This window comes from Mirounga leonina, unplaced genomic scaffold (assembly GCF_011800145.1).
Source record: "Mirounga leonina isolate KUSES-001 unplaced genomic scaffold, KU_Mleo_1.0 Mir_96, whole genome shotgun sequence".
In the NCBI taxonomy this organism is placed as follows: domain Eukaryota; kingdom Metazoa; phylum Chordata; class Mammalia; order Carnivora; family Phocidae; genus Mirounga; species Mirounga leonina.
Window position 1 is genome coordinate 8,163,614 of NW_023270871.1, and position 72,089 is coordinate 8,235,702.

General features: G+C 37.3%; 1 non-coding gene across 1 annotated transcript; it reads left to right on the forward strand.

The window, feature by feature from the left end:
- The first annotated feature begins 36,479 nt into the window (after window positions 1-36,479).
- Window positions 36,480-36,610, forward strand: LOC118006450. Its single transcript, XR_004678077.1, has one exon. It is a non-coding gene; the product is annotated as a small nucleolar RNA SNORA63 (small nucleolar RNA).
- The last annotated feature ends 35,479 nt before the right edge of the window (window positions 36,611-72,089 follow it).

Sequence of the window (72,089 nt, forward strand, 5' to 3'; positions counted from 1 at the left end):
GACCCTTGCTTTCCTATCTATCCTTCCAATTTACTGGTTGTTGGCTTCTCTTCGGTACATTCAGTTTGAATTTTGAGTAAAATTAAGAACAATTTTCTGGCTGCTGTTGTGTGGTAAATAATGTAGTTTCCGAGTGTTCGCGGCATATTTCTGGGACAGTCTGCAGAAAGGATTGCTTTCTGTATTGCTGTAGAAAGAGAACTGCCTACATTCTTTTGCCACAAGGAAAGAATCACCTCAATGGGTTGGGCAAAACGTCCTTCAAAATAACTTGAAGGCAATTTTGAAACTGTAAATGATCCAACAAGTGCTCAACAATATGTATAGCTTCACTGGATTTTATACAAGGCAATGATTTTGACTTCTGTTCTTGGTTCCTCTTTGCTTATGGCATCTACACCAGATAAAAGGAGATGTGAACTCATCACACAGAGCTCAACCAGAATTCCTGACAGTGCAAAATGTGTGTTTTTCTTTATAACATATATGGCTTTTCTGTATATCATTGAGAGGGAAAGCCCTTACATATGAAAAGAGGAGTACGTTGGATCTTGTGGAAAAGAGAAGAAAGGAAACCATAATTCATTGACTACTTATTAGTAAGCCAACTATTATGTGACCTGCTTGCACAGATTCTTTTAATTTTCATTTAAAAACTCTGAACACACATTTTACTATCTCCATTTATGGATAAAAAAATGAAACCCATAGGGGTTAAGTACCTTCTCAAATCCCAATTTACATAATGAGTGGATGCACTGGAAAATGTACCTAGTTCTATTTGTGACAGAACTCGTAATTTTTCCACTAAGTCCTACTACTTTTATATTATTTATTCACAAAGATTATTTACTATTTTGTGCCAGATTCTATGTTAAATTCTAAGGATAGAGAAATGATCAGTATTGAAAGATGACAATTAAAAATATAAAATACTGTGACTGTTGGAAGGGAGGGGAGCTCTTTTCTCATGATACTATGTACAAATGTAAGAATTTTACTATGCAGTAGAAGTTAATTGATGACAATGATTTGTGATGGTTTATTTATTAATTAAAGATTTTATTTATTGCGAGCGAGACCGAGACAGAGATAGCGAGAGAGAGCAAGAGCAGGGAGGAGAGGGAGAAGCAGGCTCCCTGCCGAGCAAGGAGCTCGATGTGGAACTCGATCCCAGGAGCCTGGGATCATGACCTGAGCCCAAGGCAGACGTTCAATGGACTGAGCCACCCAGGCGCCCCTGTGATGGTTTATAAACCATTCTTGCTGCACTATTGTGTGCTCGAGGAGTATTTGAGGTGGACTTCTATATAGTAAGGGTCTAGTTTGTGTTTAGAGATTCTGATTTTCCAGATTCTATTTCAAAAATAGAACTTATGGGAGGGCTGTATTTGGATTTGCTGCAAGCAGGTTTGGATTTTGATTAGGCAGAGAAACTCCAGTTTTAATGGAAGTGGGAGTGGGAGGTAGAAATCTAGGTACTGGCTCCACACCAATGGTTCTCACCCTTGATTATGTCTCAGAATCTTGGTAGAGGGGTTGTTAAAACACAGATTTCCAGGCCCACTCCAATTTCTTACTCAGTAAGTCTGGGGCAGTGCCTGAGAATTTACATTTCTTTATTTTATTTTATTTTATTTTTTTTATTTTGAGAGAGAGAGAATGAGAGACAGAGAGCATGAGAGGGAGGAGGGTCAGAGGGAGAAGCAGACTCCCTGCCGAGCAGGGAGCCCGATGTGGGACTTGATCCCAGGACTCCAGGATCATGACCTGAGCCGAAGGCAGTCGCTTAACCAACTGAGCCACCCAGGCGCCCGAGAATTTACATTTCTAACAGGTTCCTGGGTGCTACTGATGCCACTGACCTGAGGACACATTTTGAGGACCACTGTTCAACATGAAAGTCTTGTCTTACTCTTCTCATGTAGAATGGGCAAAATAGGGAATATTTTATATATGCCTTGGGCCAGCTTGTTTTAGCAACCACCAGCTACTGCTTTGGCCTCGTCTTATGAGATCTGGTGATCCACCACTGTATACATAGGTATCTAGAAAATCCACAAGATGAATACCATTTATCTCTGTTTATAAAATCATTAAAAAATGTAGTTATTTTTGCAGATACAGATTAAGAGTTCATTTACGCATTTACTAAAATCAAAGGAAACTTTAGGACCCCTTGTTGAATGAGGAAATCGTATGTTAAATAAGACAATTATTCCTGTGTTTTCTTATTTCTAAGTGATAACCAGTTGCACTAAAACCACTGTGAGGTGGCAGGCAGGTTTGGGATGATTTGGTGCACATCTGTTGTACGATGGACATCTTATTTACTTCAAACAGAAGTGAACTCTGGAAAGAGACACTGTTCCACATCATAGAGGAGCAAATTGTATTTTCTTGTACCTGGCATTTAAGCCAACCATCAAACCCAACGGGCATGAGTTTCTCTAACTTGAGTGAAGTGATAACTAAACATTTCAACCTCAGACTTGAGTGTTTTGGTGTAACATATAAAATGCATTCAGCCAAGACCCTAATCCACAGTATTCATTTTTTTCCCCCTTGATTTATGTTTAGTACTTTGTTAGATGGTTCTCTTTTCATCTGATTCCACATGGATGCAATGTTTCCTGTCTCACAGCCAAAGTCAACCTTTTAAGGCCTACAGGGGTGTTGTAGACATATAAGTTAACAAAGCAGAGAGAAGGCTGGATTCCAGGACCACCTGGATTGCCAGCAAGGGCTCTAGAACCACAAAGGTTGGTCGGAACCAACCGAAGGTCAGATGAGAAGTACACAGGGAAGGGCCTCTGAAACCCGACAGCAGCAAAGCTTGTGGAAGTAACATTTCTTATAATGGAGGCAAAAGGAGATTCAGTGTAATCAGTGTAGGTTAAACAGACCTGGGATATATTAGTCATGGATCTTTAAAAAAAAAAAAAGTGCTTACACTACTTGAAAAAAGAGATTTCTGCAATTTTATTTCTAAAGCTTGGCAGCTGTAGGAGGTAAAGGGGCTAGTTCATAAAACCAGAAATTTTATGCAAGCTTTTCTAAATTGTTACCTGTGCTAGGCGAGATTGGAATGTTGAAGGAGTGTTATGGAAGAGAGAGTCATATGTTTTTGGATTCAGTCAAGTGGCTCTCTGTTTATGTAATCATTTTCCTCTTGTGGTTATGAAAGATTATTGATAAAGAGCTAAATTATAAAAACCCTTCTAGTTTTTTTGATTATGTACTTATTAGATCTTCCTAACATGTCCAAGATCTCCAATGTGTGCTATGTGTAATGGTTTATAAACAGTCTATTATTGTTGAGATCGAATGAGACAGCAGATGTGTTTGATAAACAACTTTAACACTTTTGAGAAAAGAGCTTTCTGCAACACCAGTCACAACAACGAAAGAACAAAAATTTTGGCTTTGATGGAAGTCGTGTAGAGTCCACAAATAATTATCTTGAGTCTGCATAATTTTGCCTAAAGAATCATTTAATTTTAAAAGAGAAAAATGCCTTCTCTTAATTTGTCACCGCCCCTTCCCTGCTTCAATCAAGAATCTTGGGATCAAAAAAGAGAAAAAAAGAACTGGGTTGTTTACTATAATATGTCCAAGAATTTGTAGGGTCTTACCAAAGGCAATGAAACTGTCAGCATGGTTTCTTATAAGTTTATTATGCATTTACACACTGGCATGTGTTGTACATTTGTTGGAAGAAGTTTTCTAATATTCACTTCCAGGATTCCTTGGCTGTAAACAGCTGGAGAAATCAAAACTCCATGAGCTGAACTGGACGTCGTCTTGATCATCGGGTGTCAACAACTTAAGATTGACTTTGCACCTCCAAGTGGTCACACAGTTAGTGTTTTAAAATTTTCCAGGTCTCCTGTCTCTATTTTTTCTGTTTCCATGGAGGTCTCAGAAACTCCTTTTTAAGATTTCAAAATTTAGGGCGCCTGGGTGACTCAGATGGTTAAGTGTCTGCCTTTGGCTCAGGTCATGATCCCAGGGTCCTGGGATCAAGTCCCACATCAGGCTCCCTGCTCCTTGGGAGCCTGCTTCTCCCTCTGCCTCTCTCTCTCTCTCTCTGTCTCTCATGAATAAATAAAATCTTTAAAAAAAAAAAAAGATTTCAAAATTTATGTTTAAGAATATAAGATGTAACAGAACATGCAATTTTATTTTGTGAGCACCGCCAGGGTTAACCTGCATTTCCTGCTCTGTGAATTTCACTTTCTCTACGTGTGCTGTAGTCACTGGGGCAGTTGACATCTTCCCCAGAGACAGCAGTCTTAATGAGGATTATGAACATTTATTGGTTAAATATATCTCACTCTAGGCAAAAGTAGCAAGTAGGGGATTTTCCTTTCTCCCCTCAGATACATCCATACTATTTTATCATTAAGTATTTTCTTTTGTTTTCTAGGCTCACTACCTGGGTTTGATTTCCCTGCCCTAATACATTTAATGGGTCAGGTCTTAGAGTTTTCATTTGGCCAATTCTGTTGGCTTCATGTTGTCCTGTTCCCTGTGTTGCCCTACTCCTTGTCTAGCCCCTCTCTTGGGACAAGTAAGCATCTAGGGTGTCATTTTCTCTTTTAATGATAGGCTGAGGAGAGAAGGCTAAAGGATAGGCATACTCTCACTTAGAGTGTGTTCTCTGTAAAATAAAAACTTTAACAGGATGGGTCCTATAGTAAAAAAAAAAAAAATCACTTGAAGTGGAGAGAGTGGAGTATGAATATGTTGTAGTTGTCCAAAAATATTTATTGAATAAATTTTCCTACTTGATGCTCAAGAGAATTCACCTTACCTTTGTCTCCAACTCAGATACTTCAAAGCCAGGAGGGCAAGAGCCATGGATTGGCCATGGAAGTGGCTTTCAAGTGGGATGAGGAATGAGTTTTTCATCTGACTGCCTAACCTCTTTTCTAGTATATTTTAATATCAGCCTGCTGTTGTCTAAAAATTATGCCAGGAGAGAATTTTTTTTTTATTACAGCACCCAAACCCTATTCTTAGGAAGTCAGATATTATACTATATTAACAAACTAGAAGCAAAACAAAAAGAACATATGGTATATTACAGGAATGAGTAGTAAAGAGATCTCATCTCTTCTGGGGGTGGGGGAAGTCGAGGGAAGCTTCCTGAAAAAAAAAATGTCCAGATCGAGACCTGAAACATGAGTAGGTATTAACTACGGGGCTAAAAGAAATCTGTATTGCTGAATCACAGGGGTCAAGGGGACATGTAGTTTGAGATGAGCCTGGGGAGGCAGGCAGGGAGCAGGAAACATGGGTTCTTACGAGTTTTGTACAGGAGTCCATTTGTCCTAAAGGAAATGGGTAACCATTGAAGAACTTTCAACCGGGGTGTGATATGATTTGATTTGTGTTTTTAAAGGTGAAGGATGGAGGCAGGCCAACATATTGTTGCTGAATAAACATTTTATTTATTTTTTTTAAAGATTTTATTTATTTATTTGACAGAGAGAGACACAACGAGTGAGAGAACATGAGCAGGGGAGTGGGAGAGGGAGAAGCAGGCTTCCCGCCGAGCGGGGAGCCTGATGTGGGGCTCAATCCCAGGACCCTGGGATCATGACCTGAGCCGAAGGCAGACGCTTAACGACTGAGCCACCCAGGCACCCCTGTTACAAACATTTTAATGCCAATTAACTTACAGTCCTATCACTAACCTACATTGAATTATTAAAAGGTAGCAAGTACTGGGTAATGACTGGAAAAGCTACACCCACATGATAGACTCTGGGGTTATCATGAACCTCATGAGATAGAAGATACGTGGAAAGAGGGAGATGAAGAATGATGTATTTAGGGGGGAGAGAGGAAGGAAGGGAGGAAAGAAGGGGAAGAGGAAGGGAAGGGAAGGGGAGAGGAAGACCAAACTAGGTGCTTTCACATACATGTGCAAACTCATTTAATTCTCACAATCCATTTACAAAAGAGAAAACTAAAAGAGCAGTTGGGAGTTTGAGATGTTAATTTGCCCAAGATCATATAGCAAGTGGCAGAGTTGGAATTTTAATTCTGATTCTCCTGCTGTATGTTCAGAGCTCTTTCTCATAGAGCTTCTTGTCCCTAAAGGAGGAAACACACGAGTTGAATGGAAGTATATCCTAAAGTATAGCTAGAAGATAGAACTTACCCTTTGTCATAATTCTGCTAGTGAGTAACCCTCAGTGAGTAATAGGTATTCAAAATGAAGTGCTTCCATCCCAGGGGGAGATCTATCTGATGCTCTGTAGTTGGATGGATGTTTGTATGCTTTTCAAGATAAGAGATAATTAACATTTCACTGTTCTCTTCCAGGAATTTTCTCTGTAATACTAATGTACGCTGTCAGTTGCTGAACCACATGCAAATTACCTTCTTGTATCCAGCAGGGCTTTGTCATTTCCAAACTTATTTAAAAACTTGATTAGTCATTCATTATTTGTTCATTTCACAAATAATTATTGTGTCTAATGAGTTCCAGGCACTGTTCAAGGTACTGGGAAAGAACAGTGAACAAAACAATTTTTTTTTGCTCTCATTCATTTAGTCATTTAGTGAATTTATGTATTTTGGTTTCTAACGCCTCTGTGTTAAACATAACAAGTTTCAAATTGATTAAAACTTTCCACTTCTAAATTTCTGGGGCCTGCATTCAACCTCCATTTCTCTTACCTCTGCTTTAGTTCTAGAATTTTGAAATTGGTAAACAAATGCATGCTACCTACCAATACTCTTGGTGCTTTAAAGATTTTTTTATTCTTCCTTCATAGCCTTTATTATTCCAAAGAGAAGAGCAGTGAAGCTCATTTTTTGATTAAGCATGCTATGGCCCTCAACAAATATTTACCCTCTGATTTCATTCTTGCTCTTCCTTATGTAATATTGTTACTCCACTCATATACTCTTTAGGCAAATTAGAAATATTTTCCTGCCTTATTAGTTTTTTTTTTTTTTTTAAATGTGCTATTGTGTCTGCATTTGTGGCATGGATGAGAGGATTAAAGCCAAATCTTGGAATTTGATGAAACACTTTTCTAAACCATGTGAGTTCATTTTCAGGGAGCTAATATAATAATCTCAAACACCTGTGATTTAGACAAGAGGAAGTCAAATATTCTAAAGGATACTATAGCCAAAATACTTTGAATTAACAGAGATCGCTGTTTGTGATGATTTCATTCTCTGTGGTCCTACCTAAATATCCACACTGTGATATTTGCTTCATTGTTATTGATTAGCCCATCATAAAATTTCTATATTATATCCAGGAAGGAGGATTTAGACATTGAGATAATGTTGAATTGTTGTTTTTATCTGTGGTACCTGACTCCAACTACCTAAATAGTTTATTTGAGGGGATTAGGTTATAGGTTTTATAGAATTAGCGGTCAGCAAACAGAAATGACCTCTGCTTTGTATTCATGGGTCAGTCAAGTCTGTGATACAGTGGTTCCCTCAATCCTAGTAAGCAAGGAGGGGGCATAAAGCTAGCTATTGACTGGACAGCAGGCTGTTGGGAAAGTTCTAGATTGCTCCCATTGGTTGCCAGTTGATTCATTGGTTGACCTCACAAATGGGAAGGGAAACCAGAAAGTAAGATAACCACAGACTACAGTATTTTAGGAGAATGATACTTCCTTGCTTTCCACTATTGCGGAGCCATATTCCTGATTATAGAGGAAGAGAGGACGTACCATCCAAGGCATTTGGAATGGCGTCTATGTGGAAAGCAGGGCTTACAGGACAGTATTTGGTGACCAGAACTGCACATGATAATCCTGGTGAGTCTACATTATGGTTTTATACAAGGGTAGGAATTTTTTTTTCTTTTGATTTCCCGAACTGAACACACTCAATATTTTTATTTTTGTTTACTTGCCTCTAGCAACACACTAGCCGTGTATCTGTGAGGAAAGTGTGTCCTGGTGCCCAGGTCTTTTTCCTGATTATTATAGAGTTCAATACATTTATCGGAGTTGAGATTTTTATTCCAGGGACATACTGTTTTATTTTTTATTTTTTATTTTTTTTAAAGATTTTATTTATTTATTTGAGAGAGAGAGAATGAGAGAGAGCACATGAGAGGGGGGAGGGTCAGAGGGAGAAGCAGACTCCCTGCTGAGCAGGGAGCCCGATGCGGGACTCGATCCAGGGACTCCAGGATCATGACCTGAGCCGAAGGCAGTCGCTTAACCAACTGAGCCACCCAGGCGCCCTATTCCAGGGACACACTGTTTTAAATACATTGTTACAGAAGTTTATGTGCTTGTTTTCTGCAGATTTATGTGGTTTCCTAAAACTAATTTGCAGCAATTCTCTTCTACACACTGGGGAAGGAGGAGGGGAAAGAATGAACATAACATTTTAAGAATGGAAATTTTCAGAAATGGTCAAGATTTATCCCCACGAAGACTGACTAATTGAACCTCTTTAAAATTAAGACTCGAGAGAGGGAGGATTGGCATTTAAAGCAAATTCAGCTTTCATACTACTCTTTGGTATCAAAATCCAAACGATCTATGGAAAACTGTGGCTGAATTGATGGGCCTGTTGGGGCAAGTTCTTTCCACTCCCCGCTCTCTTGAAGAGTCTGGATCTCAGAGATAATGCTGTGAGGACGGACATAGCAGCTTTGTGGTCTAGTACCTACTCAGACATGGGAAAGCACTGATGGCTGAGGCAGCTGTCCCAGAAATGGGATCCCCAGGAAAACTTCTGGGGTGACTCTGTCGAACTGATGAGCTTGGATTGTCTATCTTTACCAATATGCTGCATATCCGGTGAGAAGCTCACCAGTGGGAATGAAGATTTTGTCAATGAAAGTCTCATTGGGGAGATTATTTAGGGTCCATTTTCATAGCAGTGGGCAGTAAAAATATGCTAAAATCCTGTTATCACAGTAGGGATATTTGTGTGGTTCTTTATCCTGTATTTGCATATTTAACTATCCTCTTCAGTTTTGGAATTAGTTGAGGTCAGTGTTCTTAGTTTTTTTTTTTTTTTTTTTTTTTACAATGTAACATATAATCTTATTTCTATCACACTCTACACCACTATTCATTCAAGTTTTCATGAATATTTCCATGTAGTTATATTCATGGAATGTTGCCAGTTGCATACTCCCTTCTTGGCACTCATAGAAATATTTGAAATATGGGACAAGTGTTCAAGGCAAAGCAACTCTACTGGGAATTATCATAAAATCTACAGTATAGTATATTATAAAAGCTATGGTATACCTGTGTTTAACCCATATGTTAGACTGCAAAGATACTGAGACTTCCTGCATAAGGACAGGCTGAAAAATAATTCATCCTCTGCCAGCTGCAAATCCTGTATTTCCTTTCCCAGGTAGACCTGGAGACCCCTGGGTTGTCCTTGTTTCTACCTTTACCTGTCAGACTCCGAGGACTCCAGAAGAGGTGCTGAATCTTGGACAAGAAATATGCCAATCCCATCTTAGGGGAATTGGTTTGTCTGCTTTATGCTCCTGTTCCTTCTTCTCTCATAGCTAGATCTGACTTCTCTCATGGAAATCATAGTTCATATCATGGTCATAGCTTGGTTACCCTACTCCAAAACTGAAGCAAAATCCTCTTCCAAGGGATATGGCTCTTAATTACTAGAATGCCATCATAGTCTCTTATTACGGTTTTATTTTGTCTCATGTAGCCTAGAATAATGGAGGTAATCATCCTGATCTGGTTGCCTCACACAACTCCAAGGAAATTGTATTTTATTTAAGAAGGATGTCAAGTTGGAGTGGGCACAGAGGTTAGTGACAAGAATGGGCAGTGAACATGGCATCTTCTCTCTTGAGAATGGTTGAGGGAACAGAATTGATCAGTCTAGAGAAGCAACTTGCTGTTCCTTTTATTTATTTGAATGGTTTTCATGGAGGGGAAACTATAAGACCCTTGAGTAGAGGACAGAATTAGGACAAAGAGGTGACAATTACAGGAAGTTTGATTTGAATGCATATGAAGAAAATGTTTCTATTGATTTGAATTGTCAAAGAATGGAAAAGATTGTCTTGAGAGAATGGCCCCAAATGCGTGGACACCTTCACTCATGCTGGCTGACCACTTGGGCAGATGGTGCTGAGGAAATTCTTACATCCACTTGAGGTTGGACTAGATAATATCAAGGTCCTTTTCAACTCTGATATTGTAAGTTTATGATTCAGTTGTAAGTAATTAAAACGAGGTATTAAGGGTCCTGAGATACTTATTTTGTGAATGCTTAAAAGACACTCTGTTCATGAATGCCTTAGAGGTACATCTGTCTGGAACAAAATATTAAACAACAGGATCTTAGAAGGCTTCCTTGAAGAATGAATGTCTTCTGTATTTAAAGGTGATTCTTTAGGGCAATATTTATAAAATAAAAGATAAGTTTCAGGGACTCTTTCTCACTCTCGCTCCTTCCTGTAATTGTATGTCTTCCATTGTGGTCAACATGATCATGAAATAAACTTTTCCTTCTTTAGAAACTTCACACTTCAGGTCCATCTGTTACTTTTTACCTAAACCATAGTGGTCCCATGGCTTCCAGCTGTAGTCTCCATTGCTAATTCATTCCTAAGTAGATTGGTTGGCTAAATAACTATGATAGCCCTCTTGATCATTTTCTACTCTGTCTTCTTAGGATCATACAGTTTTTTCTAACCTACGTTTTAGTTGTTTCTGGTAGCCTTTAAAGCTACCTATATTCTTAATTTCCAGATAAATTAAATATAGTTTCTTTTTATCTTTTGTAGACATGTATTTTTAGGTAACTGGTATCTCGCTTCATTCTTTATGAAACAAGCTCCATTCTCCTTATGGTCCCCCAATGGAAAAATTAAAGCCAAATATTTAAGCAGTTAAAATATTCATTTTGTTTTGTGACATTAAAAAGTGCACATATGAGAAACAAAAGCGCCTTAAAATAAATTAAATTCTCCATCTCCTACTAGAGTAGAGGGAACATGCAACATTGGCTATTCTCTCTGTTTACTGGTTAGTGAGCAGTTATCATAGTACCTTTTTGGGGAATTTCTCTTATCTCTTGGTGTTTTATGATTTTAACATTTTAGTATGTCCCTGCTGGTGCTCTTTGTCTCGCACTCACTCTCTCTCAAATAAATAAAATCTTAAAAAAAAAATGAGTACATGGTTGTATAACAATATGTTAACACTAATTAACTTTGGAGTTATGGGAACGAAGGGAGACTTTCAAGTTTTGCCCTATTCTGTTTTACCTGAAATTGAAAAAGATGCATTTGTGAATTGTCTAACAAAAATTGAAATATTTAAAATATACAAAAGAAATTAAAAAATCAAACCTACTGATTTTGTTATTAAAATAATTTCCGATTTAATTGTTTTAGGTTAACGTGACCATTTGAGAAAGGTGCTTTAAAGTCGAATACAATGTGTTTCTAATGTATTTGCTTTAAATTAACAATATTTTGGTATGTAAATGTCTACAACATATTTTCTTGGCATATTACATGCCCAGGTATCTAATCGTGTCTAATGTATATTAAGTGCTTAATACATTTTTACTGAATAAATGTGTGAGATGTCCAGAAACTACCTATTGCTAAATCTTAAAATACATTGAGTCTCTTGTCGTCTTTTATTTGGAAATCTGTTTAGAAGATTTTGTCCCAATGGAAAGACCAGGGGCCTGGGGTACTTTGAGGGGCATGGGCACAACTGTTCCACAGTCCTTTGGTTAAAAGCTCTGTTAACCCAAAACTTTGTAGCTTAATCTTACTGTCACTGATCTTGGCATCCTCGATTCTGTTCAGAACATTGATATTTTCCCAGCTGTGTTCAGTTATTTCATCAATATTGTTTCATCTGTATATCATCTAAAAAGTTCTTAATATTGTTTGCTAGTGGCATCCTTCTTGAGTGAACTCCATCAGCCATCTTGAATCAGAAATTCTATTAATCCTTTTGATCTGTGCATTTAGGTTTTCCTTCAGGTTAGGTGATGCTTTCTTCTCATATCCTTGAATATTTTATGTCTTCTGTATGTTCTACTCAGCAATGAAAACTAGCTACATGTTTCAGCTCCCCTATTTTCCATATAGACATCTATTCTTACTTAACTGTGTGTTCTCTTTCTCTGCAGTCTGTTTTCCTCAAGTCTTTGACATTGAATCTATGATACTCATTTGCTTTTCTGGTTTTTTTTTTTCCTGCTATTTTCTGAAGACTTAAAAAAAATTTGTTTTTGCATTACTCATTCACTTAAATGTTTGACATTTTAGTTTATTGTTCCTCTCTGATCTAGTTTTAACAGTTTAGTGCAGTTGTGATCTAACATTTTTTCCCCTTTTTCTAGGGGGAAAGATACTTCAACATAGGACCAAGTGTAACTTTTGCATGTTACCTCCTTCCTTCCTCTTTTTCTTTTGTTTTCTTTGCTCCCTTCCTCCCTCCCTCCCTCCCTTTCTTTTAGTTCCTACATTTTGTTTTTTTCTGTTTTGTCATTGAGGGAAGCTTTCCTGGGCTTGCTACTTTCCCCAGTATCTTGTATTGGCTTTTTGTTGGCTCCCTGGACTACTCTTATGGGTAGGACCAGCTTTGTGGGTTTGTGGCCAGTGCCATAGTCTCACGTTCAGGAGCGTTTAGGTTTAATGCTCTACAGTTGTCATCTTGATATTATTTTGTCTCTGAATTTGTGTTTTATAAGTGAAGTCCAATAGGACCATTCAGCACCCATGAAACTTTGGCTCAGGCGTCTGGGCTTCTGGGCTTTCCTCTCTTGGTCACCTGCTCCCCACTCCGTGAAGGTCAGGGTCAGTCCAGAGTCAGGTGGTGTGTAAGGTATGGCCTCTGGGCCTGGGGAATGGAAGTACCTTATCCTGATCAAAATGGCAGCTTCATGTTTGGGGAGCCACTCAGTGGGGTGAACTTCTTGACCAACTCTAACCAGATACCTAGTTGCATCCCTATGTGGAGATTACAGTCACTTTGAATGACTACCTGCAATGGGTTAGGATGGCAAATCTGTAAAGAGGGAGATTGATTTCCCTGCACTAGGCTGGGGCACAACATGTTGGTTGGGCTGCTGGCAGAGTAGGGAAATCCTGCAGGAAATAGACCATGCATGAGGAGGTATGGGGCTGAGTTCCCCAGGGGCCTGTGAGGGTCTGAGCTAGCATAGATAATATACTAGAGCTCCATGGAGCATGATACTAAATACCAAATAAAAACCCCAAAACACCATGATACAGTTTGAGAGAGAGAGAGTGAGCATGGAAGAATAGAAAATGTTTTATATTTTAGTGCCTCTAAGCATTTTTCCCTGCTTTTTGAACATAGCCCCATATTTTCCTTTTGCACTGGGCTCTGCAAATTATGTACCTGACCTTCTTGTAGGGATTCTTCAGACCCTCCCCTTTAGAACTCAACCTAGAGCACTGGTGATATAGGTTTAAAACTCAGTATAGTCATTTATCTGACAGAATGTATGGATCACAGGAGGAATGTTGAAACCACTGCAGTATGGACAAACACCACTAAATTCAAGGAATTTTACTAAGCAATGGCTTAAGGAGACAGTGATGTCTTTGTTAGAAATTTGTGATGCTCTCCATTTTTGAGATGAGTTTATCATGGTAATATTAACCCGTTAGGGAAAATCCCACTGCCATTGTGTTTTTGAGTGGCGAGACAGAAGTACTTTTTCTCTTGATGCAGCTTTTGATATTGTTGGCATCAAATGTGTCAGTGGGTCTAAGTAGACTCTCTCCACCCTCTTCTGTCTTTTCCCTGGCCTTCAGACAACACAGTTGCAGATTAGGAGCTGACTTTCCTGTAGGAGCCACCAAAACAGCTACTCAGGAGCTGGGTCAAAGACATCCAGGGCGTTTGGACTCTGATTTCTCTTCTAAACATGCTTGTGGTTTCTACTCTTACTCATCTGGGCTTTCTCTCTCTAAATTGGGGCATATTAATGAGATTCAACACATTTTCTTTCACATATTTTCTGAAAAACTAGATTATATTCTCGAGAATGCCAGTTTAGTTTAATTTGGGCTAGATATGGAAAAAAATCACTTCAAAGGGTAAAATATATAGTTGACATAATTCTTCAGTATTTCTTACGATTTTTTTTTTTTCTTTCCCTTAAAATTTTGTTTTGGATTGTCAACTTCTGTTAGGGGGTGTTATAAGCCTTAGTTTGTTGCTGTGTTTCCTAGAAGACCTATTTCTATCAAGTTATGTAAAACTCTATAAATATTAAGTTAAATGGCCATATAACATTCTAATATACTTTAATATACTTAAATAATCCCCTATATTGGACAACAGTTTGTTGATCATTTTGCCACTGTAATTTTGTAATAAACATCTTTGAGAAGATATTTTTTTCTTGCATTCCAGATTATGTTTCAGAATCAATCCTCTAAACTGGAAATACACACATATTTATGAATCAGTTCTCTAAATTGGAAATATACACATATTTATGAAGCACTTTGTATATATTGCAAATTGGCCTACCTGATTAACCCTGGGTATTATCTCTTAATTGAAAACTGGTATCCTGTTTTGATTTGCATTTCTTTGACTACTGGTGAGATAGGAAGTTTGTTCAAATGCTTGTTTTTTTAGCTCTCTGTATTTCCTTTCAGGCTTTTATTTGAAATGAACAACAAAAAAACTTCAGAGCTTAATAGGTTTGAGAAAATCTAAAATTGTTTGTGATTTATTCTATGAATCTTGTGTTGTTTAAATAGGAAAAAAAGATATCTTAATCGGGTTGTCTTTTGTGGTTGTCTGGAACAGGTATAGCTTATTAATTCTATTGAGGGCAAATGGCTGAAGCTAGCCAGCTGCCTAAAAGAGAGATTTAACCAAAGATAGACAAAAAAGCATGTGTAGCTTCATTTGTAACTTCATCAACTCTTGCTACTGCCCATATAGTTTCTTAGAAGTTTAAGGCTTTATATCTCCCTGGAGGGGAAGAATTTACTTTTCATCAAAGGTTCATTTAGAAATTAATACTTGCTTTATGGCTTATATACATTGTCAGAGCTGTTACTCAGTGTATCTTGTCTGAGATGGAAATTTAATTAGGTGTGTATTTGTGATGAAATGTTTAAATGACTTAAGAATATGTATACCCACATGCATGTGATATTTAATCAAGTATAAAATAAGTAGAATGTAGAAATAGTAATCTCTTAGTGCTAAGACTGAACACATTTTCAGTTGAGCAAAGAAAATTAACCTACTTATAGCTATGGTATTATTTGCCCTGATGATTTAATCCTACAAATATTTTACAAAATAATATAAATAGAAGCATATGTTAAGTGTGGGCAACTGTTACCATATCACATTCTCTAAATAACCATGAATTGATGAATAATAAAACTTATATGTTTATAATCTCTGAAAATATAATTCAAATATAATATATATTTTGTTTAAACACCAAGAACTAAAAAATCTTTTGGCAATAGTGATTTCCCTTTATTGAGTAAAATGAGTTCATGTGCATAAAGTGTTACAAAGCCGTAAATTGCTAGACCAATATTATTTGTCACCATTACAAATGTTTAGTAAGGATTTCCAAAGAGAATGAGGATGACTCAGTAAAACAAGCTTAGGAAGAAGTACATTCAGTAGCTAGAAGGATTTTCTTGACAAGAACACTCTTATCTAGAATCTTAAATACCATACTGAATTGGAGAAAAGAAATTTTCATGATGGATAATTAGAAAACCTTGCTAAAATGCTAAGATAATAAATGACTTAAAAATTTCTATGCAAAAAATTATTTTGTTTGGGGGTGTCTTTACTGAACAAAGAATCACTGAGCTTTTCTGTGCTAGACGCTGTTGTAAGAGCTTGGGATAAATTAGTTAATAAAAACAAAGATTCCTGCCCTTGTGCTTACAGTCTGGTGAGGAAAGCTAGAAAATGAACAAGAAAGATGATTAATATACCAGTTGTAATGCATGTTAGAAGATAAGTGCTTTGGACAGAAGAAAAATTAGAGGTTAAGGGGATTAGGAGCCTCTGGGGGGAAGGGAGAAGTTTTCAGTAGCCCTTGTTGGGAAAGTAAGTTTTGAGCAAAGACTTTGAGAAGATGAAGGGTTAGTCAAGAGGTTATCTGAGGAAAGAATATTGCAAGCAGAAGGAACAGCTAGAGAAAAGCCTACTGTGGGAGCATGCTAGGAACAGCTGGGAGGCCAGTGCCTGGAATGAAGTGATCAGAAGATAGTAACAAAGGGGGGGTGGAAATTGGAGGGGGAGATGAACCATGAGAGACTATGGACTCTGAGAAACAAACTGAGGGTTCTAGAGGGGAGGGGGGTGGGGGGATGGGTTAGCCTGGTGATGGGTTTTAAAGAGGGCATGTTCTGCATGGAACACTGGGTGTTATATGCAAATAATGAATCATGGAACACTACATCAAAAACTAATGATGTATGGTGATTAACATAACATAATAATAAAAAAGAAGATAGTGAAAAAGATCCATTTAGAGAGCTAGCGGAAAGGGGTGCAATCCCATAGGGCCTTATCAGCTATCAATAGGTTTATGCTGCGTAAGATGGGGAGCAATGTAGAGTTTTGAGCAGAGGAGTGATTTAAGCTGTTTGCATTTTAAAAAGATGTTTTTAGCTTCTGCATTGGGATTACATTATAGAGGATAAGGTTAAAAATCGAGGCAAGATAGGATAGAGGCTTGGGCCAGGTGAATGTGGTAAGTAGTGGCTGATTCTGAATATATTTTGAAGGTAGAACCAATGGGATTTGCCAGTTTGTTGCATAGGATGTGTGAGAAGTGATTTCCACATTGCTAGCCAGTTCCTTGTACTCGATCTACACTGCTGAATTCGTTCTTGGTATTGAGGCTTCCGGGCATCCTTTTTGGTTTGATGAGTTCTTGTCTCTGACCATCCCAGGTTCCAAAGACTCATGCTTGTCTGGTTAGTGCTGATGCACCTCCTCTCTCTACTATTCCCCTGGTTTCAGATGTCCAGCTCCATCATTTAAACCCCTCTCCGAATCTAGCCCTCTGTCATGCCTATTCTTTTTCCTGATTCCTGTTTATCTTTTAGCCATTTTGTCCTGAGATCCTTCTCCTGGAATCTGTTCCAAGCTGCTGCCTGTCGTACAAGTGCCAACTATAGTTGCAGTCATTAAATTCATTAGTTAAGCCACGGTGAAAAGAATGGGTCACAGCTATTCAGGATTAAAAAAGAAAAAGGAACAGAATTTTGATTCTAGGCTAAAGAAGACCCTATCTTGGCATCACTTCAAGCGGAATACATTGTCTTGTCGAATAAATATATTCAAGAAGATTTTCGGTATTTATGATCTCCTTTCTCTTCTGTAGGACCAAAAATCCTCTTGGCTATGGAAACGATGCTGAGTCAAAATTCTTGAAGTCACAAGCATTTTGAAATTCAGTTATTTTTTAATTTGGTTAGTGGACAATTGAGATATTTAATTGAGACTGACAGTTGACAATTGAGATAGTTACAAGTGAAATAAAGCTAAGAAACTACTTACAAAAAATAGCTCTGTGTAACAGTGTTTTGTCACCTTGATGGAGAAGTTTGGGGTTTGCCCCATTCTTAAAATTTAATGGTACAATCTCATCTGAACTCCATTTGACCTCCTCTTACTTGAAATGGACTGTAGAGGAAAGGAGCAAAATACCTTCAAATAAACATCTCCTAAAATGCATTTTAACCTTGGATCTGGAAATCTATAAAAGAATACTTTTTTCCCCCCCAGTACATTGATAACATGGAGAGAATTCCTTACAGCTGAGAATTATGGTATTTAAAGGTTTCAAGATGTCTTTCCAGGTTTTGAATTGGCAGTAAGCCAGTGACTGAATTGCTACATTTTAAAAGCCCATCTTGCCTCCACTTCCTTTAGGTTTTCTTATTTTTCACATCAGTTTGCTCCCAGGCAATAGTTAATACGTTCCTTAAAGTTCATTCATTTTTCTATTACTTTAGATAGGAAGTTCCCGTCAAAAAAAAAAAAAATCTTCAAAAAATTAAGTAAAAGATGTAACAAATCCTAGCAAATCCTAGAGAACCTGATCATCCTTAAATATATAAGCACAAACATTTTGGCTTAGTTCCTTATAAAACTTAAGTAAATGTTTACTTAAGAATCTTAGTATAGTATCATTATTTTCAGATCCACTTCTAAACTGGTTTGTAGCAAACGTATCTTTTGTGTGTGTGTGGCTTGCTAAGCAATCTTAGTGGTTTAAAGCATCTGTGTTACATGTAATTTAAATACTTTTGAATTCTCCTTCCATAAACCATTGATTGACCACATAATGGGGGACTTCCAAACCCCATTCTTTTGGCCAGTGCTCCGTGTCCTATTGTGTGAACTGAAATGTGGCCTATCCTAGCCAGCAGAGGATTTCACTGGCTAACCACAGGAAAGACTCAGTGTAAAAGCTCTGAGAATTTGACCATGAAAGGGAGAGATACTTGTAACATTTCACAAACATGCTTTTTTGTTGTCTGGATAATGCTCTTCGAGTATCAGTGATTTCTTATTTTACTGTCAGCCCTTGGAAAAGAAGAAAAAAAAAATCTTAATTTTTGTTTCTTAGACTGCCCAAGAATTTTAATAACTGAAAGAAGTTGCCTCCTGCAGTCATTTGCAAATGAAATCTATTGCAGAGGATGTGTGTGTGTATGAGCTGGCCTGGCGACCATTTATATGGAAATTAATAAAGTCTCTTAACTAGCCCCCATGGCCTTAGCAGAATCAAAGGTATCTGAAGCACATTTAAAAATGAGGAAAAACGGAATTGTATAAGAACAACAGAAGTAATATCAGGTACTTTGGAAATAGAGGTCACCTTAGTATATGGGAAAACTTCAGTAAGAAAATTAGGGGAATATATATCCAAAAGAGCCCAGTGCTTGTGTGTTGTGTTGGATTTAGTTTGTATTCACAGTTACCACACTCCTGTTAGGTTAACGACCTCAGGGCTGGACTTGATGTCTGTTTTTACATGTCTCTTCCTTTGCTTAGGAAAGTGCGTCTCTCCTCATATATGCCAATTCATGCCCTCTTTTAAACTTTGGCTTAATTTTCCCCTTTTCTCAACATCTCACCGGGCTATTCTATACCAACACATGCTTTATTAATGTGGTACAGCTCTGTGTTTATTGACCCGTCCTCTTCTCTAGGTATTACTTGTTTATATAATTTAGCTCATAGACCAAGTTCACTGGGAGGAGATAGTATTTTTGTTTTTCTTCTATTTCCTTTATATAACCCAGTTCAATAATTTGCCCATAGTAGGAATATTTAAATGTGGTGTCAACTATGTTAGACAGTTCATCCAGGCATGTTATTTCTCAGCACAGCACTGTTGGCTCTTTGGATAGGACAGATCTTGGTTCTGGGGGACTTCTACCTCGGCACTCCCATACAAATCTTGCAGTTATACCCTTGACCCCCATACTAAATGCTGGTAGCCCCTCAGGTTATTTGACAGGCCGTGATGCCTCCTAGGGAGCTGTTACTGCCCCAGTTGAGATTCAGTTTCTTCCATAATACTTAGAACAATGTGGAATTACTTGATTAGTTGCTTTGTGTTCATCTCCTGTGCTAAAATGGAACTTTAAGAGCATAGGTACGTGTTTTTTTCTGTTTCATCCATTGTATTCTCAGGGCTTTAGCACAATGCCTGGCACATTGTAAGTTGTTCAATTTATAGAATAAATGTGTGCCCAGGCCATTGAGCCTTTGCAAACTATTTTTGGCAGCAAATAATCTTAGTGACAGCTTACTAAATAGTCTGTTGATGGTCTGAGTTAAAACAACATCCATTAGTTCCAAACACAGATTAGTTTAGATATTGGCAGAATGTGGCTTTCGTTAAATTTTACCACTAAACTTAGTAGGAAACCTTGGAAAAGTCAGATTCTTTTTATACCTGGCTTCTCTTACTATGTAATAAGATGATTAGTAACACTTGCCTTTTACCTATGATAATGACTGTTAGGCCAGCAGTAATAATTCTTACCAAGATACCAGAAAGAGAGGCATTGTATATGTAATAAAGAAAATCTTAAATGGTCATTACCATATAAGTGTCCAATAGTGCCATCTTTTGCTTTTGAAACAATGGAGATAGTCAACATCACTTTCAACGATCTGCTGAATGAGTTCCCTGCTAGTTAAAGTCAGAGCGTATAGAGGAAAAGTTATAATCAGAATGTCTTACAATCACTGATCAGGTATGACAATGGTTATGAATCTTGCACATGTATTTGGCCCTTATTTTTTTTTCTTTGTAACCAGTTTCTCAAATATCTAAAACCTATGCTGAGGAGTTAAATCAATGTATCCTTTTTTTTTTTTATCACCTGTGTCACTTTGAAACATAAAAAAGTTCTGTTCTACAGGCACTTTTCAAAGATTTATCCAAATATAAATCTTTCTTTTGATTTTTCTGAAGCAGGACTCAAAAAACTTGCCCAAGGTCACAATTCATTCAAGATGCATTGGTTTCTTTTTGAGCATTAGTTTAATTTCCACCAGTTGTGCAGATTCTAGGAGTAGCAGTATGAGTTTCCTGGTAGCTTGGCAGTGTTATTTTCAGTGTTTTATTGGGCTTACTATTTTGCTGAAGGCTTAACAGGCTCATTTTCAGATTCTTAATCAAGAACAAGTTTAATGATTGAAGGTAATTATCTCCAGATTAGAAGGGCTTTTAAAAATTTATCAGCATTCCAAAATTTAACAAATAGCTCTCTGATAATCTAATTAAAATCCTGATTTTGCTGCCAGACTGTTTGAAGCCAGATACTCATTCAGCCAGTATCAAAACATTATCCATTTAAGCTGTTTCTGACAATACAGACACAGAAGCTGGTCTGTGGTAATAGTCATGTTGTCCCCTGGAGGAGGTCGATGTTCTGCAATGATCAGGTCTATTTTCTTATTGATTTTTTTTTTAGAGGGAAATTATGTGAGTATTCTCTAGTTATTAAGGGACTATTTCTGTCATCCTGAAGTAGAGAGCCCATTGGCTGTGTGATATACCTATGTATGCAGAACAGACAAAATTGTTTCCAGCAGCAAATCTGAATCAGCTGCTTTGCATCATAATAAAAGGCCTTGCACTTTCCATTAGATTTGCACCTTAAATGGTAATTAAATTTAGGAACCATATTGTAAAGGAATTTGGTCTAGTTTAGAACTATGGAATTTTGATGGATAATTAAACACATGCAGAAAACCCCACACAGTTCATGGGAGCTGTTTATATAAGCTAGGGGCAAAATCATTTTTTCATAGTTCTGAAAATAATTTGGACTTCTTCAATAAGCCTTATTTACTCAAAAGATGTACCTTAACCTGTTAGTAACTAGCTCTTGTTTTAGAACCAACTTAAATACTGTATTCTAACAATGGGATTTCTATGCCTTCAAACAACCAGACAGGTCTCAATGGTGGCTAAATGCAGACTATGGAAGCACAATTTGTCAGGCAATCCATATTACTTGTTTTCATTTCTGTTGCTCCCCAGCAAGTTTTTGTTAGGCTCTTCTTGCCCTTCCTACTTTTCCAGGGGGTTTGGTGGTAGCACTGAAAGTGGATGAGACTGGGGGACAGGCCGCAGAAGGCATGGCAGGAGTTTCAGACCTCGTCAGTGTACAGATTTCTGTGCTTCCAATTATCAGTGTGTGGGAGTTTTGTCAAAAAAGCTGGGCTTGTGGTTCCTTTTGTTCTTTGGTGTCTATTGTGGTTTAGGTTTCAAATGGGATGCAAATGTGATTTATAGTGCGTGGCATCATGCAGTTAGAGAGGATTGGACTTTACAAGGCAATGCAAACTTGAGCACGGAAGGGCCGCTCGTGAGCAACGTGTCCTTGTGGGTGATGAAGGAACAATCCAGCGCGGCTTATGGGGAGGCTGGGGAGTAAACAACATGTGAGGATGGCTTCCTTCCTTGCGGTCTGGGAGAGCAGAACTGATGCCATCTCTCACAAGAGCTCAGGGAGCCGTTAAGGAGGATTCCCATGCTGCTGAGAAAGACAGAGGCACAATAACAGTGTTTCCGCAGTGGGTAGAACTGTACACCCTCATTCTGTCAGAGACTAAGAAGTTAATTTATCACCATTCCAGATCGCCACATGATTGCAATATCTCCAGTAGTGCTTTTTGGTGCCATGTTCCCAAGGACTTTTAAAGTCCTTACCAAATGGCCATGTGGTATGATTGCCAAATTATTCAGGCTGAACATCCTTAAAGAGTAGATTCTAGTGGAATCGTTTGCCAACTAAAAGTTCCTGTGGATATTTAATGACATCAAATTATTGAAGCATAAATCATCTAGTCACTCCACAAATTTATGTTCAGCGCTTCCCATGAGTAAATGTACATCAACAAACAACAACAAATGAAAATAATTAGCATATTTTTAATTTAAAAAGTAGCTCAGACCTGAAAAGAACTGGGTTTTTGTTTTGGTTTCTTGGCTCTTACACTGTTGTAAGCCTTTTTTTTTTTTTATAATTCAGATATTATAATTCCCAGTTTTTGAAAACCTATTCAATACATATTTAAAGTAACCATTTTTCTTTTAAGATAGTTTTATATATTTAGGCCATCCATTTTTAAATTGTAAGATGAGGGAATTGGTTTAGTATTGGCTTTAGGGGAAAGAGTTGGGTTTCAAATTCCATTACTGCCACTTAAACCTTGTAGGAGTCTTGAAAAATCGGACAAACAGAAAACTAGAGAAACTGTCTTCAAAAGAGCACCTACTTCATAGGGCTGTTGTATTGATATTAATGCATGTGAGCTGCTTAGAAAAAGTGACTGCCATGAAGATGAGCCTTACCCCATTGCCCTTTCCCACTGCTAGACGGTACTGGAACCTTGATGAGTGAATGTTGCAGTTCTCAACACAAGAGGTCTGGATCTGGATTCTAAGAATAGTCGAACAATGAGAAGGCTTTGATCATTCTTCAGGAAAGAGAATTTTTGGCTCATTCTTAGTCTAAGGACATGAGTGCTGCTCCTTTGGATTTTCAGCGTGCAGCAAGCCAACAGCTATCTGGAGGCTTTTTGCTATCCAGAAGCACTGAAACAAGCCTAAAGGAAAGGGAATAAGAGCAAGGGTATTCGGGAACAATAGGGGAAAAGTCAATTTTCCAGAAAAGCACAAAAATCTAACATGGGTGAATCATTTTGCAGGCACCAAGCACTAAAGGGTCAAGGTATCTGACAGTTGTGGATGGAGAAGTGAGGTGAGAGTAGGATAAGAAATCACTCTTGGGCGCCTGGGTGGCTCAGTTGGTTAAGCACCTGCCTTCGGCTCAGGTCATGATCCTGGAGTCCCGGGATCGAGTCCCGCATTGGGCTCCCCACTCAGCGGGGAGTCTGCTTCTCCCTCTGACCCTCCCTTCTCTCATGCTCTCTGTCTCTATCTCATTCTCTCTCTCAAATAAATAAATAAAATCTTAAAAAAAAAAAAAAAGAAATCACTCTTAGTGGCAGGATGTAGACCTGGGGAATGTGTGTGTGTTGTGTGCGTGGGAGCTCCAGCGCATATGGGGGGAGTGGGTCACAAAGTGAGGCACAGGAAGAGTAAGTGCCAAAAGCAAATTGTATTTACTTCCAAACTTTGCCTCTGGTCCCCTCCTCCCTAGATATTTTTCTCAGTTCTATTGTTTTTGATTTTTTCCTGTTTGGATTAATGAGTCAGGGGAGGGATTGCCTTAGCTAGTTCCACTGTGTCCCTCAGGCAAAAAGGGGACCAGATTGGGAACTTGGCTGCGTTTTAGGTTGGTCTGTGCTAGCACCTTTGGTTAGCTCATTGGGCACGTGGCTGGCAGATTGTCCACTGTGGAGTTCAGTTCAGAGGTTACCTGTCCATCTGGCTTCTGCATTTGGATCTGCCACCTCACCTTGGTGCAAAAGGCAGCCACTTTATCCAGTTGTATTAAAAAAAAAATTCTTTTCATACCAAGTCCTGGTAAGTTTCAGGAGACATTTACTCAAGTTCTATGTATGAGGGTGGGGATATGGGGTAGGCAGTGGAGGCGAGCAGTGTGTATATCCGGGGCATAGTTTACAGGAAGGGATCACAGAGCAATACATAGAATTTCAGTCAGGGTCCTCCAGGGAAACAGAGCCAGCAGGGTAGAGATATGTGTGTCACAGGAGATTTATTACAAGGAATTGGCTCATGCAGTTATAGAGGCTAAGTCTGGTGATCTGCCCTCTGCAGGCTGGAGACCCAGGAAAGGTGGTGTACTTCAGTCTGAGACTGAGGCCTGAGAAGCAGGGGAGTCAGGAATACAAATTCCAGTCCAAGGGCAGGGAAGATGAGATATCTCAGCTTACTCAGTGAGGCAAGGAAAGGGATGAATTATTCTTTCTTCTACCTTTTGTTCTATTTAGGACCTCAATGGATTGGATGATGCTCACCCACATTGGGGAGGGCATTCTACCCAGTCTGCTGATTCAAATGCTAATTTCACCCAGAAACGGTGTTTAATATGGGCACCTGTGGCCCATTCAAGGTGATACATAAAATTTGAACCATTTAAGATGATGAGCACAATGTTGTTATTGTTGTTTTCATGTATTTTTCCCTGTTTGGATTGTTTAACTTCTTCTCTCTCACTTGGAGTACACATTAATCTCCTAGTATTATGCATGGCCATTTACCAACCATCTTTTGATATCTTATTGAATTATATCTACCAAATAAGTGTTGAATTTACTGGTGAGTTATTGAATTGTTTCTACCAGATAAACATTCAGTTCTCTAAAAGGTGAAGATTTTTTTTAAGTAAACATTTTCCCACCACTTACTCTCATAAAAAGACAGTGAGTCTTATTTTAACGTACATATCACACAGGACATATTCCTGATGATGAATATTTGGCTATAATCATGGGTTAAATTCAACTACTGTAAAATCTACACTGTATGATGAATGATAAAAATGATGGTTGATTCTCTGGTGGTGTTTGCTTGAAAATATAGTTAAATTCTTGTTATGATAAAAATGTGTGTTAAAGGAGAAAATTAGTCTCTACCCGTGACTAATGATTATTATAATGAGACTTTTAAATGGTGACTTCCAATTTGTGTGTTACTGACTGTATGCTTTGGAACTAGTTACTAAGAAGAAATAGGCTTTGGGGAAGGACACCCAAACCACAGAGATGAGCTATGATAAAACCAGAGTCACTGAAAAGCAAAAAGAAATGGGGAGCGGTTTCATAAAAAACATTCCCAGACATGATACTGCTCAACTCTTTCTATAGGGAAAGCTAATAACTGAAGGGTACATGTGAAGAATATAACTCATTTTTCCTAATTTTTCTTCAGCTATTTTTTTAAGGATTTTGTTTTTAAGTCATCTCTACACCTAATGTGCACTTGAATTCACAACCCCGAGATCAAGAGTCACATGCTCCACTGACTGAGTCAGCCAGGCGCCCCTCTTCAGCTATTTTTATTTGGTTTTGTATTTGTTTTTCTTATTATAAAGTACGATTATCTTCTTTTAAAAACAATTCACACTGATTATATGAATTTAGAAAACTTGGAAGGCTTTAAAGGAAAAGATCAGTCTGTAATCATCTTACTATCTATATAAGTTTTTGCTTTGTAATCAACCAAATCCAAAATCTAATGGCATAAAAAAAAAAAAAAAAGACAACAGTAATTTAGTTCACAATTCTGTGGGTTAGCTGGCCATATTTCTGTTCTGAGCTGAAGTGGTCACCTGGTAGTTTGGCTGGTGTTGGCTGATCGTGGGTAACTTCACTATGTCTGGCAGGTGACTGGCTAATTGGTTAGTCTAGGGGGGCCTCAAGCAGGGATGGCTTATCTGTTTCACATGGCCTTCTATTTTCCTGTAGGTTATCCCAGTCTTCTTTACATGGTGGTCTCAGGGTTCCAGAAAGCAGCATGAAGGCAAACTCCCACATGTGAGCTCTTATTAAGCCTCTGCTTGCTTCACAGTAGCTGATGCCTAATAGGCCAAAGTAAATTTTATGGCCAGGCAGAGTCAGATGGGACGATGCTTACTCAAGAGTAGTTCATAGGAAACCCACTTATCATGGCCATTTTTGCACACAACATAAAAAAAGCCTTTTGGGTCATAAAAATTTTCAGCCTTCTGTCATACATTTTTCACTTAGAAAAATTATAGTATGAGAACTTATCTATTATACATTCTTCAGAAATATGATTCTTAATGGCTATGTAATACTAAAATAAATAGTTATACTGTAATTTGTTTATCTAATTGCATATTAGCAATAGGCAGCTTTTTAAAAATTCAATTAGTCAACTTACAGTACATCATTAGTTTCAGATGTAGTGTTCAGTAAATTATCAGTTGCATATAACACCCAGTGCTCATCACATCACATGCCCTCCTTAATATCCATCACCCAATTACCCCTTCCCTCCACCCTCCTCTCCTCCAGTAACCCTCAGTTTGTTTCCTATTGTTAAGAGTCTCTGATGGTTTTTCTCCCTCTCTGATAACTTCCCATTCTGTTTTTGCTCCCTTCCACTATGATCCTCTTCCCTGTTTCTTATGTTCCATATATGAGTGAAACCATATGATAATTGTCTTTCCTTGATTGACTCATTTCGCTCAACATAATACCCTCCAGTTCCATCCACGTTGATGCAAATGGTAAGTATTCGTCCTTTCTGATGGCTGAGTAAGATTCCTGTGTGTGTGTGTGTGTGTGTACCACCTCTTTTTTTTTTTTTTTTTATTTTACTTATTTGAGAGAGAGAGAGCATGAGCAGGGGGAAGGGCAGAGGGAGAAGCAGACTCCCTGTTGAGCAGGGAGCCAGATGTGGGACTCCATCTTAGGACCCTAGGATTAGGACCTGAGTCAAAGGCAGATGCCACCACATCTTCTTTAAACATTCGTCTGTCAATGGACATCTTTGCTCTTTCCACAGTTTGGCTATTGTGAACATTGCTGCTATGAACATAGGGGTGCCAGGTGCCCCTTCGGATCACTACATTTGTATCTTTGGGGTAAATACCTAGTAGTGCAATTGCTGGGTTGCAGGGTAGCTCTATTTTCAACTTTTTAAGGATCCTCCATACTGTTTTCCAGAGTGGCTGCACCAGCTTGCATTCCCACCAAACGTGTAACAGGGTTCCCCTTTCTCCACATCCTCGCCAACATCTGTTGTTTCCTGTCTTGTTAATTTTAGCCATTCTGACTGGTGTGAGGTGGTATCTCACTGTGGTCTTGATTTGTATTTCCCTGATGCCAAGTGATGTGGAGCATTTTTTCATGTGTCTGTTGGCCATTTGTATGTCTTCTTTGGAGAAATGTCTGTTCATGTCTTCTGCCCATTTCTTGATTGGATTGTTTGTTTTTTGGGTGTTGAGTTTGATAAGTTCTTTATAGATATAGGCAGCTTTTAATATCTCTTTATTCTAAAAGTACAAATAGCATTTATGATTTTTGTGCATATTTATGGATTAATTCATATAAATAATCCTGAAGCTCTTAAGAAAGATAATCAAATTGCGTCCCAGAAATTTGAAGCAATTATATTCTCACCAGCAATGTTTGAGAATATTAAATTTACTACCATGTCATGGACTCAGGCTAGTATATATTTTGAAAATCTTTTTCAGTATGATAGGTAAAAAAGTTTATTTTCAGATTTTTAAGTTTTTATTGAGTGCCAAACATTAAGCATTTTATTTATTTATTTGACAGAATGCGAGAGGGGGAACGCAAGCAGGGGGAGAGGGAGAAGCAGGCCCCCTGCTGAGCAAGGAGCCCAATGTGGGGCTTGATCCCAGAACCCTGGGATCATGACCCGAGCCAGAGGCAGATGTTTAATGACTGAGCCACCCAGGCGCCCCTAAGCATTTTAAAAAATAAGATAGCATTTTCTTTTGTAGGCCATTATTTTTTAGGAATTTTTTCCATTAACAAAATGTTTTTATGTTCATTAAAGATAAATTTGGAATGGAATATGTTTCAAAAATGGCTTTATTTATGTGAGAGGGAAAAGCACATACTTTACTGTCTTTTTACCCTATTATAGTAAATGCAATTGTTGGACATTTGAAAATGTTTTATCCTCCTTGAAGAAGATAGGTCAAATAATGTATAGTTTAAAAAGGATTGAAATGAAATGCTAAAACACTACGGTAGTATAAAAATCTGAGTCTTCAAAAATTTATTTTAGAGATGCGGGTAGGAGGAAAAAAGATCCTTTTAGGTGTACAACTCAAAACACCCACTTTCTTTTGTTAATTTTATTTTATTATGTTATTCACCATACATTACATCATTAGTTTTTGATGTAGTGTTCTGTGATTCATTGTTTGTGTATAACACCCAGTGCTCCATTCAATATGTGCCCCCCTTAATACCCATCACCAAGTTAACCCATCCCCCCACTCCCCTCCCCTCTAGAGCCCTCAGTTTCTCAGAGTCCATAGTCTCTCATGGTTCGTCTCCTCCTCCAATTTCCCCCCCTTCATTTTTCCCTTCCTACTCTCTTCTTCTTCTTCTTCTTTTTTTTTTTTTTTTTACATACAATGTATTATTTGTTTCAGAGGTACAGGTCTGTGATTCATCAGTCTTACACAATTCACAGCACTCACCATAGCACATACCCTCCCCAATGTCCATCACCCAGCCACCCCATCCCTCCCACCCCCCACCACTCCAGCAACCCTCAGTTTGTTTCCTGAGATTAAGAATTCCTCGTATCGGGGCACCTGGGTGGCTCAGTTGGTTAAGCGACTGCCTTCGACTCAGGTCATGATCCTGGAGTCCCGGGATCGAGTCCCGCATCGGGCTCCCTGCTAGGTAGGGAGTCTGCTTCTCCCTCTGACCCTCCCCACTCTCATGTGCTCTCTCTCATTCTCTCTCTCTCAAATAAATAAATAAAAATCTTTAAAAAAAAAAAGAATTCCTCGTATCAGTGAGATCATACGATACATGTCTTTCTCTGATTGACTTATTTCGCTTAGCATAATACCCTCTAGTTCTATCCACGTCATTGAAAATGGCAAGATATCGTTTTTTTTTTTTGATGGTACATAATATTCCATTGTATATGTATATACCACATCTTCTTTATCCATTCATCTGTTGATGGACATCTTGGCTCTTTCCACAGTTTGGCTATTGTGGACATTGCTGCTATAAACATTAGGGTGCACGTACCCCTTCGGATCACTACAGTTGTATCTTTGGGGTAAATACCCAGTAGTGCAATTGCTGGGTCATAGGGTAGCTCTATTTTCAACTTTTTGAGGAACCTCCATACTGTTTTCCAGAGTGGCTGCACCAGCTTGCATTCCCACCAACAGTGTAGGAAGGTTCCCCTTCCTCTGCATCCTCGCCAACATCTGTTGTTTCCTGACTTGTTAATTTTAGCCATTCTGACTGGTGTGAGGAGGTAGCTCATTGAGGCTTTGACTTGGATTTCCCTGATGCCGAGCGATGTTGAACACTTTTTCATGTGTCTGTTGGCCAATTGGATGTCTTCTTTGGAAAAATGTCTGTTCATGTCTTCCCCCCATTTCTTGACTGGATTATTTGTTCTTTGGGTGTTGAGTTTGATAAGTTCTTTATAGATTTTGGAGACTAGCCCTTTATCTGATATGTCATTTGCAAATATCTTCTCCCATTCTGTTGGTTGTCTTTTGGTTTTGTTGACTGTTTCCTTTGCTGTGAAAAGCTTTTTATCTTGATGAAGTCCCAATAGTTCATTTTTGCCCTTGCTTCCCTTGCCTTTGGTGATGTTTCTAGGAAGAAGTTGCTGCGGCTGAGGTCGAAGAGGTTGCTGCCTGTGTTCTCCTTTAGGATTTTGATGGACTCCTGTCTCACGTTTAGGTCTTTCATCATTTTGAGACTATTTTTGTGTGTGGTCAAAACACCCACTTTTAATTAAGCAATGACTTAGGAACAACATTAGAGTGAGACCTGAAAAAAAATTTTGTCTACATTTTTAGTGTTGGTCAAAGGAGCAGTAATTGTAAGATTAACTTTAACACTGTGAATCCTAGAATTTTGTTTTTAATTTTAATATTGAAGTAACAGACTACATTTTAATAGAAACATTGGATGTCATAGAATGTCATAAAAAAGTTCCCAGACACTGGAGTCATATAATATTTTCCATCATAGGTTATGTGATAAAGATTCAAGCTTAATTTATAAAATCTCTACAATATGTGTGAGTTAGGGGTGTTGTGAAGACCTTAACTTGGCACTTCCTGATTCTTTTTTACTTGCATCAAGTAGTTTTTAAAAATATTTTTGAAGTGGAACTTGAGAAAAATGTTTTGAGGACAGGACATAGAACAAAAGGGAAGTGCAGGAGAGAAGCTTGTTGATAGGAGGCAGAGGGCACACTACTGGGTATGCTTCTGGTTGGGGCTGATGATGCAGGGAACAATTTAAACTCCAGTGACTTTGACCAATTTTTAGACCTAATGGCTGACAAGATGCTTATCCCTCATCAGCAGCTGGCAATTTTTAAACACATGTCTCTAAATGGGAAAGAAGAAGAAAGAAAGAAGAGAATTTGAATTGAATGCAGGAGAAAAGGTAATTTCTTCAAGCTGTTGAAATACACTGATTGTGACTATTGCGGTGAGAAAGAGGATGCACACTCTAGAAAATAAACCACTCTATTTTCTAGAGTTTCTGAGAATTTAGTGAGGAAAAAAGCCCAATGGCAAAAAACTCACCTCCTACATCAAATATCTCTGCTGTGGTCCCAAAAAGGAAACGTCAGCCTTAGGATTTGTATGGTTTTTGCATATTGTATTGTTTCTTTCCCTGATATCTTTTATTTATTCAAAATTGTTTGAAAACATTTAATTCATGGGCGTCAGCTCAAAACATGGAAATCACATGCCTCCCCTCTTGCCCCAAATGTTGCAGGTATTTGCAGTTCCTGGAGGTAACAGTGTTACATTATTTCTGTTTTTACTTTGAGGACCAAAAGATGTTTGAGAAGTGAATTTCCTGTTTGGACAATGGGAATCCAGCTGGATTCTTTGGTCACAAAATGCTGATTAAAACTCTGATCACTGCATTCTGGATATGTTTTTGTAAAGAAAATGGTATAGCTCTTTGAGAATTATTTTCTGTTAAACTTTAATTTATTTTTTGAACCTGATAATGTTGGTTTCTCAACTGTTCCCCCAAACAAAATAGCAAGTAACCCCTTCTCCACAACAGTAGTAACAAAACAAGGAAAATGAAATATTTTTTCTCAGTGCAAAAATAGTTTTTGAACATTTTTCTTCCCTATTTCCATCTTTTTATTTGTATAATGGTGCTGAAAAGTAGATAGAATAAAAATGGCCTCTGAAGAGTGAGAACTATCCTTCTAAGGAAACTTAAGATAAAATTAAGGGTATGAGTAACCTTGACAATATACCACACAAATAAGATCTAGAAGATATTACAAGTTATAATGACCTGGTTTTGTTCAACCCTTAAATCATTATCATTAATGTGGTCACATCTTTGTTAATATTATTGCCTCCCCACTTCTCATGCCCCAGGATCATTTAGTGAAAAGAATTTAACTTGATTGTATCAGTTAGGATTTAGTTCCACAGCATTTAACAGTAACCTTAAAGTGACTTGGTCAAGCTAGAGAATTAGTTCTCTCTCAAGTGAGAGCAGGCTGTAGATAGTTGAGAATTGGCGTGACAACTCATCAGGGTCCAAAGTCTCCTCTTACCTTTCCATTCCACATTTTACATGTGGATTCTATTCCTGAGGTTGCCTGATGGTTAAAGGTGGCTGCTGAAAGTCCAACTGTCACATGAGCTTTCCAGCCAGCCAGCAGGAGGAAAGTGGGCAGGGCAAAAATAGACATGTTTCAGTTCTTTGTTGTCCTTTTAAGGGAGCCTCTGTAGAAGACCAATGTAAAAACTTAGATCGCATTGCCCAGAACTCAGCCACAAAAACTATCCTTCATTGCAAGTGAGGCCAGGAATATTACCACTCTGGATATATCTCATTTCTGTTACTAATGAAAAAGTAAAGAATAGGTATTAGATAGGCAATTAGCTGTTACTGCCTGATGCATCTATTCTAAACTCTAGGAAGAGAAGAACGTGTAATTCCAAACACATGATGCATACTCTCCATGTATTTGTGCCCTTACAGATTGCAGCCACCATGCTAACACTACATTTTGGTTTACCCACCCCCACCATTTACCTCTTTGCAAAACTTTCTCTTTGTAATTCCTACCACTGGGTGGACAGTGCTTATCTGCTTCCATTGGAGGAAGATTATTCAGGAGCTCTTGGAAGAAAAGAAACAGAATTTGAGAATCTAGAATCTTTCCAATGTGAAGTGCGACTTAACCAGATAATGGAAGTATATCAAGAAGAAAAAATGGGTAATGAGTAGATCTGCTATGAGAACAGCCAAATAGATGATAAAGTAATAAGGAAAGGGAAGGAAAGAACTTCTGTGAATACCATTGAAGAATCCTGAAGATCAAAATGGAGAATTTTAAGGAAATGTAAATTGAGATAAAAGTAGATGGGAGACTTTCGTTTTGAATTTTAGTTACGATACACTTATTTTTATTTAAATCCATAGTACATGCGTCTACCAAAATCATCAGCTTTGGGCAATACTTCATCAAAACCTATTGAGAGTCTTTATTATCTGTTGAATCTCAAGTCTATACCTAGTATTTAAGTTCTTTCACCAAATAGCTCCATTTCAACTATATCCTTATTGCTTCAGAATATACTCCTGGACTACAGCTAAGTTAATGTCTTTGATCATCTGTTGTTACCTCCTGTATGCATTTTTTGTTTCTAAAATTCCTAAGTACACAAATGTTTCATAATGTTTTTGGAGTAAGAGCGCTTATTTGACTCTTGTAAACATGCTCCTTCTAGCATTTCTTGCCATGCAGCAATGGCACTATTGAAGGCAAGACAAATCTATATCTACTTTGACCCTGACCCAATCAGAGGGAGTTGTGCAGAACGCAGGAAAGTTGCAGGGTCACAAGGCTTAGTGTAGACCCTCTTATCTAATTCAAGCCTCTTGTTATCTGTCATATCCTTTGCAAGATGCTAAAGCCACTCTCAAAACCCTCCCTAGATCTTCCCCCAAGCAGGAGTTAACTAGACTTTGTGCTTAATCCTCTTCTGATTACTATTAATCTATTTACATAAAAATGTTCTGAATATAATAACAAGAAATGGGATGTGTTACCTAGGTAGTTGGGAATAGTGCATGTGTAGGACAGTCTTAACCTGATTTTTTACTTGATAGATTCTTAATTGACTTCTTGGTTCATGACCCTCTCATTTTGTAAGAAAGTAGGTACTATATAGTCTCCTTGTTACCATATCTTTTTCCCCCCACATTGTCTGTGGGAGCTCTGTGGGTTTTTTCTGAATTCTTTGCCTTAACACATTCTGCATCTGATCAACTCTGATAATATCACTCTCCCCACCATACCCTGTGCATGACCTCTCAACTAAATTCCTTCCTTCCTTCCTCTTTCTCTTTTTCTTTCTCTCTTCCTTCCTCCCTTCTTCCCTTCCTTCTGTTTTCCTTTCTTTCTTTCTTTCTCTCTCCCTCCCTCCCTCCCTTTTTTCTTTCTCTTTCTCTTGTTCTTTCTCTCATTTTCTTTCCCTCCCTCCCTCCATCCTCCCTCCCTCTCTTCCTTCTCTTGTAGCTATATATGACTATGTGATTTAGGTTCTGGTCCTTGGAATATGATCAGGAATGAGGTCCTATTAAAAAAAAGCAATTGCTAGCACCTCTGTACCTCATTTTCCTTCCTGATGGGTGGAAAATAGAGATAACTAGACTTTTTTTTTTTTTTTAAGATTTCGTTTATTTGAGAGAGAAAGAGAGAGAACATGTATGAGTTGGGGGAAGGGCAGAGGGAGAGAGGGACAGAGGCAGAGAATCTCAAGCAGACTCTGCACTGAGTGTGGAACCTGATGGGGGGCGCAGTCTCATGACTCCAAGATCATGACCTGAGCCAAAACCAAGAATTGGATGCTTAACCAACTGAGCCACCCAGGTGCCCTGAGATAACTAGACTCTTGAACCAAGAGTTGAAAGGTAGATTTTGAGGATGCAAGCCATCCTGCTAGCCCTGAACCATGTACTCTGAGTTATTAAATGGGAGAAGTAGATCTGACCTTCTTTAAGCAATTTGTTTTGTTTGGGGACTAGAAGGAAGAAAAGGGGAAGTGGATCTCCATCTTAGCAGCATTGCCTTCATTCTAACTAATACACTGGTTTAATTTAAGTTCTAGTTAGATCTGATTTGGCAAGTTACTTAACCTCTGAATTTTTTCAACTATAAAATAGGAATAATACTTAACTTCAAGGGTAGTTATGAGAATCAAATGAAATAACATGTATAAAGTTAAAGAACTTTGGAAGAAAGATTTTAAACTCAAAGGCATAAGTATGACACAAACTGGGTTGTCTCTTTTATTCCAAAAGAGCTGGATCTTTGAGTAAGGAGCCAGGAACACTTTAGTGTCCTTAGAATAAATAGATTTGGAAGCATAGAGAACTCACTATATTGTACCATAAATTTAAAAAAAAGTATGGTTAATATAAATTGCTTGAAAACAGATAGTATTGGGAAAGAATGTCTGGGTGGCCCACATCCCAGGATGAGAATCTCAAACATAAGTCTTGTATCTTGGCATTTTAGAGACCTGATTCTGTATTTGATTTAATGGATAAAGTTATCCTTTTCTAGCCTTCTTCATCTGTAAAGTGGGAGATCTCAAGAGATTTTTGGCCCAATGAATACAAACTGATGATTATGAGGAGTTGCAAATATACAGTTATTATCTATAATAACTAAAAAATTAGAACATGTGTAGAACATATTAGAATATTTTCTGCTTTCAAGATACTCATAATCCCAGTGTATAAGGAAAATTTATAGGGCTAATCATCATATTATTAGTTCAAAGACCTACCACCACCTCGTTGAATATTGGGAGATACATTTCATTTGGTGACCTTTTTACTTGTGTGTTCTCTTTTCCTGAATGTTCTTCATTCTCACGAAAGATTTTTTTTCCCTATTTGATTTTGTACAACTGTTTTTGTTATGTCAAGATTCTGCTCATGAAACTAATTCTTGGTTTGCTATCATATAAAATTTTATTTTTTCCTTTTGTATTCAAGAACTTCTTTTTCCTGTCTCCACCCCAACTATACAGTCTTAGTTTTCTGTACTTCCCAGTACAAACCTCTTACTGAAATGGTTTTTAAAATGTTTTTGGAAATCTAGTGTTACCAAGAAGCACTAAGTGTTACCAAGAGATAATATTTGAGTCAATTACTATTACATACACACATATACCACATATTAAAATTTAGAAACCTCACAGAATCATATATCAAATCCTCTATAAAATTTTAACATCTTGGTAAATATTAATGTATATATTATACTGTGTATCCAGCAGAACTTGGAATAAAACTTGTATTGCTATCTCTGTGCATTTGTTTGAAGACCTTGTAGATGTGTGTCATTAGTTAGAAAACTTTAGGTTAGGGTCTTGTCTTTCAGACTTTTCTACTCTTATGGGTCAAATTGTGTCCCTCTCCTCCACAAATTCATATGCTGAAGTCTTAACCTCCAGTACCTCAGCATGTGACCTTGTTTGGAGATAAGGTCTTTACAGATATATCTAAGTTAAAATAAGGCCATAAGAGTGGGTACTAATCCAATATGACTGGTATCCTTATAGAAAAGAGAAATTTGGACACTGAGGTAGGCATAGGGAAGACAACGTGAGGAGACATAGGGAGAAGAGGACCATCTATAAGCCAAGGAGAAATGCCTGGAACACATCCTTTTCTCACAACCCTCAGAAGGAACCAACTCTGCTGACACCTTGATTTTACACTTTTTGCTTCCAGAATTGAGACCAATTTTTGGTGGTTAAGCCACCCAATCTGTGGTACTTAATTATTGCAGCCCCAGCAAACTAATATGTGGGTGATCACAAAGCACAGTTCTTGCTTTATGAAGAAATTACATATATTTAGTTGGCCAGTGAAAACCTGAGAGCCATTCTTGATTTCTCCCTTTCCCTTACTCCTTATATCCGAACTATCACCAAATATTCTTCCATTGTCAGCACTTCTCTCCATTACCATGCTATTAAGAAGTTTAAGCCACCACAATATTGGGAGAAATTGGAATATTGAAGGAAACTTCTAACTGGTCTACTTGCTCCCATTCTTCCTTGTCTACAGTCCATTCTCCATTAACACTTATACTTAGAAAATGTAGATCATCTCCTGTCCCTTCCCTGCCTGGAACCCTTCTATGGCTCATGAAGTGAAATCCAGACTGCTTATCTGGTCTGCCAGGCCCCGCATGGTCTGTGTCCTGCATTCCTCTTAAAACACAATTTAATGCAGGATCTAGTTACAATGTAGCTGTAAAGTGCTGCCTTGTCTTTGCCCCCTGCTCAAAATAAAGCTGTTACCTTTCTAGCCCTGTCCGTCATGGTGCTCAGCAGCCAGGGATGCATGGTCTCAGACATGTTTACCAAGTAAAACACTGACTTGAGGGACGCCTGGGTGGCTCAGTCATTAAGCATCTGTCTTCGGCTCAGGTCATGGTCCCAGGGTCCTGGGATTGAGCCCCGCATTGGGCTCCCTGCTCGGCAGGAAGCCTGCTTCTCCCTCTCCCACTCCCCCTGCTTGTGTTCCCTCTCTTGCTATGTCTCTCTCTGTCAAATAAATAAAATCTTTAAAAAAAAAATTAAAAGCAAAAAAACAAAAAAACACAATTTAAGGAATTTCTGCTTTAGGCCTAAGGAGGAAATGGTATCCACCAATGCCCTTGTTTTAAATGACTAGAAAACCAGGTAAAATACATGATAGAACTGTTTTAAGATGTTGGGCAATGGTAGTAAGGGACTGAAATCCCCAGGAGAAGGGAAACAAGCTGAGTACTGCGATCTTCTGGTTTTTCTGTCTGGAAGGACTTCACAGGAGTACAGGGTCAAACAGGGCATGGTACTCTCAGTGAGACAGATAGTTCAGAGTTTCAGGCTACAGAGGCAGTTAGAATTTGCAGGGTAGGGTACTGGGGGGTAAAGAAGGAGCTCCAGAATTCTGCATAGGTGAACCCACTGGTTCTTTGGCTGGATACTCAGCTGTGCGTGCATAGAGTGAGACCCCATGAGGCCAGGCAAAGTTCCAACTGTTGGGTAAAAACCACCACCAGGCAGTGGTGAAATGAATAATTTATGGAGCTCACACAAGGTTGGATGATGTTCAAGTTCAGACCAGTCTTCACTCTGACTAAAGAGTTCTTGTTAAAGTTGGCATGTAGTAGAGTTCATAGAAAACCACGCCTCTAAGGAGGAAACATAGTTTTAAATTGAAGTCTACCCTAGACTCTCCCTAACAAAGTTAAGATATGAGCCTTGAAAGCATCAAACAGATGTTCAAGTAAATTAGTAAGCTGCTGGGAAAAAAAACAAAACAACAAAACTCAACACTCTATTAAGGAACACAAAAAATCCAGACATTCAACAATGTAACATCCACAACATACAGTGACTACTAAAAATTTACAAGACCTGTACAAACAATTAGGAACTACTGATCAGGATGAAAATAATAAGATAGATTCAGAAATAATGAATCACTATACTGTTTACCTGGAATGAATGTAACACTGTATGTTAACTAGACTGGAATGAAAATGAAACCTCATTGATCAAGGGATAAATCACTAGGAAACTTCTAACTAGACTGATCTAGATAGAAAGGAGATGTAAATTAATATCAGGAATAAAGTAAGAGTGGTAACTCAAGTCATCTGAGTAGCCCTATATTTTCAAGAAAAATTCACTTTACACTTAAAAACCTCATAAAGAAAACTTCAATCCCATGTTGGCTTCACTTTGAGTTCTATCAAGCATTTAAGAGATAGTAACCACCTAAAAAAATTTTCCCCCCAAAATAGCTTCCATGCTCTTATACTCATCACATCATAGAACTTTATATTCACTCAGAAGGAACCGTGCCATTTTTCCTGCCCCTAGCTCCAGAGCTATGGCTCAGATATTTGTACACAAGGGGAAAGGCAAACCATAAAACAAGGAGCTCCTGAGCTGCTCTCAAAGGAATTGATTTTATTTGCACCAGAGTATGGAAAACTTCAAGCCTAAGGCCATTCTCACAACAGAGGTGTGGTGAGAAGCACTTAAGGAGACAGGTAGCTTTATCAGAGGTATAAACCAAACCAGGGACCAGAGAGTTTACCAGGGAAAATCAGGAACATATACTGCTAGGAAGAGCTCTCTTTGAATCAGAACAAATCTCAAATACTGAATCCAAAAACCCTTCATGTAAATGAAGATAAAATTAATTGGATTGAAATTCAACTATATGCTGTCTACTACAGGAGACACACTTTAGATTCAAAGATACTAACAGACTGAAGGTAATAAGATGGAGAAAGATTTATCATGCAGTCTGCAACCGTAAGAAAGCTGGAGTGGCTACATTAATATAAGACAAAAAAGGAATGAGTGATAAAAATGTTCTAAAATTGTGGTGATGGCTGTGTAACTCAGTGAATATACTAAAACCATTGAATTATATACTTTGCAAATGGATAGTTTGTATTTTTACTAGTTGCAAATGACCCCTCTATGGGCATTGGGATTATGTCGAAACTATTGAGTCAGAACAAAATAAAAATTTAAGTATCAGCCTGAGGCTAAAAAGATAGTGACTGTCATTTATAATCTTTAAAATTTTATATTCATCAAAACAACCCTATTCTTTTCATTTTTCAGATGAAGAAAGTAAGTGATTTGCCTGAGGTCAGTTGACAGTGGGGGATTTAAGACAAGCGCCTTAGAATCTGGTCTCTGTTTATTCATGGATTTAACAAGTTTGAGTTGAGCGCCTACCATATGTAAAGAAATCTACTTGGAATTGAGGAGTCAGTGGAAAATAAAAACAGAAGTGGGATCTATCTTCTTGGGTCTTACAGCCCAGTGGGAATAAGGACATTATTCTAACCACAACTGTGGTGAGTGCTACAGAAAGTAGACAGGGGGTGCCAGGATAGAGTGAGGGAATTAGGCTTTCCTGGGGCAAGGGCAAATGAGTTGAGATCTGAACAAGATCAGGCACAGGTAGGAAGGAGTGGGAAGAACATTTCATGGAGTCGCATGATAGCAGCTCTCTGGTTGGAGGGAGCACAGTGCACTTGAAAAGTAAAAAACCCATCTGGTTAGCCCGTTCTGCTACACAACTCCGATCACAGGATACTTATTAAAACCAAAGTTTTGGTTTCCCTGAATATGAATTCTCTGGCTAAGATAACATCTATTTTAAATTCTATTATTTCCCATGTCTCTCCACATGTTTGTTATTGTTTTGTGAGCATCACTTTTGGGTTTAAGGCTTTGGAAATAAGTAATAATTAAGAATGATTAACGTAACATAATAAAATTTTAAAAAAAGGAATGATATATCTTCCTTTAAGTCCTTTGGTTTAGGAGTCTGGAATAGTTTTTATGAAATTCTCCACAATATTCTGTTTTGTTATGGAGGTTATTATATAAAGAGCACCAGTAAAAATAGGATATTCAAATTGTGAGAAAATTCTAGATTTAGGCATTTTTATAGTGCAAAATGGAGCGGCCCAAATTTTCATTCAACCTTTGATGTTCTTACCAGCATCTTATTTTAATATACTTTTTCTTTATCGTTAGCCAGCAAATGCAGAACAGCTAAAACACAATGTTAAAGACTCAGCAGTGCATATCTGATTGAATAACCAATAAACAAAATACAGTGTTTCATTTTCCCTGAAACTGCTGCCCTCATTTCTCCAAAGACAGATCATGGAGGCAAAAAGTAGGTCTCATCCTGAGAATTCTATTGCTTAATTTCTTTTTCCTGAATTTCTCTGTTGCCCTGTATATTCCTGTCATATTCTCTTCCAGAAGTTGCTCAAAAAGTTTGGGTGAGTCTGAAGAACAAATTGTCAAAGCCACCTACTCTATGTATTTTATAAACCCGGAACTGATTTGAAGAGAAGGAAAACATAAGAAGCTTATTAATGAATTATCTTATGCAGTCCATAAACAGAAGACACTAGACCTCTGTCTTTTGGCATCTCACATGTAGACTAAGATAGCAATATCTACGACAGCACTGATCCATATTTTGTTGTGCTCATAACATGCTTTAGATTTTTAATTAGTTAATATTCAAAATTCAGGCATTACTAACAAGAGTTTTGGCTACTCATAAGAAAAATCAGACAATCTGGCAGCACTGGGTCTACAATAATCAATTAGAATGGCAATTATACCTTTTAAACAAGGAGTGAACTCTCCACTTTGTTAACATCTCCATCTGGTTTGCTTTATTTATTTACATTAACTGCCAAGCACCTTAGGCATTGATTTTTCAACACCTCTGTTGCTCTTCTGTTGTGCAAGAAAGTAGAACTGAATGTGTCAAGAACTCTGAAGAGTCTGAGATTTTTACTTTTCTTACAAACCAGCAAGTTAGACTTGCTACAGTTTTATGGATGCTGGCAGAGCACATGAGAATCTTGGGTCAGAGACAAAGGACTTTATTAATAGCAGTAGCCAGAGGATCAGCATTTTCTTATACCAGTTCCCTGAGCCCAAATTCCTACAGGGTGACATTGAATAAAATCTGACCTATGTACAGATTCTATTTTCATGAAATCCAGAGCAGGAAAACATTCTTATGGCTGAAAGAAATTTTACAATCTTGAATGGTTAGAATGTTGAGAGCAAAGTGAATACAGATTTTGTTTACAGATTAGTATTTTATTAGGTATGTATCAGGGAAACCTAAAATTTTTGTGAATATTTTCTATCAAATTTAGTTTATTTTTAAATTTTTAATTTGAGATAGATTTATAGGAGAGTTGCAGAAACAACAGTTTCTGAATATATTTTGCCTAGCTTCCCTTTGTGTTAACATCTTATAAAACCACAAGACTCATTATTAGAGCTGAGCTTAACCTTGGAACAATACCATTAACTAAAATACAGAACTTAGTTAACACATTTCACCAGTTTTTTTTTTTTTCATTTTTTCCTGGTCCAGGATCCAATCCAGCCTCCCACATGGCATTTAGATGTGTGTTTCCTTGGTTTCTTCCAATCTATGACAGTTTCTCAGTCTATTACATGGCCTGACACTTTTGAAGAGAATAGGTCACTTGTATTATGCGACATCTCTTTGGGTTTCTCTGATGTTTTGTCAAGATTAGGTTCAGGTTGTTAGTTATTGGGAAGGATACCACAGCAGTGATACCCCTCATTACTGCATCATAACAGGACGCACGTGATGCCAATGTGTATTGATAGTGATGTTGCCAGGATTTTCCACTGTAAAGTTACTCTTTTTTTCTTTGTAATCACTAAATATTTTGCGGGAGGTACTTTGAGATTTTGCAACTGCCCTTTTTCTACTTAAAGTCTACTCATTAACTTAGGCATCCATCAATGGATCTTTCCTGTGGCAAAGGTTATGATGGTGTTCTATTGGTGCTTTCCTATTTCTCTTATTCCTCCATTTATTAACTGAAAAATTTTTTTAAAGATTTATTTATTTGAGAGAGCGAGAATGAGAGAGAGAGAGTACATGAGGGGGGGAGGGTTAGAGGGAGAAGCAGGCTCCCTGCTGAGCAGGGAGCCCGATGCGGGACTCGATCCCGGGACTCCAGGATCATGACCTGAGCCGAAGGCAGTCGCTCAACCAACTGAGCCACCCAGGCGCCCCTGAAATTTTTTCTTGAAGGATAGTCCTTACTTTCTATTTATTTACATATTTATTTATTTCACTGTTATCTCATGTATATTCATTGGGGGGGTTATAATTCAGTACTATTGTTCTTTATTTTGTTGCTCAACTTGTTTTCAACTTTGGCCACTGGGAACTTTTAGAATAGCTTCTGTGCCCTTTTTGTATGTTCTCATTTTATTTATTTATTCTTTTTGAGCACTTTCTTTCTTTCTGGAATCATAAGATGTCTCAGGCTTACGTTTCCCCTGCACCAGGCCTGTGTCCTTTGCAGGGAATTAAGCAGAGCCCAAATTTGCCTCCATGTTGTCTCTGGAGTTTGCTTTTCAAAACAGAGCTCACAGGATAAAGTAGCTACATACTTTGGCACTCTCCAACTCCTTGTTCTGATTTATAAGCAGGACCTGAGCACACTTCTCATTGCCATAAATCTCTATCTTCCTTTTTACTTTGCTCGCTCTCCCTTTTTATCCTCTTTAAGGAACTAGACAATTTCAAATCCTAGATTAGAGACTGCTCAGAAATGAGGAAAAACTGGTGGTGGTTCCTGCATCTTGAGACTTTGTTCTGCATTAGGAAGGAGTTCTGAGAGAGGTGCTGGTCTAATATAGTCTGGGATTACAGTTTTTTATTTATTACAGTTCATTTGGGGTATCAGAACACTAGGCAATAAACAGTACAGAAATGCCACCACATTAGAGCAGAAAGTTGTCTTCGTTTGAACCTGAGAAAATCAGGAAAGGGCTGGAAGCTGAGTACTCTGTCCAGTGAATTAGATTGTGGTGTACAGAGAAGAGAAAATGGCACTTCCATAGAGTTTGTGGATGAACATTGGTCTTCTCATATTTTGTCTTGTTTAAAGATGAGTAAGAAAAAAGTATGAATTATATGAAAAAATCTTGGGAGAACAAGACCTTGGAGGGTAAAAGAGGCAATAAGAACAGGAACACACAAAAATGGTAACAGCTCTATGTGTGTGGCAAAAGCCAATTATTCCTGCCATCAGTCGGTGCTGAGAACACTACATGCTGAAAGCAGCGATGATGGTGGATAAGATAGCTAGGCCTGCAGAGGTTAGTTCTCCCATCCCCTGCAGACCCCGAGTTAATGTGTCCCGACAGTTCCCTGCTGCCCCTCACGTGATTGCTCTCTTGAGTTGTTTTTTCCTCTTAACCTCGTTGCTTCCACGTACTCTACATTCTGTGATAAGATAACAAAATGGAGAGTCCACTCGGACTCCGAGCTTCACCTCCGCGCCTGCACTTCTTGCTGGTGCCTGGCGGTGCAGCCCCTTAGGGCCTCTCTTTGCTCTAAATTACTGGACTCTGAGTAATCATTTTGTCTCTCGACAAGTGTGCTACGTGGCAAAAATGAATGACAGAATCTTTTCCAAGATTAAGTGCAACATCAAAAAAAACATTTCAGAATATTTTTTGGATAGAAAGCTACAAATCAAGAAGTTTAGTGAAAGAAAAAAAACTAATGTATGGAAAATGGAATGAAGAGAATAGGACAATCTAGAAAAAAAGGAAAATTACAATTGAAAAATCCAGAAATTGCTTATTTTATAAAAGTAATAAGTTTAATGAAAATGAGAGGAGACTTATCTAAGTACAAATATCAGGAAAAAGAATGGGGACAAAATAAATATGGCTGAGATAGAAATAGTGAAGTGTTATGACAGTAGGAAAATTGAAATGGTTGATTTTAAACAAAAATACTAAATATCAAAACGAGAAAGAGAAAATTTAAATGTGACAATGAACATGTTTGAAGTAGAAAATATTGTCAAAAAGTTTCTCCAAAGAATGTTGATCTGGGTGGTTTGCATATGAATATTTCCAGTCCTTCAGAGAAATGACAATTTCCATCTACAGAAGAAGTTTCCAGTACATAAAAGATAGACTTTCCAATTCACTTTATAAAGGCAGAAGACTGCTAATGAAAGAATGTGATAAGCATAGATACCAAAGGCCTAACACACTTAAGAATATCAGTGGAAAAATCCTAAGAAGATATTAGCAATCAAATTCACAGATATATTAATTATCTGCTTTATTTGAAGTATGTGGGAATCGTATTTAAATAATTCATCACATAAAGAAATGAGAGGGGAAAACCCTTATGATTCAATGAAAGATGCTAAAAATGTGTTATTTAGTAATATTCGTTAACTATTCCTAATTAAAACTTAGTAAATTGGAAATAGACTTTCACTGATACTCTAGATTTTCAACATTACTCATTCCACCCAGTAGTTACTCACAGATGAACTAATCTGTTAGTTACAAGTGATTAAATGTAAAGATTTAAACCATCTAGTACTGGAATATAATGTTAAATAGTTACAGATTTTAGAAGCATGATGTCAAAAGCAGAAACATAAAAAGTGTGAGTGATTTGACTATGTGACGGTTAAAAAAATTCTTTACCACCAAATATAAAGAAACAAAATACATATATGAACAAAGTAAAAAATACTGCACTGGAAAGAATTCTTGCAACATATATGATAACATATCCATTAATATAAAATGATTTCTTACCAGTTAATGAATGAAAGATGAATTCTTCAATAGCTGTGTAGAAAGAACATATGTATTTCACAAATGAGTACAATTGTCCAGTAAACATGAAAATATATTCAAATTACTAGAATTAATCTTCAAGTTAGAGCCATAATGGTAAAAAAGTTTTTATCAAGAGTATATCAGAAAACATTAAAAAGAATTCCAGTGCATGCATTAGTAAGAAAGTAAGAAATTAATTTTCATAATTCAGATAAGAATGTTATTTGACCCAACTTTTTGAGTATATTTTGACAAGTATCAAAACCTCCACTCCTGAAATATCCACTCCTACTTTTTTTTCCCCAAGGAAACAATTGTACAAGTTTACAATATTGTATAAACAAGTGTATTTATTACAACATTATTTACACAAACAAAATGTGTGTATGTATGTGAAACCACTTAAATATATACTATATGAAGATTAGTAAAATAAACTATGTAATGTCTATAAAATGATATGCCAGGTAACTATTAAACTGTTTATTGATGGAAAGATGTACATAGCACATTAAATGAAAATATCAGTTTATATCACTATGTGTGTGCACTCTTTTGTAAATCTAAGTATCAGAATGTTAGCAGTAGTTTTTTCTGGTAGCATTATGAAGAGTTTTTCATTTATTTTGTTGTTTGTGTGCATTAAATTTTTTTTTTTTTTTGCGCTATGGGTGTAACTGTAATAAAAGAATAACAACCTAAAAATATTGTTACTATCAAGACATATCAACAGTTGAATAAGCCTTCCAGGCATGAGAATAGTTTAGACTCTTCCTATTTTTTTTATTGTAAAAAAACGTTTTCCGCTGCTCTGTGTGTGTCCACAAATGACTCTGAAAGTGCCCATAATATTGATGTTGGGGTTAGAGGTACATTTTAGTGAGTTGGTAAATTTGCAAATAGTGGAATCCGTGAATAACGAGAATAAGCTATACTATGAAAACTCCATGATACGTTCTGTTGTTCAGGTACTTTGGGGCGAGGGGGCTCATCAGCAAGCACATTATAAACTGGGGCAGATGTCCAGGCTCTTTTGCACCTAACAGAGAAATTGTGTCAGATAAGCTTCATTCAGACATAAGCTGCAGTGCTTTCGGCAGTGAGTCCAATGTTAACGAATCAACAATATGTTAAATAAAGTGTCTTTAAGCAGAAACATACATAAAACATGGATATGTACTGACTGATGAAAGTGTTGTAACGAGAGGCTCCCAGGAACCTAACCCCGCCATTCGTTAACATTGGACTCCATAGTCCAATTGGACTGTTCGTGTGTTCTTCTAGTGCTGCTCGGGTTCCTAAGATTCACTCTCTCTCTCGTTACTTACCGTGATTCTCTAGAGGATCTTAAAACTTTCTGAAAAGAAAATTCAGGTCTTTGCGATTAGAGCCTGGAAATGACACTAAGCTTCTTTCTATGCATGCATACAGTTGGAAGACAGAGTTGGAAGAATGCTTTTGAACCTCACTTAAATGCTGCAGTAGCACAGATTTTTCCTACCACTGCTCACAGCCTTCAGAATGGGGAAAAGAACAACACAACAGTCCTTAAAGAAATTTGCTTTGAATGAGTTCCTGCTTGCGTAAGGTTTTTAGACCTGTTTTTTGAATACAGCAACATATATTTTAAAAAAGGCGCTGAAGTTAGCTATCCAAGAAAAGTTCCGTATAGCACAAAGAGAACAAAACTACGATGTACTTAAAAACAACCTTCCTAAGGTGGCTCTCAGGTAGAGATGCCATACTGTGATATATGAGATCAGAATATTTTATTTGGTGGGAATTCACTCTTTTTACGGTTAATTATGAAAAGACCCCCAGGTTCTCTTCTTTTTATTAAGAATTTCTATTTTTAATAACGACACTTAAATATAAATTAATTTGAGATACACCCTGCTTCAAGAATCAGCAGACTTCCTTGGTATGTTTTGATCTAATTTTGTGCCTCTCTCTCATTTCCACACCACAAGACTGAAATATGATCAAATATTTGTCTTAAGTTTTTCCACTCTCCAATTCTTTCTCATCCATTTGGAGTCATTTTTATTAGTGAGAAGTCAGGGTATATTCCAGAAAATGAAAGCTATTTTCACCACAAAAACAAGCAAACAAATGAACAGACAAACAACCCTCGCAGAAAATGATATATGTACTTATTTATTACTTTTAGGATGCCTCCAGGATGAACGTATGTGATTAACAGCAAAATATGACATCCAATTCTTTGCCCTTTATGAAATCACTTTTGGATTTGCTTTAAAAATGTTCTTTATTCTTTAGTCATGAACCATGAATGCCTTAGGAAAGAGAAGGCCCTGTTATTCTCTAGACTAAAAGGGGTCTGGGAGATGAGTGATAAATCATGTAGGCTACCCAAGGACTGCCAATTATTATTGAAATGTACAAAATAATGCCCTTGAGGAATGAATAAATTAGTGTTTCTACAGAACTCAGTGTAGTTTTGTATTGTTTTCATATAGCTTTGGGAGATGGGCAAGCTACTTCTTTAATCTATAGAAGACATTAGTATCTGGTGAATAAGAACCACCATCTTTTTATAGTCATTTAGGACACTCAACTCTGTTAATATTTCTGGAAACTTAAACATGGCTAACCTAGATAAAGGAGTTTGTTTAATGGTACTGCAACTTTTTAAGCCCACAGGAATGCTTTTATTTAGAACATTGGTTGTTTGTTCTTCTTGAGTGCTTGGTCTGATGAGTTGAAAAGGTTTTCCAAAGTCCTGGGAACAGATCTTAATATCAGCTTCCAAGTCTTTTCTCGAATCCCTTAACAGGGTTGCATACAAAGAATTAGGTATCCCTGGATCCCATTCATAGCCTTGCAGTTGGGAGGGGATCATATGAGATGCTGTCAACACTAGCATGACCAATATATCATTGTGGAATAGGCTTATGACCTTGGTAAGCTTTTCTTGGCAGCCCAGCATTCTAAAATATCTGCCAGATTCCAGGTCTGTTGATGGTGCCAAATGTTTTCATTAGGTCACCATACAACTCTGGGTGCTGTTCTTTGTATTAAGCTGCAGAAATCACATTTGGAATTACACACAGAAGGATAGAGATGGTAAGGACCTTAGAAATTATCTAGTCTGGCCCTCATCTTACTGATGAGGAAGGAGAAGTCCAGGCATGGGTGAAGCTACTTGCCTAAGATCACAGAACTCATTAGTGGCAAAGTCAGGGCTTAATAACCAGTTCCTTTGGGATTCAACTCCCTCCTAGTCCTCCGTTGTGTAAAAGTCACTCAATTTTGCCAAGTAGATGGAAGCAAAAGAAATGGTGAGCAGGTGGAAATAGGCCAAGTAAAGAGGCATATCTCTTCTTTATTATTCTCGCTCAGAACATAGCTTTAAAAGCGTTTTTTATTGTTTGTAAGCTTTTTCTACAAGCCTTGGTTCACTTAAAGTCCATTGTTCAGCTCTCTTTTTTCTGATTAAATTTTTTGCTGAGGGACAATTTTCTTACAGTAAAATGCACAGATCTTAAGGAGATAGTCTGAAATTTTTACAAACATATACACTCATGCATCCACCAACCAAATCAAGATATGGAGCCCCTACATTACCACAGAAAATTCCCCTGTGCCTCCTTGCAGTCAGTCCATATCCCTTACTCCTACCAGAGGCAACCACTATGCTGATTTCTATTATCCTAGATTGTTTTTGCTTGTTTCAGAATTTCACATAAATGAAATCATACAGCATGTACTCTTCTGTGGCTGGATCTACGTGGCAAAATGCTTTGAGATTCTTCAGGTTATAGCTGTATTAGTAGTTTGTTCCTTTTTTATTTCTGTATAATTTTTTGTATGAATTATACCACTGTTTATCTGTTCTTCTGGTACACATCCGTGTTTTCGGTTTGGAGTTATTATGAATAAAGCTGCTATGGACGTTTTTGTACAAGGCTTTTTTTGACATAGCCATTTATTGATCTTGGAAAAACCTAAGAGTAGAATTTGTTGAGTCATACAGTAGGTGATGTTTCACTTTCTTAGACACTGCTACAGTTTTCAAAAGTGGTTGTACTCTTTTACATGTTCACTAATGATATATGAATATTTCAGTTGCTCAGCATTTTTGCCCAGACTTGGTATTGTACATCTTCATTTTGAACATTCTGGTTGGTATGTATGTAATGAGATCTCACTGTGGTTTTGATTTACATTTCCCTCCTGACTAATGATGTTGAGCACCTTTTCACAAGCTTATTGGCCATTCATTCACTCATGTTTTTCTGTGAATGTGTGTTCAAGCTTTTGCCCATTTAAAAAAATTGGGTTTATCATTTTGTTATTAATTGATGAGTTCTTTGATAAATCTATTAAAAATATTTTCCTCGGTATCTAGCTTGCCATTTCATTTTATTAATAATTTTTTGTGAGTAGTTTTAAAATTTGATAAAATTCAGTGTATCTTTTTTTTTTTTTTACTTTATGGTTAGTGTTATTTATGTCCTGTCCCACATATTTTTCTCTACTCCAAGGTCATGAAGATATTTATGTTTTATTTTATAAACTTTATAATTTTAGCTTTTTAAAAAATTCTTGACTCACTATCTGAATAGAATTAGATATTGCCACTTTCTTCTGGAACCATGACCAGTGGAGAGAACAAAATGAAAAATTTCAGGTATAACCTCATGAAAATATAATACATTGTAATATATTTGTTCTCTAATACCCTGTATATGCACTTAGGCAGAGAAGCTTCTTTTTCTTATATTTCTTTCAAAAACAAAGTAACCAGGGAGAAAGACCTATGATTCTCACAGCTACAGCTTTCTGCTCTCCATAGCATGTACTGAAAGGCAGTCCTTGTTCATGCACTTTACTTAGAGCTCTGTAGTTTGGTACTAGAGCTCAAGTGGGATTTCCTGACTGTTCATTTCAAATTTATATTTGAATATGTTTTTCTGGCTCATTTGTAACATCTAACTGCTTGTAATTGTTCTTTTTTTAAAAAATTTTATTATGTTATGTAATTGTTCTTGATAGCCAGATGTAGTATTTCTCATTTTGTGTTTGCAGTTGTGATTTTAACCTATGATCATTTGGGCAAATTTCCCTGATGTATATCTGGGAGGGCACAGCAGTAAGAATAGCCTTGTAGTATTGTCCAGTTTGCCCTTTCTCCTTATCTGCACTCTGATGTTGTCTAACACCTTTCTGTTGACTCCATAAAGTGTAAGCTGAATTGGATTATTTTCTGTGCTTATAGTTGAGCAACCAGATCTGTTTCCTTTAGATTGTTCTCAAGTCTATGTATGAAACCACTATGCCCAGAAAAAATTCCTTTCTGGGACCTGCCCTCTAACCACAATAGGTATCCCATGCTGGGTTCTTGCAAACAAACCAATTACTCTTCTCTTTTCACATTCCAGAGCCTCTCAACAGGATGATCTCATTGTGGTATCCAGAATAAATTTTTTTCAATTGACATATGCTTTTAGGCATACCTTAGCTTTCAATGAGATCTTTTTAAAAAGACATAGGTGGCTCCAGTCAACCTTTCTTTTTAACTTCTAGTTGGCTCACTGTATACTGAATGTCATTTTTGCTTCCATGCACTGTATATTCAAATGCCCATAGATGAGTAGGTATCCTGGGACCTCTCTGTTTGCAAGTAATACATTTTTTCCTGCACGCATGATTTTTTAAAAATAACAATTTTAAGTGATTGAAAATAATAAGTGCTCATTATATACAATTTGGAGTGTAAAAAAGAGAAAATTAAACATAATCTCACCTACCATCTGGAGACACCCATTGTGACTGCAATTCCTTTAAACCTTTATAGGGTATTTATATTTACCTGAGGAGATTGGGAATTGGGTAAAACGGGGAAGAATTCCAGAATGAGGAAATAGGATAAGATTGACGGGAGACAGAAGAAGTGGGGGTTTGGACAACAAATAAGGGACTCCAGCCTTTGCGTGATGGGGTTTAGGAAACTGAGCCACTGGAGGGGTTTGACTGGACACTGATGAGATTGTCATAGAACGGACTGGAGGTATGCAAAGATTAGAGTCAATAGGCCAAGAAATAGAAGGATTGCAGTTTCCTGGCACAAAGGTAATAAGGATTGCTGAAGTGGGAGACTGATGGAGGAGGGGAGATACAAGAGTTATTTAAAAGATTACTGACACCTGGGTGGCTCAGTCAGTTAAGCGTCTGCCTTCGGCTCAGGTCATGATCCCAGGGGCCTGGGATCAAGTCCCACATCGGGCTCCTTGCTCAGCGGGGAGCCTGCTTCTCCCTCTGCTTGTGTTCTCTCTCTGACAAATAAATAAAAGATTACTGATGTGTAGGGGGAAGGAAATGATACCAAGAATTTTAACATGGTGTTTTATGCAGCAGAAAAAGGAAGTTGAAGAATAATGTTTAGGGAGAGAACATGTCATTTAGAAATGTGCTGGGGGCATTGTTTGGGCTTTGCAAATGTGGCTGAAATCCCAGCTTCGTCACTTACCAGCTGCATGACATTGAGGGCATTGTACAACCTCACCAAGTCTTTCTGAACTCACTTTCCTCATAAGTCAAAGTGAGGGTATGGTCCCTGTCCCAAAGAATTGTCCTGAGAATTCTGATTCAGAATACGTAAAAGTACTAACTACTTTTTGGTTGGAGGTGCAGTGGAATATTACGTAGTCCAGCAGGCGGTTTTCTCTTTATTACTGGCATTTTACAAGAGGTCAGGATGGGGTTATAAGCAGTTCAGTGAGTTGTTATTGTCCCATGAGTTGCCAGATGGAAGGTTGAGCAAAATGGGTGAAGAGACAGTCTTCCAGTTATGGAATGAGTGAAGTCATGGGAATAAAAAGCAGAGAGAGCATAAGGAATACAGTCAATGATACTGTAACAGTGATGTAACGGGACAGAGGGGAGCTACACTTGTGAATGTAGCATAAGGTATAAACTTGTCAAATCACTAAGTTGTGCACCTGAAACTAATGTACATTGTGTGTCAACTATACTCAAATAAAAATAAGTATGTATCAATAAATTTACATCAAAAAATTATTTAACCCTGAAGGTCTCTCAACTTTAGCTACTGTAGATAAAGTCAACATCTTTGTATACATAGCATTTTGTCTGTTAATTTAACTCCTCACTTACCCCCAATACTTATTAGAAGATTAAAAAAACACCCCAAAATGGCAAATATCTGGTCAGATTTATGAGGTTTCATTTCCTGAAAAACTAACATCTGATTTCTTTACACATTCCAGAATTGTGCGTAGGCTCTGGCTATACTAAGTGAAAAGCTGAAATCCTAAAATGTTCATCTTCCAACTTTTTCCAGTCTGTGGTCTGTCTTGGGATCAGCAATAATTGCCTGGACAGCTATAATGGCTTCATTAATTTTTGTTTGTGTTCTGTATTCTTCATGCAATGATAGAAGAAATGCATCTCCTGGGTCAAAATCTAAATGTGCTTTTCTAAACTGATCAACTGCATCTGATATAAACACTCCGAATGTAAAAAGCAAATTGCATTAGGGATTTCCGCATAATCATCAGGGCAACAAAACTGATGTTTAGCCAAAACCACTATACCAGCTTCAAAATCAGGAATATTTACATTTAAATTTGTTTTTTAAGCTGCATTGTCAACATTTTTTGTATTCTCATGTGCCAAAAATTTGTATTTTTCAGTACTGTGTCCATATTCACAATTTACAGCTAATCCAGAGAGCCAGTCAGTTGTGTTTTTATTGATTTGTAGTCTCAAAGGAAAAGCTAACGTCTTGGAGATGCTTTTCAAAGAACTCATCCAGTCACTGTTATATATGCATCTCACAGTACCTCTCTTTTCAATCTTGCAGCCGATATTCTGATCTTTGAGACAAACAATAAAATTTCTAGTTTCTGTTTTACCTTTGCAGTTGAATCAGTCAGGGTTCTGACATACATAAAATGCTTCATGAAGTTTTGTGGCATCTTTATGCTGACTCATGCCAATCTCCTCTATATTGTTCCGCTTTAATAAATGTGCTGCCAGAGACCATTGACTTGATTTTTAAAACACTTTGACGGCATGAGCCAAATCTACTTATTCTAATTTTCTGCATCATGTGGTTCTCTGTGTGGAGTGGGTCCTTGGTTGATAATAGTAATAATAATAATATCACATTTATTAAGAAATTAGTACTTTGTAAAGCACTCTGTGAAGTACTTTATTAATATCCTCGTAAGAACCTTATGATGTTAGTACCATTCTATAATGCATTTTTACTTTATTCACATTGTATAATCATTGTATGTTAGTACTATTCTTATCTCTGTTATTTCTGAGAAAACAGATTTTAGAGGAGTTAATGTGCTTGTTCAAGTCACCTATATCTGTAAGGGGTAGATATCAGATGGGAACAAGGGTGTCTGGTTCTGAATCCCTTGAGTAACCATCTTACTATATGGCTTATCATTATATTGCTTACTATAAATATACTGTATTAACAGAATATACATCATAAGTGTACTATGCATGTATAATATAAATATAAAAAATAAATTATACATGCCACATATATGCATCATAGATAGACTGTATTGACAGAAAATTAAATTGTCCGCCAACAGTCTGCAAAAGCTTAAAACTTCCAAGAGAGCTCTATTGCCTCTAGCAAACCTTTTCATGCCCAAAGATAATCAATAATATAACTTCGAGGACTTTTAGGATATTCAGTGTTAATTTCATAGAATCCATATTAATTGCTTTATGTTTGAACATTGTTTTAATTAAACACATGTATACATATATGTACACTTACAACATCCTTTGACTTTGGTTTAGTAAAAGTGAGTACATTCTAATTTCAAATTACATACTGTCTAGACTTATTAAAATGTACAACAGTTACCAAAATGTGATATTAGTAAAAAATAAGTATTTAGTGTTATTTTATCAATACACTTACTTTATCAGTTGTTAACTTTCAGAACTTGTAATAAAACTGTTCAAAATCTGTCTTTTAGAAAACTCCTAACTGGCTTATTATATACTCCTTAAACTTAGAGCTTTTATCTAGATTTGTTTATATTATCATTGTTCATAGCCTTAGAAATACTAACTAGGATGTAATTGCTTTTCACATGGCCTCCTCATTAAATTGTTCTCACCACAGATTACAGTAATTTAGGATCTGCCAGAGGGTTATTGAATGAACCCCTCCTGTTGGAGTATTTATGACCCACCAGGTTAATGGTCCCATTTCTGAGACACCAAAGAAAACTATAGAAATTTTTCTTGTTATAAGTCTGTGATAGTTTGCAGACATGCTTTGCAATATTTCTTTCCTGAGTTAAAAGACATTTTATTTAGTTATTTTTAAATATCAGCTTTAAGATTAACAATTAGATCTCAAAATTATTCTAGAAATATACTTAAAACATATTTGTATGTGTATATTAGGATTTGACTATACTAACTTTTAAAGTCAGCAAACACTGCCCTAATAGATTAACCCATTTTAGATCAATTTAGTTAAAAATGATGTATTTACATTGGCAATATTCTCTAAAAATATCTCACTGCGTTAAGTCCTATGTCCATATAGATTTCACCATCTTTTTATGTAAAGTATTTAATATTCTCCAAACTCAGAAAGCTCCAAGCCTATTAATGTTTTTCAATGCGATTATTGGATCTTTGATTTGTTACATCATTGAAATCAATCATATCAAGGGTTTCTTCTTTAGTCATCTTAGATTTGTATAAGTAGGTGCCAGCAGACTTCTATTACAAATTGCTAATCTTTTCATGAACAACTCTTAGTTTTGTGGGGAGTATATAATGGTAGTCTGAAATTTTTAAAGTAAGTGTATGTTAGCTACTTCCCCACCAATCTCCCCCAAGGTTTGATGAAAGCAGGTTTCAGACAAAGATGTGCAACAGATACAATTACCGAGCTAAAAATTATTAGTAAGCAAGCAAAAAATAGCTTATACAACACATTCCATAAACCTGAAGTTCCAGATTTATATTCTTTTTAGAATTCTACCTACTACCTTGCATGAAAGGTCACTTGAGGGAAACACATTTTAGAGGAGGAACTCTGCTCTTCTGAGTGTAAGCATTAGGCCAACAAAAATCCTCTTAAATTAATAGCCGGATGATCTAGGGATTCAACCTCAAGTGCCATCCCCAAGGTGAAAGGGGACAGACATTGCAAGGTTTTTTTTTTTTTTTTAAAGATTTTATTTATTTATTTGAGACAGAATGAGAGAGAGAGAGAGCACATGAGAGGGGGGAGGGTCAGAGGCAGAAGCAGACTCCCTGCCAAGCAGGGAGCCCGATGCGGGACTCGATCCCGGGACTCCAGGATCATGACCTGAGCCGAAGGCAGTCGCTTAACCAACTGAGCCACCCAGGCGCCTATTGCAAGGTTTTTATATCCTGTTCATGAAAGTATAGGAGGAGACCAGCTCTAAAATAGTTTTACCCAATTCACTCTTCTTGAATGGCTTTTGATTTAACTAGGGAAAGCTAATACGTAATTTATTCACCTAACAAGGAAACCATTAATTTAGTAAAAACACAGTTTTGACATGTGGTATGCAAATTGACAAAGCTGCATTATCAAGCCAGGTAAGAAAAGGAAAAGCATGTGTAGAAGGACTTTGGACTTTTTAATATGATAAAAATGATTTGGAGTTTGGATTCTTGAATAGGACAAATGACTACCCCTAGAGTTAAAGTTCAATTAGCATACAGTATTTATATACACACACACAGTGTATATAGTGTGTGTATATTTATATATATAAACACACACATAAAATCACACTGGCTAGGGTGAGATATTTACATGTAATTTATAGACAGCACAAAAGTTTGGATTAGGAGGAAGCAAAGAAAATTATTGGAGTTCAAAATCTCTCTTTTAGAAAACTCCAGCTTTTATCTAGGTGTTCAAAATTTCTTTCTCCAAATTCTGCATGAGACTTTAAATTTGATTAACAAAGTTTCACGTGTTGTAAAAAAATATAATCTTTGTTCCAATGTGAACTATGGTTAGTGCTTCATTTCTATAGGAAGCTCTCTACCTTTCAACTTCCCACTCTTACTACCATACAAGGCACTTTTGCCCTCACTGCCAGAACCCATTTGTGGTTCTCAGTGGTTGGTGTCACTGTTTGGGTTCTCCAGGGCAACTCTGACATTGGAGTTAGGAGTGCAAAGTTTTATTGGAGACTAATACCTGTGAGAGGAAGAATGGAAGGAGGCGGATGGAGGAGCTATCAGATTGCGGTCCAAGCTGATAGCCCAATGAGGAGTCTAGAGCAAAGATGGTCCATTAGAGGAGTCTGCTATGTGTAGAAATAGTGAGGCCCTGTATCATGACTTTTTCATCGGCTGGGGGCCACCCCAAGAAGAGTATGCTGTCATTTACTATTGCTTTGCTCAATCATCGACTAAGAACTGCTCTGAAATTTGTATAATCAAGGTTAGTGATTGAGGTGGATGTTAGAGAAGCTAAAAGCTAGAGGCTGTCAGCTAACCACACTCTTCATTGCTGGGCAGTGAGTCCTTTCTTGAAGAAGGTCCAAGTGCTACATCTCTGTCCCCAGTGCATACTTTGCACTGCATTGATCCACTTCTCCATATACATTTGGGAAGCAGCTTTTCCAGGGCTCTGGTGGGCCTACTTCCTGAGGGTGAACTTAGAAGGAGAGATTAGTGCTATATTGCATGGTATAGTGAGGCCTTGTGGGCAGGAAAGGCAATTCTGTATTAGTAACAGGTGATTATTCCAGTGAGCATGAACCGCTGACTCTTTTTTTTTTTTTTAAAGATTTTATTTATTTATTTGAGAGAGAGAATGAGATAGAGAGAGCATGAGATGGGGGAGGGTCAGAGGGAGAAGCAGACTTCCTGCTGAACAGGGAGCCCGATGCGGGACTCGATCCTGGGACTCCAGGATCATGACCTGAGCCGAAGGCAGTCGCTTAACCAACTGAGCCACCCAGGTGCCCCACCGCTGACTCTTTTAGAACAGAAGGGACCAAATGTAATTAATTTGTTACCAAGTGATAGGACTCTTCTAGGAGTAGTACCACACCAGGGGTTCACACTGGTTTCTGTTGCTAGGAAGTTGGACATTCTGAAGTGGCAGTAGCTAGATCAACCTTGATAAGAGGGAGTCATTGTCATTAGGCACATCCATAGCCTTTATCTTTGCCACTGAACAGCTGGTTCATGTGTTCATTGCGTCAGTACTGGGTGGTTTCAGATAAAGGCCGGCTAATGTTGAATGGTCGACATTTTATCTACCTGAGTATTTAATGCCTTTTTGTGGTGAATAGTTTCTGGTTGGCATTAATGGGTAATACAAAGATCTTTCCCCTCTGTGCCATTTTCCCTGTGCTTATCCATATGCCTCTGCTTCAGACTCTCTTCTCATTTTCCCATCTTTTTCCTTCCAGGCTGCCTTTGTATTTATGAATGTTCGAACCCTATGCTGTCCAATAAGGTAGCCACTAGTCACATGTCATTGTTGAGCTTTCAAAATATGACTGTCCAAATTGAGCTGTATTGTAAATGCAAAATACAAAACAGATATAGAAATATTAATACGAAAAATATAAAAGATCAAATTATTTTAAAATATTATGAGTTAAATACTAACATTTTAGATAGTCTACGGCCATACCACCCTGAACGTGCCCAATCTCGTCTGATCTCGGAAGCTAAGCAGGGTCAGGCCTGGTTAGTACTTGGATGTTCATTTTAGATATATTGGGTTAAAGAAATACTTTATAAATGTGGCTACTAGAAAATTTAGAAATATATAAATGGCTTCCATTTCTAGCTCACATTATATTTTTATTGGATAACACTGTTCTACCCATGTAAGTAGACAACTGGGTTCACCATCCAAAACTCTGCCAATTGGGAGGATTTTTTCCCTTGCTACTGTCTTTCAATACCACTCCTGAGTGGGGCTGTGATGCAGCTTCTAACAATTTTTGGTTTTCACTTAATTATCAGGAATATCAATCTGTAATCCAGTTTGATCTTCTTCATGCTCCTTTAAGTGATTATATGGTTTTTATTCCTCATTGTCCATCGTCATGAACTCAGACAGAGGCACTGGTGCAGCTGTGATGGGGGATGGGGGAGTCTGGATTGCCTGATCCTGCAGCTTGCTTGTGCTCTGTTGGCCTGCTCATCCTTGGTCCCGGAGGTAACATTTCCATGTTCTAATGGATTATGCTAGGCCCGCCTGACTTTATCACTGGGTGGGTCCTGTTGGACAGTTCCAGATGCATGGTCACTTGGTGTCCATATGTTCTAGCATTTCATCATTACCAGGGCCCAATAGCATGCCAGAGGCTGTTTTTCTACTAGCGTGTAACTCTCTACTGCAGATGTCATGGCCTTGCTCCAAAACCCTAGGAGCTTGCTTTGTGATTCTCTCACTAGGGCTTGCCATAAAATCCACAGTGATTTTTTTTCCCCACCACTGATGTCTCCAGCACCACAGGGTCTGTTGGATAGTATTGATCCAAGTATTGGCTGCTTTCATCGCAGTCTGGACTTTCTGCAAAACTCCTTCCTCCTACAGGCCCTACTCAAAGCCAGTGGCTTCCCACAACACCCACGTATGGGCTGCAGCAGTATTTCTAAGTGTAGAATGTGTTGCCTCCAGAACAGAGGACTTCCAGACCTTGTGCTTCTCTTATGATAGGAAGGGCAAGATGGAACAGTTTAGTCTTTTACTTTGGAAGGGATGCTATAGCACCTCTGACCAATGGTCCCCTAAAAAATTATTGAAGTGACAGAGGCCTAAATCTGCCACTTATCCCTACTGTAGTCTCTGTACAAGTACAGCTTATATTGTACATCTTTAAGGGTCCATGTTCTAGCATTTAGTTTTTTCAAAATTTTTTAATTTAAAAATTTTTTAAATTAACATATAATGTATTATTTGTTTCAGAGGTACAGGTCTGTGATTCATCAGTCTTAAATAATTCAAGTGCTCACCATAGCACATACCCTCCCCAATGTCCATCACCCAGCCACCCCATCCCTCCCACCCCCCACCACTCCAGCAACCCTCAGTTTGTTTCCTGAGATTAAGAGTCTCTTACCATTTGTCTCCCTCTCTGGTTTCATCTTGTTTCATTTTTCCCTTCCTTCCCCTATGATCCTCTGTCTTGTTTATCAAATTTCTCATATCAGTGAGATCATATGATACTTGTCTTTCTCTGACTGACTTATTTCGCTTAGCATAATACCCTCTAGTTCCATCCACGTCATTGCAAATGGCAAGATTTCCATTTTTGGTGGCTGCATAATATTCCAGTGTGTGTGTGTGTGTGTGTGTGTGTGTCTGTGTCTGTGTGTCTGTGTGCATACCACATCTTCTTTATCCATTCATGTGTTGATGGACATCTAGGCTCTTTCCATAGTTTGACTATTGTGGACATTGCTGTTATAAACATTGGGGTGCATGTGCCCCTTCGGATCACTACATTTGTATCTAGCATTTAGTTTTAAAAATAAGAATGAGGAAAAATACTTATCCTTTAACTTGAAAGTTAACATTCTCTATTGACTGAGAATCGTGATTTAATGTCTGGTCTGTAGTACAAATGCTTTAAATTGTGAAAGTATTGATGAATATTGATGGTATTGTATTACCTGGTCAATAAATTTTTTCTTTTATTAGTGGACATGCCTTTGATGTTGAGAGGTATCAGAAAAAAATTTTTTTCTAGCTATTTTTTAAATCGTGTGAGACTAGATTTGCCATATATTTCAAAATAAACCTTTAACTATTCTTTTGCTTTTGATAAAATCTGTTATCACCTTATTTTCTGAAGACTTATTCCATGAATTATTAAATGTACTTAGTAATAAATATGGTAAAGCTTTCAGCTGTCCAAGATAATTTTGTTATTTACTTTTTTTTTTTTTTTTTTTTTACATAACCCCATTTTTCGTCTTTACCAGAAACAAAGTTTTGGAAAATAGCAGAAAGAAAATGCCAGTTTTCCTGAAACCCACCCTAGCCCTAAGCATATAAATACAAAAAAGTATCACAGTTTATGAAAATAGAAAATTCAGTCTGTTTGTTTTGTTGGATCTCATCAAAACACTTTCCCTGTTAAAGCATTTGAACATTTGAATAGAGAAGACACTAATTTTCATTTAAAATGTATTTGTATGTACTTTGACTACAACTCACTGCAAAGCCAAAATTTAAACCAGATGTTAATGAATAGGAATATAGATCACAGGGAGGATATTGCTCAAACTAAAATTTGGTGGCCATTCTTACTTCTTCTGTTTGCTAAATAGGTCTTATGACTCTAAATGTGTTGTAATTGCTTAATATATTTTCTCAGATGAAATGATCCAAGGGAAAAGTAATATATGTTTTGAGACCTAAGTGACAATGCTGGACCCTATATTCCTCACGGTTTCAGAGTTGCATTGATTGTGTTTTGTGGTGAAATCCTAATATTTTTTTCAGAGTAAGAATTTTAGAATTATACATTTTTAGTTAGCAGTTTGGTCAGTTTCTGTTCATACGACTTTGAACAAGATACCTAAATTCTCTGAGACTCAGTTTATTCATCTAGGATTGTGAAAATTCTACCTACTTGGCACAGTTAAATGTAGGAAAAGATTTGAAATCTGGCATAATGTCCAGCACTTTGTATCAACTCAATAAAGTTTATCTCTTCTTCCATTTAAGCAAAACAAAAAGCTATTGGCAAAATAAATCTTGTTTAGATTCATTAGGAAGCATTTTTTCACATTAAAACTTCCATAGTTTAACAATTACATCTTAATTTTGATGGATATTATCCTGTATATGTGTGTGTGTGTGTGTGTGTATTCTGATTTAATAGTAGCATAATGTGTTACATTTTTCTAGAGGGTTAGGGCAGGTAAATGAACAAGGAAATCATATGAATGTGTGCATTCTGTAAATGATTATAAAGGAAGAGTTTTGAAAATGTTTTTGAGCAATTGCATCCCTGGAATCTGTTAAGATGGAGACTTTCCTTCACTCTTCATTTCTTCAACAGATATTAATTGAATACCTACTGTGTAAAAAGTCAAAGACTCAGTGGTGAAACATGGTCCTTTCTCTAATGGAATTTATTTGGCTAATATCTCTCTCATAATTAGAATAATCATAAAATTAAATATAATTGCACCTGTGAAGAGTACCATTATGGCAGATGCATGGTGCTTTGAGTGCATGTAATGGAAGATTTTGACCTAGTTAGGAAGGTGAGGAAGGTGAGGAGGTGATGATTGGGCTGATAAATGAAAACTCATTTAGAGTCATAAGACCTATTTAGCAAACAGAAGTAAGAATGGCCACCAAATTTTAGGTTTTTTTTTTTTTTTTTTTTTTAGATAAATAGAGGTAGAAATAGAATTCCAGTAGGGAGAACATCATGCACCAAGTCCTTACTATGAGAGTCCATATGACACGTAAGTGAGAACTAAAATATACTCCTGTGGCCAGAATCTAGAGAAGAAGGAAAAGATAATGAAACTTCAGTAGTCATCCCTTTAGGCTATGCTAGGAATGTTTATCTTTATAAATGCCTTGGGAAGCAATTAAAATAATTCAAGCAAGTGAGGGGATTGAGCATGGAGTAGATGACAATCAAATTATCATTTTTTTTACACTTGACTCTGGCTGGGCAAGAGTAGATTTATGTAAACCAGTCAGTTGTCGATTGCAGCAGAGCAGGGTGGGTGTTAGCGAAGACAGACTATGTTGATGGAGATGGAGGGAAGTGGATGGAAAAGAGAAGGTGATAGATACTTTAGGGGGTTAAAATTATCAGGTCTTGGGGCGCCTGGGTGGCTCAGTCGTTAAGCGTCTGCCTTTGGCTCAGGTCATGATCCCAGGGTCCTGGGATCGAGGCCCGCATCGGGCTCCTGCTCGGCGGGAAGCCCGCTTCTCCCTCTCCCACTCCCGCTGCTTGTGTTCCCTCTCTCGCTGTATCTCTCTCTGTCAAATAAATAAAAAATCTTAAAAAAAAAAAAATTATCAGGTCTTTGTGATATGTAGGGAGAAGGAAAGGAATCAAGGATCATTTTTAGGTTTTTGAATGTGATAACATTCATTTAATGTAGGATTTGTCATCTTATGGCTAGTCTACTATCTTGAATAATGACTTATTCTATGGAGAAGTTTATTAATCCTTGTCAAATCATGGGATTTCCTGTGTTAGTGATATGTTTGAAGTTTTTTTTCCCCAGGCAAATATATTAATATACTTTTTATTTTAAATTACTCATTGCCAGGTTCTTCAGTATCAAACTCTTTAAATTTGACAGTACTAGATAATTACTACTAAAGCTGTTACTTCTTATATTCTGTATAATTATGGCTGTTTCAGAATGTGATTAGCAAAATGAAAATGTTTGCGGCAGTTCACTAAAAAACATAATTATAAAAGCAAAATAAAGAACGATGGCATCTTCTCCTTTATGTTAATCTTAGAAAATCAACTTTTCTTTAAAAAAATTCATTGCAAAAATGTTCATATCATTTCTTGTGTACAATGATGACTTTATGATTTTGAGAGATTTTTCAAAACATAGCCCAAGAGCATTTGCTATGGTCTCTGTTAACTCAGTACTGTTTTCAGAAAAAAAAAAAACAAACCTAAAAGCTGGTCTGCTGAGAGAACTCAATGGTGGTATATGGTATTATGGAATGAAAACACCAGGAAGAGTTAAACTTTTTTGCAAAGATTTGAATTGTTGCAAATAAACTCAACTAATCAGAATGACTAGGAGATTGAATATCTTGGTTATTGGCATTTTCTGATTAAAGAAAGATATTTTTAAAGCATTTATTGCCATAAATCTTAAGATATAAAAATCTATTTGGTTGTCTTAATGAATGGAGCACAATGACCTTGAGCTAAATTTTCCTTGACCCTACAGAATTCAGGGTCATTATTGCAAACTTCAGTGTATTGTGATATTTTTGTGTATGTGGAAGTCCTAAAGGCTTGATTCAAAACTGCATTGACTTCAGGATATACATGGAAAGTAATGCCTAAAAAAGCCCCCAAACCAAACCAAAACAAAAAACGCATACAGATATCAGCATATTTTCTTTTTGCATGTCTCCCTGACCTAAGTGGGGAAAGCAAAAATGTGGCAAATTGAAGATTCTGTTTAATGAAGTGAGACTTTCCCCCTTCTTATTTTTCTAGTTTTATTGAGATATAATTGATATATGACATTGTGTAAGTCTAAGGCATACAGTGAATGATGTATATATAAATGAGACTTCCGTCTGATTTTGGAAATGATGAATATCAGTGCAGACAGGCAGCAACTCCCAAGTAACTAAAACACTTCTAATCTCATATGAATGATTATTAATTAAGTAAACAGCACCAAAAATGTTGCTTCTGAAATTTCACTCTTAGATTGAGCTCAATCTACATGTTATAATAATAATATATTCAATGGGCACTAGTTTAGAACCCACCTTTCAGAACAGTGAAAGATTTCTTTTTGTAAGTGATGCTATGCCCAGCTTGAATACTTCAAATCTAGTCAACTCACATAATTCTCCCCCCAGATCTCTATTTTGAATGTCTGTCCTCACAGTCCTTTAAAATGAAACTCCCATGTCTGCTGTGACATATATGTAGCCCTTTCGTATTGTTTTAATGATGTCTCAAAGGCAGTAATAGTTTTATCTTTTAAACATCTTCAGATATTTGAAATTAAAGGCTTGCTTTTTCATAGATATGAATTAGTTCATGGATTCAAAGTTTCTTAACTCAGCTACATATTCAACAAATATTTATTGGATGCCTGCCATATACCAAACATTGTTCTGGGTTGGTTGTGGTCTATCATGCTTAAATATTACATTTTAATGTTAAATATCTGTTTAATATGATTAATATGTTATATATTTATTAAGTAATATAGTATTTAATATATATTTCTTTACTTATACGTATCAATTTGAATGATAATAGTTAGCTATATATTGATGAAATGTAGATAAGTCAGTAGGGATGGTACTTAATATATGTTTCTGTAGCAGTAGAAAAATAGACTTTGGGCTCTTCAAGACTCATTAATTCCTTTGGCACTATAAAATACTTTATTCTTCTTATCCTCATTTCAAATAAAATCATGTCAAGATTAGAAGTACAGTTTAAAGTTGGAAGGTATGGACTGGAAAAGGGAAAGAAAAGATGATAAGGATAAATGGATAAAGAAGATGTGGTATATATATATATAATGGAATAGTATGCTGCCATCAAAAAATGAAATCTTGCCATTTGCAACGATGTGGATGGAACTAGAAGGTATTATGCTAAGCGAAATAAGTCAGTCGGAGAAAGATGATTATCATATGATCTCACTGATATGAGGAACTTGAGAAACAAGACAGAGGATCATAGGGGAAGGGAGGGAAAAATGAAACAAGATGAAACCAGAGAGGGAGACAAATGGTAAGAGACTCTTAATCTCAGGAAACAAACTGAGGGTTGCTGGAGTGGAGGGGGTTGGGAGGGATGGGGTGGCTGGGTGATGGACATTGGGGAGAAGTACTATGGTGAGCGCTGAGAATTGTGTAAGACTGATGAATCACAGACCTGTACCTCTGAAATAATACATTATATGTTAATTAAAAAAATAAGTAAGAAAAGATGATAAGGATTAGGACTACATATTCTAGGGGAGACTATTTTTGTTCTAGGGGCATTTTAGCCTCAAGGTTCACTGTAGGAAACAACTGCACTTGGTGCAAATTTCCTTGATATAGTACATAGGGGTTTAAAGGTAAGTATGGATAATTCTACCAAATATGAACCGAATATTTCACTCTTTGGACATGCCACAGCCTCTGCAATACGCTACAGGATTGACAGAAGTGGTTGATGACCTGATATAGATCGCTTAGGATTCTTCTAAATGAATTGAGAACACTCGCCTCTAGAACTTAAGGGTTGCTCTAGAATGAATTGCAAATTAGCTTTTCAACTTTTCACATGTTACATTTTCCTCTCCTTATACCAGCAATACATCTTGCATTCAAGTATTCTGGAAGCGTAAATAGCTTCCTTTTATTAAAATACTACTGATAGTCCATTTTTACTATTTCCCTCTTTAAGGGAATTGTTTTTTTTCACAGGCGGTTTTTGTTCAGAAAATAGATAAAGAATAAGAAAAAAATCATACACTCACTGCTGGAGGCACGTATTTTGTTTGAGGGATGAAGTTTTTGTATGTTTAAAATATTTGAGTCCTTTAAAATATTGTGTAATGTGTGTATTTATCCTATGTATTAATATTTATTATTGGACATTTACTCCCATTACTCTTTAAGACTAAATATATTAACTTTAACAGTAACATATAATTTCCTAAATTCACAATTTCTTCAAAAGTTTTAAAAAGAAACTAGCCTTCAAAATTCACAAAATTTTTAAATGCATTTTACCCATATGTACCTAAGAAATTGCCAGACCAATATGTACATTTTCACCATGTGGTGAGAAAGTGCTGCCTTTGGGTGAAACTATTCTTGCCAATTTTGAGGTCACAGAGTGAAATTTATTCTAACTGATAAAATCGGTTGAACTTGGGAAACTTACAGGCTCTAAGCAATCCCTGCCTTACCAGATCCACACCATAAAATCTGTGAGGGCTGCTACTTCTCCATGGTGTTACCACGTGTCATCTTTAAGCAAGGTGTAGGATTTGGTTTTTGTTCCCTTGTGGAATAAGAAATTATAGCACTGGGCGTTATATGCAACTGATGAATCATTGAACACTACATCTGAAACTAATGGTGTACTGTATGTTGGCTAATTGAATTTGAATAAATAATAAAAAGAAATTATATAGTGAGTCTTCTCCAATCCAGGTGGTATTTGGGTGTTATGGTGGCTACCAAAGGTGAATGATTAAAGGTAGCCTTGCTTTGGCCTCTTATACTGGCTGATCCTGTGTGTTTTCCCTCCTACCCCCTTTTGGCTATTCATTCTGGGGCCACCTTTAATGAATAGAATAAAGTCAGCACTAATTGTGAGTTCAATTTGTGGTGGTGAAATTCTACCAGACCTTCTTTCTTTCTCCTTACTGCATCTCCTTCACCACTGCACAAACTATGCACACTATTTATCCATTCAGGCAAACTAGATTATTCTGTAGTAGCAAACAACACCCACATCTCAGTAGCTTTAAACAACAGAAATTGTTTTTTGCTCATGCTCCAGGTCCACCGTGGGTTGGCTGGAGATTCTGATCCATGCTACTCTCACTTGGATTCCGGTTTCGATAGCAGAGGAAAGCAAGAGCATGGTGAGTAAGGTACTAGTTTTTTTAACTATACAAGCAGATTGACCTTTTTCACTCTTCATTTGCTCAAGTAAGTCATAGGGTCACACAGAACTTCAAGGGAGCAGAAAATTTCAATCCTGTCACTTTCCAGGGAGATTTCTTTTAATGCACAAATGCAAACTATTAGTATAATCACCGAAAGTATGCAAAAAGTGGGCCACTTCCAGTTTAACTTTCTGTTGCTCTTATCAAAGTCAAGTCTGCAATCATAGAATTGTACCAGGTTCTTTCAAGGCTCCAAAGAATCAGCATGGAGCAGTGGAAAGGCACAGATTTTGGGGGTCAGGTAAGCCTAGATATGAATTCTGGATTTGACCATTATGAACTGTTTGACCTCAAGTTACCTAACTTTCCTGAACATCAGTTTTATCCTCAATTCAATGGGAATGATAGCCATGACTCACATCATTGTTTTGAGTATTAGGCTTGATATATTAAAAATACTTATGGAATACAGTAGAGTTCACATAAATGGTAGTATATCTTTATATCGATATAGACGGTGTTGTTTAGATAAGACATTTCTAACCTTATCTACATGGCAAACTCCTGTTCATACTTTAGAACTATACAGATCTCAATGCCTACCACCTTCAGTTTGCCCTTCTAGGAAAAATTACCTTGCTCCCCAGTGCCCTACTCAAGAACACAATATGAATAGTTCTTGTATAGGAGATAATAGTGAATGGATCAGGAGTGAATTAACCCCCTGAGCAGTCCATCTTAAGATTAGCTGGTGGCTATGAAGTGGACATGGGTCAAGGGGTCTGTCTAATATGCTGGTATCCTCTAGGATCTGATCTAGAAAATATGGATAGGATTGATCATAAGTAGTACATGGTTAGTCTGTAGTAAGAGAACTGTCAGTATGGAGAGGGCCATGGAGCAGGAGGACAAAGCAAAAAGTCATCAGACTATGAGTCTCTTGAGAAAGAACAGTGAAGGTAATTGGTACATGGGGCCTTTTTGGTTCCGTGGGATTTTCTAGTTCTAACTCTAGTTAATGTGCATCTACACACAATCTTTCGGGCAATGCATGCTGAGCCTCTGCTTCTTGCAATCAACTCAGAGATGTATTTTTGTATGTTATCTTTTGGAAGGTTTTCTGACCCTTCCTAGGAGTAGCTTCTTTGGGATCCCAGAATATTTTGTACATCCATCTTTTATGGAATATTCCAATAAGTTATAATATTTTCCCCAATATAATGAGAATTTCTGTCTTTATATTTCTAGCACATAATCTGTGCTCTGGGATATACTAGGTGATCAGTGAGTACTGATTTATGAATAATGAATGAATAAATAAACAAATTCTTGCTTATCTTTCTCACAGAACTCAGAAAAGCACAAAACTTCCAGGTTAAGCTACTTAAAAATAGTGTACCTGTATTTTTTTTTAAATTTTATTTTATTATGTTATGTTGATCACCATACATTACATCATTAGTTTTTGATGTAGTGTTCCATGATTCATTGTTTGCATATAACACCCAGTGCTCCATTCAATACGTGCCCTCTTTAATACCCATCACCAGGCTAACCCATCCCCCCACCTCCCTCCCCTCTCGAACCCTCAGTTTGTTTCTCAGAGTCCACAGTATCTCATGGTTCGTCTCCCCCTCCAATTTCCCCCTGCCCCTCATTTTTCCCTTCCTACTATCTTTTTTTTTTTTTTTTAACATATAATGTATTATTTGTTTCAGAGGTACAGGTCTGTGATTCATCAGTCTTACACAATTCACAGCACTCACCATAGCACATACCCCCCCCAATGTCTATCACCCAGCCACCCCATCCCTCCCACCCCCCCACCACTTCAGCAACCCTCAGTTTGTTTCCTGAGATTAAGAATTCCTCATATCAGTGAGGTCATATGATACTTGTCTTTCTCTGACTGACTTATTTCGCTCAGCATAATACCCTCTAGTTCCATCCACGTCGTTGCAAATGGCAAGATTTCATTTTTTTGATGGTTGCATAATATTCCATTGTGTGTGTATGTATATATATATACCACATCTTCTTTATCCATTCATCTGTTGATGGACATCTTGGCTCTTTCCATAGTTTGGCTATTGTGGACATTGCTGCTATAAACATTAGGGTGCATGTACCCCTGTGGATCACTACATTTGTATCTTTGGGGTAAATACCCCGTAGTGCAATTGCTGGGTCATACGGTAGCTCTATTTTCAACTTTTTGAGGAACCTCCATACTGTTTTCCAGAGTGGCTACACCAGTTTGCATTCCCACCAACAGTGTAGGAGGGTTCCTCTTTCTCCACATCCTCACCAACATCTCTCATTTCCTGACTTGTTAATTTTAGCCATTCTGACTGGTGTGAGGAGTTAGCTCATTGAGGTTTTGATTTGGATTTCCCTGATGCCAAGTGATGTTGAGCACTTTTTCATGTGTCTGTTGGCCATTTGGATGTCTTCTTTGGAAAAATGTCTGTTCTTGTCTTCCCCCCGTTTCTTGATTGGATTATTTGTTCTTTGGGTGTTGAGTTTGATAAGTTCTTTATAGATTTTGGATACTAGCCCTTTATCTGATATGTCATTTGCAAATATCTTCTCCCATTCTGTCAGTTGTCTTTTGGTTTTGTTGACTGTTTCCTTTGCTGTGAAAAGCTTTTTATCTTGATGAAGTCCCAATAGTTCATTTTTGCCCTTGCTTCCCTTGCCTTTGGCAATGTTTCTAGGAAGAAGTTGCTGCGGCTGAGGTCGAAGAGGTTGCTGCCTGTGTTCTCCTTTAGGATTTTGATGGACTCCTGTCTCACATTTAGGTCTTTCAAACATTTGAGTCTATTTTTGTGTGTGGTGTAAGGAAATGGTCCAGTTTCATTCTTCTGCATGTGGCTGTCGCATTTTCCCAACACCATTTGTTGAAGAGACTGTCTTTTTTCCATTGGACATTCTTTCCTGCTTTGTTGAAGATTAGTTGACCGTAGAGTTGAGGGTCCATTTCTGGGATCTCTATTCTGTTCCATTGATCTATGTGTCTGTTTTTGTGCCAGTACCATACTGTCTTGATGATGGCAGCTTTGTAATAAAGCTTGAAATCCGGAATTGTGATGCCACCAGCTTTGCTTTTCTTTTTCAACATTCCTCTGGCTATTCGGGGTCTTTTCTGGTTCCATGCAAATTTTAGGATTATTTGTCCCATTTCTTTGAGAAAAGTTGATGATATTTTGATAGGGATTGCATTAAATCTGTAGATTGCTGTAGGTGGCATTGACATCTTCACAATATTTGTTCTTCCAATCCGTGGAATGTTTTTCCATTTCTTTGTGTCTTCCTCAGTTTCTTTCATGAGTATTTTATAGTTTTCTGAGTACAGATTCTTTGCATCTTTGGTTAGATTTATTCCTAGGTAACTTACAGTTTTGGGTGCAACTGTAAATGGGACCGACTCCTTAATTTCTCTTTCTTCTTTCTTGTTGTTGGTGTATAGAAATGCAACTGATTTCTGTGCATTGATTTTATATCTTGCCACTTTACTGAACTGCTGTATGAGTTCTAGCAGTTTTGGGGTGGAGTCTTTTGGGTTTTCCACATAAAGTACCATATCATCTGCAAAGAGTGAGAGTTTGACTTCTTCTTTGCCAATTTGAATACCTTTTATTTCTTTTTGTTGTCTGATTGCTGAGGCTAGGACTTCTAGTACTGTGTTCAATAGCAGTGGTGATAGTGGACATCCCTTCCGTGTTCCTGACCTTAGCGGGAAAGCTCTCAGTTTTTCCCCATTGAGAATGATATTCACTGTGAGTTTTTCATAGATGGCTTTTATATTGAGGTATGTACCCTCTATCCCTACACTTTGAAGAGTTTTAATCAAGAAAAAATGCTGTACTTTGTCAAATGTTTTTTTCTGCATCTATTGAGAGGATCCTATGGTTCTTGTTCTTTCTTTTATTAATGTATTGTATCACATTGATTGATTTGCGGATGTTGAACCAACCTTGCAGCCCAGGAATAAATCCCACTTGGTCGTGGTGAATAATCCTTTTAATGTATTGTTGGATCCTATTGGTTAGTATTTTGGTGAGAATTTTTGCATCCATGTTCATCAGGGCTATTGGTCTGTAATTCTCCTTTTGATGGGGTCTTTGATTTTAGGATCAAGGTAATGCTGGCCTCATAAAATGAGTTTGGAAGTTTTCCTTCCATTTCTATTTTTTGGAACAGTTTCAGAAGAAAAGGTATTAATTCTTCTTGAAATGTTTGGTAGAATTCCCCTGGGAAGCCATCTGGCCCTGGGCTTTTGTTTTTTGGGAGATTTTTGATGACTGCTTCAATTTCCTTAGTGGTTATAGGTCCGTTCAGATTTTCTATTTCCTCCTGGTTCAGTTTTGGTAGTTGATACATCTCTAGAATGCATCCATTTCTTCCAGGTTATCTAATTTGCTGGCATAGAGTTGCTCATAATATGTTCTTATAATTGTTTGTATTTCTTTGGTGTTGGTTGTGATCTCTCCTCTTTCATTCATGATTTTATTTATTTGGGTCATTTCTCTTTTCTTTTTGATAAGTCTGGCCAGGGGTTTATCAATCTTGTTAATTCTTTCAAAGAACCAGCTCTTAGTTTCGTTGATCTGTTCTACTGTTCTTTTGGTTTCTATTTCATTGATTTCTGCTCTGATCTTTATTATTTCTCTTCTCTTGCTGGATTTAGGCTTTATTTGCTGTTCTTTCTCCAGCTTCTTTAGGTGTAGGGTTAGGTTGTGTATTTGAGACCTTTCTTGTTTCTTGAGAAAGGCTTGTATTGCTATATACTTTCCTCTTAGGACCACCTTTGCTGCATCCCATAGATTTTGAACAGTTGTGTTTTCATTTTCATTGGTTTCCATGAATTTTTTTAATTCTTCTTTAATTTCCTGGTTGACCCATTCATTCTTTAGTAGGATGCTCTTTAACCTCCATGTATTTGAGTTCTTTCTGACTTTCCTCTTGTGATTGAGTTCTAGTTTCAAAGCATTGTGGTCTGAAAATATTCAAGGAATGATCCTAAACTTTTGGTACCGGTTGAGACCTGATTTGTGACCTAGGATGTGATCTATTCTGGAGGATGTTCCATAGGCACTAGAGAAGAATGTGTATTCTGTTGTTTTGGGATGGAATGTTCTGAATAATCTGTGAAGTCCATTTGGTCCAGTGTGTCATTTAAAGTCTTTATTTCCTTGTTGATCTTTTGCTTAGACGGTCTGTTCATTTCAGTGAGGGGGGTGTTAAAGTCCCCCACTATTATTGTATTGTTGTCGATGTGTTTCTTTGCTTTTGTTATTAATTGCCTTATATAATTGGCTGCTCCCATGTTAGGGGCATAGATATTTACAATTGTTAGATCTTCTTGTTGGATAGACCTTTTAAGTATGATCTAGTTTCCTTCCTCATCTCTTATTATAGTCTGTGGTTTAAAATCTAATTTGTCTGATATAAGGATTGCCATCCCAGCTTTCTTTTGGTGTCCATTAGCATGGTAAATGGTTTTCCACCCCCTCACTTTCAATCTGGGGGTGTCTTTGGGTCTAAAATGAGTCTCTGATGGGTCTTGTTTTTTTATCTAGTCTGATACCCTGTGTCTTTTGATTGGGGCATTTAGCCCATTTACATTCAGGGTAACTATTGAAAGATATTAATTTAGTGCCATTGTATTGCCTGTAAGGTGACTGTTACTTAATGTTGTCTCTGTTTCTTTCTGGTCTATGTTACTTTTAGGCTCTTTCTTTGCTTAGAAGACCCCTTTTAATATTTCTTGTAGGGCTGGTTTGGTGTTTGCAAATTCTTTTAGTTTTTGTTTGTCCTGGAAGCTTTTTATCTCTCCTTCTATTTTCAATGACAGCCTAGCTGGATATAATATTCTTGGCTGCAAATTTTTCTCATTTAGTGCTCTAAATATATCATGCCAGTCCTTTCTGGCCTGCCAGATCTCTGTGGATAGGTCTGTTGCCAATCTAATGTTTCTACCATTGTAGGTTACAGATCTCTTCTCCTGAGCTGCTTTCAGTATTTTCTCTTTGTCTGTAAGACTGGTAAGTTTTACTATTAGATGTCGGGATATTGACCTATTTTCATTGATTTTGAGGGGGGGTTCTCTGTGCCTCCTGGATTTTGATGCCTGTTTCCTTCCCCAAATTAGGGAAGTTCTCTGCTATAATTTGCTCCAATATATCTTCTGCCCCCCCTCTCTCTTTCTTCTTCTTCTGGGATCCCAATTATTCTAATATTGTTTCATCTTATG